Below are 72,089 nucleotides of genomic sequence, written 5' to 3'. Positions count from 1 at the left end.
TCAAGAAGAAGTAAATAAAAATCATGTTATTCTGATCTATTAAGAGCTCTTTATTGAAAGTTTGATATCACTCATCCAAGGGGGCCCACTTGGTGAGTGATCCTGTGTTTATGATTATTGAAGTTAGATTTTACTTAGTTGCAGTAGAAGTTCATGACTGGGATGTTTCTGCAGCCACTGGAAACAGATCCTTTGACTATTCCTGCAGCCAAGGCAGAACAGAGTTAGTCCTATTATTTCCATTAATTCATTTCAACAGCATTTTGAAAAGATTTCATTTATTCTTTCTGATTTTTATTTCTATTCCTTCCAGTAATTGAGAATAATCATTCAAGGAGCTTAGTGCATATATTTTGCAGACCCATTTCAAGTTTTACGTTCCTGGATTGACAACTAAATGAACACCAACCATGAGAATAGTAAACTCTATCATATGAATATCCAAACTTCGGATTGAGAATTCAGTTAGAGATATTATTGTTATTAATGTTGGGGTAGACAATAAATTCCCTATAGAATTGCGAAATAATGAGTTTTTAAGAATAATAGGTAACAAAATAGGCAAATTTGTAGAAGTTAAAAAATCAGCCCTAAGTTTCTTTAACCAGCTTTTGATTATTAATATGAATATTAACATTAAATCTTTAGAGCCCATAACAATGAAATGCGACAATTTTTTCTTAACCCTAGAATTTCCCTTTTATAATGGTCCTTTCGAAGATGCTATGACGAGGAAGATCCCCTCTGAGAAACCTCTCCTCGAATCGATACTTAAAACTAATGGCGCCCCATTCAGATTTGTGGAAGGAGGGGGTTTTATCTTCGAAGGCTATAAGTTTAATATTAACCCTAATCATCTCACCATGGACCTATGTCCTCACAACTCCCCTGTTAAGATATCTCGCCCCCCTCTTCCTCCATTGCCAACTACTAATCCACCTATAGCTGACTCTTGTCTTTGGGATCGAGACCTGGAAGAAGGTGAAATCAATGAGGTGCTCCCTCAGAAAGAGCAGATCAGACTAACTAATCTGCCATCATCTAGCTCTCTCATCCCTCCAGAGTGTTGGCATTTCAATAAGTTTGTTGGTATGAGGATATTGAGAAGGTTGTTGGAGATTGATGATATAATTGATAGAGGATGATTACTGTCTTAATAATATTATTTTGTCATTGATGTCAAGCAATTGATTTTCTGATTCAATATGATGTTGCCATATCTTAAAGAGTATGTTGTGATGAGTATAAAGATGTCGGTAAGTGACACAGAAAGAATGTGAAAATGAAGGGGAGTAATAAGTTATTCAATTGGCAACTATTACCGAGTTAGATAGTGATGAGATTATGTTATTTTGATTGTTTTGATACTCTATATATGTAAAGGTTTGATACTATTCTATTTTACCGAGCAAGGAGCCAGTTAGTAAATTCCAAGGTTATCATTGTCGGTTAAAGAAGAAAGAAGTCACCGAGTCAGCAAGCAAAGCTACCGAGACTGTAACTGAGTAAAGTTCAGAATTAACCGAGTAGTAACAGAATGCATTGGATGAATAAATACATTATTAAATGAAGGATACCAATAAGCTAGAGATTTATAGACGATTGGAATGTCGTGCAAGAAGTTTGTTAAGGATCAACAGAAATGAAAATTCAAGAGTTAGATCTACAACATAGATTGAACGGTTACAACTGAGCACAAGTACCAAGGAAGGAATACAAGCTTCAAGGCAAGATAAAACATTTTTTAGTTCGAAGGATTCAATGAACCTAGTCAAGTTTGATGATCTGATGGCTAAGATTAGTCATGGGAAATGTGACTAAGGAGATTAAGCGGTTAGGAATTGCTTATAAATAAGGAATAGTTGATGAACAATGTATGCGGGCAAATAGAAGAACAGTGATGCTATTGTAGTGATTACAGAGTACAGAAGAATGAAGATCTGATTGAAGAATAGAGTCAGAAGCCCAGCAAGGAGTAAGATAAGTCTTATGACAAGATGATTATGAGCACATAGAATCTGCTTTAACATTTCAGATGTGAAGTTGCAGATATATTTTATTACTGTTATTTATTTTTGTAAGTGACAGGAAATCTCTTAACCGAGTGGACCTAACAGTCTTATTTATAAATCCTCTAGCAAGGTAACATTCTAATTGAGTGTTTGAAATCCTTTGACAAGGTCACTTCTAGCAAAGTACAAGATTCTAATAGATCTGAGGGAAATCCCTTGACCGGGTCACATCTAGCAATGTGTTTATGTAATTTGTAACAGGATTGGCTTTTAACCGAGCATACTCTAGAAGAGTATATTTTCTTTGTGGGTCTGAAATCCTACAGTGGTTTTTCCCTATTTGGGTTTCCACGTTAAATCTAGTGTTAAATGTGTTTTGATGTTTCAAGTTTATCAGTTTATGAGTTTGAATTATTATCAGTCATAGTTGCATATCAAGTAAGTTCTACCGAGGTTGAATCTGTTGAGGAGGTTGGATTGTGAGTTTATCTGATTCACCCCCCCCCCCCCCCACCTCTCATTATACTAACAATTGATCAGAGATAGAACTTTGAAAGAAAAGTTTAAAGGAACTTGAGGCAAGATCTGAAGATGTATAAAAGGGATGCACCAAAGTTGAGCAAGTCAAGTTTCTCCACATGGCAGAAAAGGATGAAGTTGCACTTATCAGGAATTGGAGAATATGCAACATATTATCTGGAGAATTTTTACACTGCACCTAGCACCTACCCTATGACGATGGAAGAAATAAAGGCAAAGCAAGAACATATTCAAGCAATGGTTGAAATAACATCAGAATTGACCGACTCAGAGTTTAATGATCTAGAAGGTTGTAATGATGCCAAAGATATGTGGGATAAGCTTACATCTGTGTATGGTGGTGATGAACATGTTCAAAGAGAAAAAGTAGACAGTCTAAGAGGACAACTTGAATCCATGAGAATGAATGAAGGTGAGAACATAACCCAATACAGTACAAGGTTAAAGGAAATTGTCAATCAAATCAAAGGAGCAGGAGGAACTATTGAAGAAAAGGATGTAACCGATAAGTTGCTGAGAACACTTCTACCTACTTATTCCATTCAAGTCTCTGCAATTAATGAATTAAGTTTTGTACCAAACATGCCAGTCTCTTTGGATGCTACTATCAGTAAGCTACATGCTTTTGAGTTAAGTAATTTTGATAACAGTGGGTCTTCGGTAAACAAAGTTGAATCTGCATTCAGTTCTTTTCATCTTGGTGAATCTAATGATTACAATGATAGAATGTATAAGTATGCTGAAGGAAATCACAGTGGAGCAAGTGAGAGATTTCGCAAAAACATGGAAGAAGTACACAAACTATATGAGGAAATCAAAAAGCAAGAAGAGTTTGAAGCATTATTGGCCAAAAGGTTACCGAGAGGCAAAGGTAAGTATAGAGGAAAGATACCTTTAAAATGTTTTAACTATGATAAAATTGGACATATGGCTTCTAACTATCCTGACAAAGAATCTAGTGAAAAGAGAGAATACCAAGATGACAGACAGAAAGACAACCAATACAGAGGGCACTGAGACTTCAGAAGGAGAGATAGAAAGACATGCCTAGTAGCTGATGAGGAATCCAATGATGATAAATCTGATGGGACTGAGACAGAGGAAGTTGTATATGTGGCTATCAAAGATGGATCAAATGAAGAAAGGTATGAAGAAAAAGCCTTAATATCACACATAAATAATAATGATTATTGGATCATAGATAGTGGATGCTCACATCACATGACAGGTGATAAACACAAGTTTGTTAAATTAGAAGATTATGATGGAGGTTATGTAAGATTTGGTAATGATGCACCATGTCCTATGAAAGGTAAAGGTTCTATCACACTTCTTGACAATGCTAAATGTGATGATGTATATTGGGTTGAAGGTCTGAAATACAATTTGTTGAGTGTAGCATAGCTAAACAATACAAGATACCGAATAGAATTTCATAAAGGAATTATCAAAGTTCATGACAAACATGGAAAGTTGGCTGCTACCGAGACTCAAGCAAGAGGTAATACATTTCATCTTGACTCAACTCAGAATGATTGTCTGTATGCAAAAATAGAAGATACCTGGTTATGGCATAAAAGGTTTTGTCATGTAAATTTTGATAACCTGATCAAAATAAGTAAGAAGCACCGAGTAAGAGGTCTACCGACCTTGGAAAAACCTGAGAATGCAATATGCCGAGGATGCCAGATGGGTAAGATGACAAAATCAAGCTTCACAAGTAAGTCTTACATTTCTAAAGGAATTTTAGATCTTGTGCACACTAATCTTTGTGGTCCTATGAAAGTTCAAAGTTATTATGGTGATAAATACTTCATATTATTTGTGGATGATTACTCAAGGATGATGTCAGTTATGTTTTTAAAAGAGAAATCAGAAGCCTTTCAAATGTTCAAATGGTATAAGGCAAGAGTTGAAAATGAAACAGGAAGATAATTGAAATGTCTAAGATCTGATAGAGGAGGAGAGTTCATTTCAGATGAATTTAACTTATTTTGCAATAATTATGGTATAAAGAGACAAGTGTCTGCACCGAGAACACCACAGCAAAATGGGATAGCTAAAAGAAGAAACAGATCAATTGTAGATTGTGTCAGAACCTTGATGATAGAAAAGAGAGTACCTCAAATGTTTTGGAGAGAAGCAATTAGCACTGCAGTTTACACCCTGAACCGAGTACAAATGAAGAAGGAAACTATGAAGACACCGTATGAAATCTGGTATGACAAGAAACCAAATGTAAGTTATTTTAAAATATTTGGAAGTAGATGTTATGTTCACAAAGATGACAGAAATGGAAAATTTGATCAGAAAAGTGAGGAAGGAACATTTCTTGGTTATTCTTCTAGAAGTAAAGCATTTAAATGTCTGATCAAATCATCTAACAAAATAGTGAAATGTGAAAATGTGAAAATGGATGAATTTGCAAAAAGGAATGATGAAGGAAATTCCAAAGAACCAGAAGATTATAAAGAGTTTGTATATGTACAACCGAGAAGTCCTACCGAGAAAGTCGATGAAGAAAATACTCAGTTACCGAGTGATGAAGAAGATCATACAGCGCCTACCGAGCATATATTAGCAAAATATTTCAAAAGAAATCATGCATCAAATCAGATTATTGGAGATAAGTATGCTCCAGTGATGACAAGAAACAAACTGAGACATAACACATGTCTGACATTCGAGTTTGAACCGAGGATAGTAAAAGAGGCGATTAGCAATTAAGATTGGGTGAATTCTATGATAGAAGAGATTGAACAAATCAAGAAAAATGAAACATGGACACTAGTCCCAAGACCAAAAGAGAAAAATTTAATCGGTACAAAGTGGATTTTCATAAATAAGCTAAATGAAAAAGGTGAGGTCATTCGGAATAAAGCAAGGCTAGTTTGCAAAGGTTATGCTCAAGAAGAAGGAGTAGACTATGGTGAGAATTTTGCACCTGTAGCAAGACTTGAGGGAGTGAGAACATTGTTGGCATATGTTGCTTACAAAAACTTCAAGATATATCAAATGGATGTTAAATCTGCATTTTTGAATGGTATACTAGAAGAAGAAGTCTATATTGAACAGCCTGAAGGATTTATTGAAGAGAAGAATAAAGATCAGGTATGTAAGTTGAATAAAGCTTTATATGGCCTAAAGAAAGCACCTAGAGCATGGTATGAAAGGTTGCACACATACTTAATAAAGATTGGATTTATAAGGACTAGTGAAAACAGCAACATGTATATGAAGAATGATAAGGAGAATGGAATACTGATTTCAGCCATATTTGTTGATGAAATTATTTTTTGTGGAAATGATTCTTTATGCGAGAATTTTGGAAATGAAATGTGCAAGGAATTTGAGATGTCATTAATCGGTGAAATAAAGTATTTTATAGGTTTACAAATACTGCAAATGAAAAATGGGATTTTCATTACTCAATCCATGTATATAAAGGAAATCTTGAAGAAATTTGGAATGGAGGATTCTAAACCTGTAAGTACTCCTATGACTACTAATCGTAAACTATCAAAGAATGATGAATCTACATCTGTTGATGAGACACTTTACCGATCTATGATTGGAAAGTTACAATATGTAGTTCACAACAGGCCTGATATAGCACATGCAGTAGGTATAGCTGCAAGATTTTCTGTAGATCCCAAAGAAACCCATATGACAGCAATCAAGAGAATTTTCAGATACTTGAGAGGCACTGAAGATTATGGTTTACTATATAAAAAGGGGAATGATTTTGACTTAAGAGTCTATACTGATGTTGATTGGGCAGGAAATATTGATGACAGGAAAAGCACAAGCGGTGGAGCTTTCTTTTTGGGAGAAAGTCTAGTGAGTTGGCTAAGCAAGAAATAAGGATGCATTTCACAGTCAATAGCTGAAGCTGAATATATCGTTGCAGCATTGAATTGTACCAATATAGCATGGATCAAACAACTATTGGAAGGTATGAATGAGACAGTTACCGAACCAGTAACTATATTTTGTGATAATACAAGTGCTATTAACATTTCAAATAATCTGGTAATGCACTCTAAGACAAAACATATTTCTATAAAGTATCATTATCTAAGAGAAGAAATTCAAGAAAAGAAAGTTGTGCTAGAATATGTTAGCACAAAGGAACAAATAGCAGACATATTCACAAAGCCACTGCCAAGGGACACTTTTGAGTATCTCAGAAGCAAGTTAGGAGTCCTACCCCTATCTAGTACTCACTGACAAAGTTCGGTGAAAGCATCAATTCTATGACTCTACAGAATAACTATTTATGAGTTGATGTTGATTTACACACTTTAGGAGGTTGCCTAGAGTTGTGTAGGGAACAGTGACTGAAGACAAGATGCTCTAACCGAGATTGAGATGATACATTTGTATACATTTGTAATCATGAATTAGTTTTACTTTTGGCATTGTTGTCAAAGAGGGAGAAGACTAATGACAGGGGGAGAAGATTATAGGAAGTTTACAGCTCAAGGATTACAGCAGTTCGAATCAATTGGAATAAATCAATTAATCAGAAGTTGGTATTGCCATCAATGCCAAAGGGGGAGATTGTTGGCATTTCAATAAGTTTGTTGGTATGAGGATATCGAGAAGGTTGTTGGAGATTGATGATAAAATTGATAGAGGATGATTACTGTCTTAACAATATTATTTTGTCATTGATGTCAAGCAATTGATTTTCTGATTCAGTATGATGTTGCCATATCTTAAAGAGTATGGTTTGATGAGTATAAAGATGTCGGTAAGTGACACAGAAAGAATGTGAAAATAAAGGGGAGTAATAAGTTATTCAATGGGCAACTATTACCGAGTTAGACAGTGATGAGATTATGTTATTTTGATTGTTTTGATACTCTATATATGTAAAGATTTGATACTATTCTATTTTACCGAGCAAGGAGCCAATCGGTAAATTCCAAGGTTATCATTGTCGGTTAAAGAAGAAAGAAGTCACTGAGTCAGCAAGCAAAGCTATCGAGACTGTAACCGAGTAAAGTTCAAAATTAACCGAGTATCAACCGAGTAGTAACAGAATGCATTGGATGAATAAATACATTATTAAATGAAGGATACCAATGAGCTAGAGATTTATAGAAGATTGGAATGTTGTGAAAGAAGTTTGTTAAGGATCAACGGCAATGAAAATTCAAGATTCAGATCTACAGCATAGATTGAATGGTTACAACTGAGCACAAGTACCAAGGAAGGAATACAAGTTTCAAGGCAAGATAAAACGTTTTTTAGTTTGAAGGATTCAATGAACCTAGACAAGTTTGATGATCTAATGGCTAAGATTAATCATGGGAAATGTGACTAAGGAGATTAAGCGGTTAGGAATTGCTTATAAATAAGGAATAGTTGATGAACAATGTATGTAGGTAAATAGAAGAACAATGATGTTGTTGTAGTGATTACAGAGTACAGAAGAATGAAGATCTGATTGAAGAACAGAGTCAGAAGCCTAGCAAGGGGGAAGATAAGTCTTATGACAAGATGATTATGAGCACATAGAATCTGCTTTAACATTTCAGATGTGAAGTTGCAGATATATTTTATTACTGTTATTTATTTTTGTAAGTGACAGGAAATCTCTTAACCGAGTGGACCTAACAGTCTTATTTGTAAATCCTCTAGCAAGGTAACATTCTAATTGAGTGTTTGAAATCCTTTGACAAGGTCACTTCTAGCAAAGTGCAAGATTCTAATAGATCTGAGGGAAATCCCTTGACCGGGTCACATCTAGCAATGTGTTTATGTAATCTATAACAGGATTGGCTTTTAACCGAGCATACTCTAGAAGAGTATATTTTCTTTGTGGGTCTAAAATCCTACAGTGGTTTTTCCCTATTTGGGTTTCCATGTTAAATATGGTGTTAAATGTGTTTTGATGTTTCAAGTTTATCAGTTTAGGAGTTTGAATGATTATCAATCATAGTTGCATATCAAGTAAGTTCTACCGAGGTTGAATCTGTTGAGGAGGTTGGATTGTGATTTTATCTTATTCACCCCCCCCCCTCTCATTATACTAACACAGAGAGGCTGAGTCCCTCGAGGTTTTCCCCTTTAATGGAACTCACCTCCTCCTCTGCGCAATCAGAGATGGGTAGGCCTCCCCCGAATCTAGGAATGTCATCCGAGCAGAGTCAACCAATCTCTCAAGTCCCAAGAATGGAGGCCTTTGAGGTGACAGAGGTCCACCCTCCATCTTTGATTGTTGTTTCAGATTCAATTGCAGAATCTAAGAGTGATTGAGTTTCTAGGGAAGTTAACATCATTCCCAAATTTGTAGGGGAAGAAGTAGTAAACGATCTTATGGATCAACTGGTTGATGAAATTTGTGATGATGAAGAATTGGAAAGACAAAGGGATCTCTATGTCAAAAATCTAGTGGATATCACCAAAGTCAACTTAGAAACAGATGAACTTTTTATAGCAGTAGACAACTTAGAAAATGATAACCCAAACACTCTAGGCATTCTCAGCTCTGTAAGAAGTAAAGATTCTCCTGACTGTGCTAAAATCAGTAAGAAAAGAGGTAGGAGATCCCTTGCTGAACTAAGATCAAAGGATGGAGAAACAAGGGGATAGTCTAAAATATCTAATATTTTAAATGTAGAGGAGGGGAAGTTCCTCCCCACAGAGCCATGAAAATCATAACATGGAATGTTAGGGGTCTGAATGCCCCTAACAAACAACGCATCTTAAAGTGTTGCATCTCTGATTCTAAACCAAAGATCATTTTAATCCAAGAAACTAAAATGAACTCCTCTGAGATTCTCATTGTTTAGAAAAAGCTAGGCGTTAGACAACTAAAGCATTCCCCTGCCATAGGAGCCTCAGGGGGTTTAGCTATCATTTGGGACTCTAGATTTATCTCGTTTACACCTTTAGAGATTAAGCAAAACTGAATAGGAGGAGAAGTTGTAAGCTATAAAAATAACCTTAGATTCAAACTGATTAACGTTTATGGCCCTATCCAGAATAGGGATAAGGCTAGGGTGTGGATGGAACTTGAGTTTTTCCTTAGAAGCTTCCCAAACGATGTATGCATCATTGGTGGAGACTTCAATGATATCACCAAGGTAGCAGACAAAAGAGGAGGGAGCAGAAAACTCCCTCCAACGGCTATAGATTTCAGTCATTGGATCAATAGGAATTCCCTGTTGGAAATCCATACGGTAGATAATGCCTTCGCCTGGAACAATAGAAGGATTGGTTTTTGTAACATTGTTGAGAAATTAGACAGGTTCTTTATCCATGGGGGGCTCTCGGAGCTTAATTACTCCTTGAAAGCAGAGCCTCTCCCTATATCAGGTTCTGATCATTTCCCACTCCAACTAAACTTATTATCTGACCACTTCCCTAATAAATGCCCCTTCAAATTTGAGAGCATGTGGTTCAGAGATGATAACCTTTTAAACTTAATTGAGAATTGGTGGAGAAGCTTTGTTTTCTCAGGCTCGAAGATGTTTATTCTTGCAAGTAAGTTAAAGCTTATCAAGAGGAAGCTCTTAGAGTGGAATAGGATTAAATTTGGTAATATTTTTGATAAAAAAACTCTTAATTGAAAATGATCTTAAGAATGTTAACATGGAGGTTCTAGAGAAGGGGATGGATGAACATCTCTTCCTTAAGAAAAAGGCTCTACTCTCTGAGTATGAAAAGATACTGTCTAATGAAGAGGTTTTCTGGAAACAAAAATCTAGGAAGACTTGGTTGAGTGATGGGGACCGGAATACTAAGTTCTTCCACAATAGTACCAAGAAGAGGCGATGGGTCAATCGAATTTCTAAAATCAAGAACTGCCAAGGCTCCATCCTGTCTGAACCGGATGATGTTGCCTCTGAGGCAGTAAGGTTTTTTGATAAAATCTTAAACAATCCTGAAGGCTCCAACCTTAGGGGCCAACTCAACATCATCAAGAATCTTCCTAAAATCATTAATGACGATCGCAATAAACTCTTGTTAAAGAAATTCTTTGTGGAGGAGGTTAAATATGTCCTTATGAAGATGAATCCGAACAAGGCTTTGGGTCCGGATGGCTTCCCCACTAGCTTTTTCCAAAAATGTTGGGGTTTTATGGGGACAGAGATCACAGATGCCTTAGAAGGCATTAGGAACTCTGGTAAGATTCTCAAAGAGATCAACAATACCTTCCTAGCTCTCATTCCCAAAAGAGAGAATCCTGAAAGCTTTAATGACTTCAGACCAATAGCCCTTTGCAACACTCAGTATGAACTCTTAACCAAAACCATAATAGCTAGACTTCAGAATATTCTCCCCATTATAATTAGTGAAGAACAAACTGGCTTTGTAGCGGATAGATCAATCTATGATGGGGTTATTATAGCCCAAGAGGTCATTCATTCAGTCCTGCTCAACAGGGCTCCAAGCATGCTAGTCAAATTACATATAAGTAAAGCTTATGACAAAGTTGATTGGCACTTCCTATGTAAATGCTTGGAGGCCTTTGGCTTTTCCAAATCCTGGATCAACCTAATTTTTGAATGTATTTCCACCCCTAAATTCTCTGTTATGGTTAATGGTTCACCGGAAGGTTTCTTCAGCAGCTCGAGAGGGCTCAGGTAAGGAGATCCTATGTCCCCCTTCCTCTTCATCATCATGGTTGAAGCTCTTGGCAGATCCATATCTAAAGCCAAAGAGGAGGGTGGGATCCAATGAATCCCCATCACCAGCGGCCTTCCTCCTTTCACCCACCAACAATTTGTTGACGACACTATGCTTTTTAGGCAAGGAAGTGAGAGAGAAGCGAGCGCCTTCAAAGGCATCCTCAATTCCTATATGTTGGCCTCGGGTCAAGAGGTGAATCTGGCTAAATCTATAGTTTTTATGTTCAACATAGACCCCTCTTTAGGAAAGGAGATCTGCAATGTCCTGGAGATTAGCCAAGGAACCCTTGTAAATATCTAGGCATTCCCCTTGACAAGGGGAGGAGACCCTCAAAATTATGGGACAACTTGGTGGATAAAATCAAGTGTAGAATTAACACATGGAAAGGAAAATGGCTCTCTTTTGTGGGTAGGGAAACCTTGGTAAGATCGGTCTTGTCAACCATGCCCATTTACCAACTCTCCTATCAACATTTTTCTTCTTCCAAACTTGTCAAGATCAACAAACATCTTAGGACCTTCTTTTGGCAAGGTGCTAATGACAACCGTAAAATATCTCTTATATCTTGGGATAAGATATGCAAACCCAAGGAAGAAGGAGGAGTTGGCATTAAAAACCTCTGTGATCAGGGTAGAGCCTTGGGTGCCAAGTTGGTCTGGAGATTGTTCAGAACCCCCCACCTCAAATGGCTAGACTGTTGCACCACAAATACCTTAATGGTGGGGATCCTATCCAAATCTTCAGAGAAATTAATCCTCCTAGAGGGTCCTGCCTATGGAATTTCATGCTAGACTGTAGGAGGATTATCTCTGACAGACTTACTTGGAACCTGGGATCCGAGGATAAAGCCCTTTTATGGTCTGATTCATGGGGTGGGTATAAGGCAATTAATAATATCCATGACTTCGGTGCTTCTTGTATCCTTCTAGAATCTCATAGAGGTCCCGTGTTAAACAACTATATCTCCCCTTCAGAGGAAGGGGTTGGATGGCAGTGAATCGAGAAGGAAGATAAGGTTATCCCGGATAGAGATAAACAAATTCTTATGGCCATTCTCAAATTAAGGAGCATAGTCTTAAGTGATGATGAGGACAAGCTCATATGGGATGGCTCCCTAAATGGGGATTACAATTCCAAGGATGGGTACTCTCATATCTCCAAAGTGTCTCTAAGACCTAAGACTGAGCTTCCCTTGAAACTTTGTTGGGATAGATATTGTCTGCCTAAGGCAGGCATCTTCTCTTAGCTTGCGATTCAGAATAAGCTCTTAACTACGGACAAATTCAGGAGAATGGGGTATGAGGGCCCTAGTAGATGTCATGTTTGCAAGGCAGATGAGGAAGACACCAATCATATCCTCCTTAACTACCCCTTTGCTCACCAATGCTGGATTTGGTTCACCAACAAACTTGATTGGTCGGCAGCCTTCCCCCATACCATCTTAGGAATGCTCAAGGTGTGGCCTCGCCTCAAGCGTGGCTGTCTCTTTGAAGGTTTATGGATAGCTCTCCCTTCTTCCATAATGTGGGAACTATGGAAGGAGAGAAATAGACGTCTCTTTAAGAATGAAAAACTAGAAGCTCTCATAATCATTAATAGGATAGAGTCAGCTATCATTGAGCTCATGAACCATCGACTTTCATCAGGCTCATTGAAGAATGCCTCTATATCGTATTGGGATGAAGAAATAAAAAAACATTGGTAGGGCTTATTCTTCCCTCCCTTTGTAGGAGAAGGCCCTAATGCAAGTCTTAGATCAAGGGCTACATGCAGATGGCAGCCCCCAGGCAAAGGTTGGGCGAATATAAACTTTGATGGGGCTTCCCGTGGCAATCTAGGGCAGGCTGGGTTAGGATGCGTTGTTCATAACTTGGAAGGCAAAGAAGTAGCATCCCTTGCTTCTCCGGTTGGTATCAACACCAACAATTGGGCAGAATTGATGGCCCTAGTGGAAGGTCTGCACTTGTGTAAGAAACTAGGAGTTAAAAACCTGGATATTGAAGGAGACTTGGCTATAATTCTCAATGCTCTAAGGAAAGGCAGCATGCCTAATTGGAGACTTAACACTCTACTATCAAGAGCTATTGACCTATACAAAGGTTTTGAAAGGTTTACAGTCAATCATATTTATAGGGAAGGCAATAAAAGAGCGGATGAGTTAGCCAACTTGGGAGTCAATGGCATCAAACTCCTCTGGGGGCCATCCTAAGGCCATTCCCTCCTTTGTATCCTTATCCTAGTGATCGTCAGTATATCTTTCCCTCCATCCCCTTATGGTTCCCCTGCTCAGACTCGGGTTGTCTCGTATTTATCCCCTTCCTGTAGACCTTCCCTTGGTCCCTTGCATATATGTATATACTTTCAGACATATACTCATTTAAAACATGCCCATATATCTGCTCTCCCAGACTTTTACTCAGATAGTCATCCTTAATCCCTTGATCTATATAATCATTATTACACAAATACTCAATCTTATATATCTCTTCTTCACACCCATTTAGTCCTTCCTTCCTCGGGATCTATGAGAGGCTCCTCTTTTAATATTTTTGTATATACTTATCTGGAATTTTCATACATAGATTCCCACCCTGATTTAGACATCCATCTGCATATTCAGCCTCACATCTGTACACACACACACACACACACACACACACACACACACACACACACACACACACACACACACACATATATATATTCTTAGATATAACCTCACATTCTTGCAATCCAGGGTCCTCTAGGTATTAACTGGGAAGAGACAAGCACTCTCACCCATGTCATTTGTATTAATACTCTCTTGACAGTTATATATATATATATATATATATATATAAGGATACATCTTCTTTTGATACTATTATATAAACATCTATACTAAGCATAGATTTCCTCTTCTCATATATATATATATGCATATTTATATACATATTTATATATATACTTTTATACACACACACACACACACACACACATATATATATATAGAAGTCTCTTGGTAGTTTTATGGGTCTTTATATTCGCATTTTCAGATGTTGAGATTCATATTTTATACAAATATAGTTATTTTCATCCTCGAATATTTGCTTAACCCCTTATTCATTCATTTCTTTCATATATATGTAGGTATATATGTCTTTATACCTATTTTTATACACTTAGAGTCACACTTTTAAATATATATACATGTATATAATTTCCTAGGTGAATTTACTCTTACCCCTCCTTATTTATATACATTTGGTTAAGATATATATATATATATATATATATATATATATATATATATATATATATATATATATATATTAAATTTCTCACTTATTCGGATTATCCCTCCTAGATATAGATGTTTAAGTTTATGTAGGCATTTCACCATAGGTCTCATTTTATCCTAATACTTGATTACTCCTAAAGTTAGCTTTATGTAGTCTTGATGATCCGTAGGGATAAGCTTTAAGACTAGAAGGAGGCAATACCATACATTAATAAGCATAGGTATATAAACGTGCTAGCATATTTTGCATTAAGATATATGCGGTCATGGATATATAGGTATTATTATTCATGTAGATATTGCCTTCTTCTAGGACTAAAACTTGTGTAGCTATCCTCATCTGTAATTCACCTTTATTAGCCCCTATATTTGGTAAGCCGCAGTAGACGTTTGAGATGTGATGGGTGGACATCATACGCTAGCCCTCTTCCTCGATCAAATCTTATTGACGGCTCATTGCAATATCGAGGCTATGTTCCCTCAGAGATGTGACTATCTAGGTACTATTTGCCTGATGGCTATAGGCGGTGGTATTAATTACCTTGATCCTTGAAGTTTGCACTCCATGCATCGTATCAACTCATTATGTAGTTTCTCATTATGAAGCATTAAGAGTGTGAGTTCTATTTAGTATGCCAAGCTGGTTCGTCATTTCCTAGTTAAGCTACGATGGATACCACTCTCAGGCTTCTAGGGTTGAAATGCTAGATGGATTTTGTAGGCGAGATCAAGGATGAAAGAATGAAAGGCATCCTCGTCCAACAGAACCCTCTGATCTCTAGAGCAGTTATGAAATTTTTAGGGAAGGAATTCATTATGAATGAGGACCGAACTAGAGAAAATTCAGATATTGTCGCAATGTTTTTAGCCCTCACAATGCATTTTGAGAAAGATAGGAATATTGTGATGAAATTATGTAAGAAGATCTTCATTAAAGATATCATCGGTGAATTGGAGAGGGTGGTGATCAATATTGACAAGGAACACACAACTCCCAAACCTAGGGATTATGATATCCTTATCAGAATGAATAACCCAGTTCCTCGCTTTCCCATTCTGATAATCGGCGACCCTGTTGCATTTGAAGCTCTTCGCCCTGTTAGGAGCATAAATCTCCTATTCCTCTCTTGGATTCTTCTAGTAAAGAAACCTCCTCGTGAGAAATGGTTGAGTAACTATCTGGAGGCGGAGAATATCACGGTCATCCCTGATAATATGCCAATATCGCGCTCCCCTGCCGACCCATCAACATCAAAGCCAGAAAGCTCTAGCTCCAAGCCTCTCCACAGGCCAGGCAAGAAGAGTTGAAGGTCCTCGGGGATGGCTTGCTTTTAGGCATCTGTTATGTTATCAAAGGACCCCTTTTTTGTTTCAGAAGTAACAGAACATTTTCTTTTGGGTATTTTACTTAGCTTATAAACTCTTTAGAAAAGTTTCATAAATATGTTTTAGCCGTTTCTAAGTTTCTATTATATTTTGGACATATATAAACATGCAGCCATATATCCACATTTATATACAGATATATGTATATATGCTTATATATTTGCAAAATGTGGTTCTTTCAAATTCTGATTCTTATTTCCATTATTCTCGAGCTACACCCGCTTAGATGGTTCTTTCATTTCTCTTTAAGCCTCCCATAATACACTTAGGGCATGAAGGAATATTTGTTTAATCAATACCTATGATGAATGATAGCCCACTGCACTATCCATGTTGGAAGGGCTTAAGCTTCCTTGGAAGGCAAGTGGCTAGGACTCAGCCTTCGGGGATCCTTTTGTGTAAATTTGATCTTTCATGGTGATATGACTTTTGTTTGGATCTTCTAAAGTTACGGGATATAATGACACCAAGATGCTTTATCTTAGCTTCGAAATTTTGTTAAGTTGTGTTTACTCTAGGTTACATCTTCTTCTCTTTGTATGATCGGTCTCAGTTACCTTCGAGCTCTCAAGGCCTTTGATTATCACAATTTAGACCTATATATATATATATATATATATATATATATATATATATATATATAGTGTGTGTGTGTGTGTGTGTGTGTGTGTGTGTGTGTGTGTGTTCATCTCTATATGAGGTATGTATTCATACATACACCTATTTAACCATATTTAAATATAGTTATATATATATGTTCATATATATTCTTAATTATCTACTTTTTACTCAAACTTTGAAAATTAATAGACTCTGATGTATATTTCAATATTCATCTTTCTTTCATATTTAGTTTCTTCCTAGTAATCTCCATAATAATATTATTAGATTTAGGATATCTGATAAGTTGTGTTTATGCTTTGATCTTCAGAAGTTACGAGCTATAATGATACTATGAAGCTTTATCTTAGCTTCAAGATTTTGTTAAGCTTTGTTTATGCTTTGCTTCATCTTCTTTGTATGACCGGTCCCCGTTACCCTCCTGCTCTCTAGGCCTTTCATTACCGCAATTTAGACATATATATATATATATGAGGAATATATTCAGGAATACATCTTTATAATCATTCTTATATATAGTCATATGTAGCTATGTTCACATATAATCTTAATTACATGCCTTTTTTCTCAGACTTTAAGATTATTAGACTCTGATGTATATTTCAATATTTATCTTCTTTCAATTTTAACCTCTCCCTAGTAATCTCAAGAATAATATTATTAACATTAGGGACGATCTGATATCTCACTTATGCTTGCCCATGACACTCAACTATTGTTGGAAGGCTCTTGTTTGAAATATTTTCTAGGATGAAAGGTAGCTCTCCGCGATCTCTTTGTAGAAATATTATGGAATTGGTTGATTGTTCATTGAGTTTATCTTTCATTCTCCAAAGGGTAATATTGACCACCCATTATGTTTCTGAAGATTTTCGATACTAATATCTTGAGTTTCGCATCTTCTCAGGCTAACCATCCAGGCAGGTATGACTAATTTTGTAAGTCAGAAGTTGATCTTTGTATGGTTTTCCTTCTACTAACATTCTAGTTAGAAATATTTAAGATCTGTGCAGCTTAGGGAGCAGAGCATGTTAACCATGTTTTTTCAAGAATAGAAAGGGTTGTCGCTTTCAAGTAGTAGGATCATTCCAAAAGAAGGACAGTATGTTGGTCAACTTTACAGAAAGGACTCTCACATGCAATCCTCATGTCTATTTGGACAAGATCCCTCATGATCTTTTATCTCCATTTATAACTTAAGTCTTAATATTTCTTCTGATCCTTGAGGGATCTGGGCTAGATCGGAGGTTTTCTTCCCTCCATTATTTCCTACCGATGCCCACACTGAATGGGGGTGTAAATGCAAATGTAACTATTTTTTAATTAATAAAATTCTTTGGCCTCAGCCTTTTATCGATCAAAAAAAAAATATATCATCTTGACATGGATTCTTTTCTCTATTGCATCATAATTTTTTCAAATTTTTTAAATAAATTTTAGTATTTTTCCTTGACAAGATAATCAACCTTATATTTTAGTGTTGATGACCTACTTTCAATAAAAATAAAATATTAAATATTAAAACTAATTAAAATATTAAAAGATGTATATTTTGGAAAATACACTTATGGATCTATAAAAGGGTATGTTTACATTTTTTTTTTAAATTATATATAAGAGTAGGAGTTGTGTTGAAACATCAAGTTTTTCAAAAAAAAAAAAAATTGCTAATTAGACCCAAAGTGGTATAAAATATACATTTAGTAGACACTTCCAATTGAAAAATCGTGGCCCATATATAACTTAGTGTAGTCACATAAATCTGTCCATTTTAATTAAATGAATATTTCGTATTTATTTGATTAAAAATCCACTAGCCATCAGTTAATTAAATTAATATTTAATTAATTCATCCTCAAACATTCTTCTATTAATTAAATAAATTATTCAATTTATTTTAATTAATTCATTAAACCAAATACAAATCAATTAAATAAATAAAATCTATTTATTTAATTAAATCCCCCTATTCCTCTTTTAAATAAATTAAATAAAACATTTATTTAAATCATTATCCCCACCCCACTTGCATTTTCCTACAAATGCAACTTGCACACATATTTGAAATAAATGAATTTTTATTTTAATAAAATCCTATTTTCCCTCACCCACCAAATCCACTTGCAAAATCTAATCCCCTTCTAGATTCTTCTAAACCTTTCCTAATTAGCCTAAACCATTTCCTAAATATTGTCACATTCCTAAGCAAAATGGAGTCACTTCTCAAATGGCCCAAAGTCTTGGATAACCATTGAAGGTTTTCAACCTTCAACCACCAAAAAACCCCAAAGTCTTTGAAAACCATTAAAGGCTTCCAACTTTCAACCACTTAATCCCCAAAGTCTCCAATAACCATTAATGGTTAATTCAACTCTCCCACATGGTTAAAACATTTGTTTTGACTCAACCTCTACCCAACCCAAGGGTCTCATCAGGTCATTAATGCTTTGACCATGATTATCTCTTAATCATTTGCACAAAGGTTTATCCTTGGATTAACTCCTAATCCAGTGGGTAATCCTAATTTAGGCTTGACCCTTAGCCTTTGGATAACCATGAAGTCTTCTCAGGCATTCAATGCCTCCAACCCCTTTCTTTCAACCCAATCCTGTGTTGACACTTGTCACTATTTTATTGGTGCCAATTGTGCACATGGATCCCCAACTTTTAAGCTTGACCCTTGATTAAACCTTTCAATCCTGGCCATCCATTGCTCCATTTTTCCTATAAATAGAGCCCATTCCTTCATAATCCAGATCCTGAAAACTTGTAAGCATTTAGACTATAGCCATTTTAGAGAGCATTTAGCATAGCATAACTAAATCTTGTCTTTTTGGTTAAAATACTTCATTTTAGCATTAAAATAGCTTTTCATTTCATATTTAGAGCTATTCTATAAATCTCAATCCTCCATAAGCATCCATAGTGCAAAAAGCTGCTGAGAGCTACACTATTTTGGAACTTGGAGAGGAGAGGAACAAGGGAGAAGGAACTAAGAGTATGTTAGGAGGTATTTGGAGATGCCTCATCATGTTTGCTTTGATAGTTAAATATGCTTGCATGCTTATAGTCTCTCTTTTGGTATGCCTTTTTAGATTAGTTTTCGATTGACTAACACTAATGTTTTGTGTGTTTTGTGTTGATTGATCTTAGACTAATCTTGTGCCATTTAGGAGGGCATCACTTAGCTATAATGAATCTATATAGACCATATGTTTGACTAAATTTAATTTTTAGTTAGAAATACTTAAATTCACTTGTGCTAATAAGTTGGCCTGAAATGTGATACAATTTTGTACTTTTACCTAGAATACATGCACTCATAAAATTACAATGAATATATTTGAAACATCAAGCCTCTCCCATGTGTCCAAGCATGAATCCAGACATCGCATGCCATGTTTCATGTTAGAGTTATCATGTATTAGCTAATAATTATTTATTTAATTATTAGTCTATTATCCTCTACGCTTAAGCTAAACTTAGGCAGTACAGTCAGCAGTACGAACTGCACAATGGCCCCTTTAGACCCTCTTTGTGCCCTAAAAGAGGGGTTTTTTTGTTTTGGTCATAACTTGGGCATACGATATCGTTTTTGGGAAAATGAGATATCATTGGAAAGCTGGCTTCGTCTACTTTCCAGATTTGTGGGTTTCATCACCTGATTTTTTTGTTGGTACATTCTATATCCATTTGAAGTTAGAGGTGTTGTTTTCAGTCCCAAGCTCATAACTTTTTACTAATTTCTCCATTTTTTCGCGATTCTAGCGACCTTGGGACGATGTTTCAGAGCTCTTCACAGCCATCCATGCACTTTTTCCAGATTTTACTCCAGGTACATTTTATTCAATTTTTTGTGTTTTCACACTCTGGTGAATTACTTGGACATTTGAGCTCCTAGAAACTTCTTGTTTGGGTGGAATGACTTGTTGTTGGTTGTTCTTCATGTATTTTTAGCCTTTTGCCTTCTTTGAGCATTGTATACATCATTTTGTAAGCATTTTTTTTTCAAACGCACTGAGATAAAGTACCACTATGCCTTGCATGCTTGGGATCTTGCACATCTTGTGCCTTATTGTACTCGCACTCCATAATAAAGTGTCATGGGGGGGTTTGATGTTTGTCTTGTTTGCCATCTACCTTTGTCATGTGAGTCTTCCTTCCACAACATTAGCCTCATGATGTGTGTCAAGTGAGTGTTCCTTCCACGACACTAGCCTTTATATGTGTTTGTACTTTCTATTGCACTCTTGTTGTTTCTGGTTCTTCGTCATGCACTTTTTCTTAGCATTCAGTTTCAGTGTACCTGTCACCTCTCCCTTGTCAGCATTATGGGGGGGTTTCTCCTGTTGGTTGTTGGTTCTAATGTTTCCTTGGTTCATTGGAGTACACTCTTTCATTCCTTTTTTTGGAGGCAACCTTCCATCTTCGATTGATCAGCTCTTCAGACTTTGATGTTTTTTGCCATCTGTATCTTCGAGTTCAGTTGTTTGCCTTTGTTTTCCATCTGATTCGAGTAGTGTTATTTGAGGGCACTCATGCAGATTACAGTCTTCTCTATCTGATCATCTTCTTTTCAGTGGAGGTTCTTTAGATTGACAGTTATTCTTCGACAATGTTTGCAAGTTCTTCATGCTTCAGTGATTCTTCTGCTCTTCTTTTGTTCCTATCTTTTGGAACGTTCTAGTTTGGAAGCTTCTTCAGTCCTTCACTAGCCTTCATCTCTTTTTGGAGTAGAGGTTTTTCCCATGAGGTTTTCTTTATTTCTCTGCTTTACAGAGATCTTTTGTACTTGGGTACCTCATCAGGCTTTGTTGTCAGGACCCAAATTCGCCTTCATCATGTAGTTGCATTTTTTGCTTCATGCATTTAGTTTTTTAGCTACTCCCTAAGTTCATCTTAAGGGGGGGTGTTAGAGTTATCATGTATTAGCTAATAATTATTTATTTAATTATTAGTTTATTATCCTCTACGCTTAAGCTAAAATTGGGTATTTAATAATATGGTAGGTATTAAATACACTTTATCCCTTTAGGGTTTCTTTAGGGTTGCTAATATCCTTTTATAAGGATTGTATTGTACTTTTTATTTAATCCCCTTTCTGAATGATAATCTTCTTCTTCAGAGTCATTATTGTTTTTTGCCTCCATTCTTCTCTTGTGATAGGTATTTTGCTTACAGGGGTTCTTGGGATCTCTGAAATTGTATTTCTCAACTTCTTCACTTCACATATGCACTCCTTAGAAAGATTCAATAATATGACAACCCACTCACTCGACCAACTTTAACCACTAAACATGTGTTTGTTTATATAGACTCAAGCTCACACAAATACAATCGAGTGGTAAAGTAAAAATCATGTGAACATAATGTCATTGACCCCACATTTAATATTAGATAATTTTTAAACAACTTTCCCCAAATATTAAATTAGTCTATTTCTCCCACACATAAAATAATAACCCAATGTTACAATACAACTTACAAATGACCCCAAACAATTACCTATAATAATCTAACAACATCACTTAGATATACCAAAACTAAATAAATATTTAATTATAGTATAATAGTAAATTAATTTATGCAATGGTATACAACACCAAATCCTAACAACAACACGTAACGGATAGGAGATGTGAGCAACTAACGTTTGCATTCTCTTTAGTTTTGTAACATCATTGGGAACGTGGTGGCAACCGAATCAACTTTTGTCCATTTTGAAAAACCATGTATCGATTAGTGTGACTTTGTATTTTTTAAATAATAAAATTAGAGAAATCTACTTCTTAGAATTTGTGGCTACATTTGGGGAATCTTGTAATGAATGTAAAGATTTTTTTAATGTACATCATATCCGGATGACCGGGATAATTTAGGGAGTCATTGCCACCACTTATTAAAGTATATTAAAAAAAAAATGTGTATATTGATTTCATGTCGGTTATATGCATTGGACACGCAAGCTCCACCCCTTCACATACGCTCGTTTAAGAAGCGTGACCAATGCAATATGTGGAAATATGTCTGTTATGCTGCCCATTCAACGTCTCAATAAAGCTTGTTATCTGATTTCCACCCGTCCACATAATACAATTCTCTGGAGCTACTTATTAGAAAAAAACTGTGTTTGTGATAAGACTTTAAATTTTCTAGCCACTAGAATTGTACAAAATTATTAAACTTGTATAAAAGATATATAAATTTTACCTATAAAAATTATAATACATTATTAGTTGATAGGTAAAGATTAATGATCAAATGAGTATTTGTAGATGTAATAATATGACGAACATTAATCTTTATAGTTATCAAAAGGATTTACAATTTTTTTTTTTGCATATTTTGAAAACTCTAAGAGCCAAGGGCACTAGATTTTTCGTATTCACCTTGTTCACGTGAGTTCTAATAGTCCATGGACATCCTTCCTTAGCTATACCAAATATTTTTATGTCGAGCTCCATAAGATTTTTGTCCACAACCCTTATATGTTGTTACCATTCACCTTAATTTACAAAACTCTTTTCTCTCAAAGAAGCTCACTTGCCTTATGCAACACATTCACCTTAATGCCACTCACATGTCATTGTCATTTTTTGTCTTTTTTCTTAATAATATTGCATATGAGAAGGAGAGTGACAACAAAAAACACACAAAATTAAATAAAAATTAACATAGATATGCAAATTTCACCATCCAATTATGTATAATTTGATCTATTATGTAATTTAGAAATTGAATCCAATTTCTTCTAAATCAGAATCGTAAAACTAATGTATATAAGATAAGATAATGATATTAATGTCTTTTAAAAGACAAAAATTAATCTAAAAAAAAAAAACATAAAAAAAATATTAATACAACTCATTAAACTTGAAAAAAAAAAAAAGAACTAAAACAACAAGGGTTGCAAGGTAACAAAGTTCTTGCCAAGACTAGAAGAATAATTTTTATTTTTATTTGTTTGTAGACACATGGCATTCTTTGCATATATAGATAACATAATTAAATAGAGTTCATTGTTGTGAGATTTTGCCAAGATCGAGAGTTCAATGAAAAGTACAATAGAGAGATAAAATAGATGATAGGAATAAACTGTATTCTATTAAGATGAAAATACTGATCAACTGGATCATCAATCGTTACATACAATGAATATGATCCTGCTTATATAGGCAAGGCTATATGGATATGTGAGCACACAAACATGACATGTGGCTCAATAAGAAACAAGGGTAAGTAGGAAATAGGTGTGGTAGGTAGGAGAAACAATAAAATATTCCACATGAGGTGGATCACCCACCAAAGGTGGAATTATCACTCCACAATAAGTGGATATGATAGAGTAGTAACAAGGTCAACACCATAAAAGGTGGAAATTCTCCTACACACACTATCCCAATGTGGCACAAACACCCAAATGTCTCATACCCAAACTACTATGAAATACATTTCCTAAGTAAACTTAAGTAAAGTGTAATAATATCCAACATGAATAATTAATTACACCAACACCCCCCCCTTAAGTGCAACTTAGGGGAATGCACTTAAGTCTACAATGCAACTAAGCAATGCAAGATGGGTCTCAACTACTAAGCCATGTTAGGTACCCATGTACAAATGCAAATGCATGCAAACCAATGAAATGAAATCTCTCATAAAGCGGGGAAAGAGAGAAAAACCCAACGGGAAAAAACCCTCCCCCAAAAGAGAGATGAAATTTATATACAAAGAACTCTCATAGAAGTATGTGAAGGACAAAACCCCATGTGAGGAAAAAGTCCCCCCCATATGAGAGAAGAAGAAGAGAGACTAGATATCCCCCCCTCAATGTAGAATCTGCACCAATGATAGAAGCTCGATGATATATGAAGAAACTGCTCCACGAACGTCGAACCACGTTCCTCCCCTTAGGAAGCAACAAAAACAAAGGTGTATCCATGAGGTCTCCCCAATCATGAAGGGAAGATGTAGGAAAAATACTCATGATGAATGAAGTCTCTAAAAACTGCTCAAGTGTCCCCATGTCGATGCTGAAGGTACCCCCTCCAAAGGTGGTAAACTGCTCCACATTGCTGAAAAGGCACTCCAAGATCTAATGGAGATGAATGTAGAACAATATCCAAAGACTCACATGTCTCCTCAAAAGATAAAGAGACCTCCTCCAACTGATGTACAAAAGTATCCACAATCATGTCAACCTCTAAAGAATGATCATGTAGAGAATGCACAAGAGGATCAGAGTGTTCCCTCGCAACAATCGAAGAAGGATCATCTTCATCAAAGAGAAGATGAATGTCATCAATGATGTCTCCCAAATCTGCAATGTAGGACTCTACAAACAAACCTGCAATGTCTGTCAAGTAGGCATCCCAATGAACTGAAGTTGGAAGACAAGTAATATCCTATTGCACTGAATCACAAGAAGGCAAAACTGTCGCACTAGTTGTATCATCAAGTGCAATAGGTGGTGTGATATCAATAGGAGGAGATGAAATGGAAGGCTCAAGAACAGGGTCACATGTGAGAATCCCCAAGTTCAAGTACCCAAATTTCTCCTCAATATCTGAATCATCAACATAGGAAGAATCAACCTCATCAATAGGACCAAAATGTGTAAAAGAGTACAACCGAGATGCATGATCAACCACCTCAGTCACAATGATAGCTCGAGTCTCCAAGTCTCTAGTGATAACTGAATCAGGTGTGGACTCCACAATTTTCCTAGTTGCCCCATGTGTGATTTGATAGATGGAAATAAGATTGTTTGTCAAGTGGGGTACACACAACACATCATTGAAGGACTTATCCCCAATGGCAATATATCATTTCCCAATCACATCCATGTATGTATGATTGCCCATCAAAATCTGCAGCATGTGGCAAGGCTCAAATGAAGAGAACATAAACTGTGAAGATCCCATATGATGAGAAGCCCCTGAATCTAGAAGCCATCTCCCTGAATCATGACATGTAGTAGCACAAAGAGCTTGTCCCTTTCCTTTATCTATCCCAAAAGAGTGCTCATTTCCTTTATCCTTATCCTTGGAAGAAGAAGTCAATGTAGACATTCTAGAAGGTAGGTTGATTTTGTTCTTCTCAAGAAGATTCTTCAGCTCATCAATATCCTTCTTGTAACAATGTTGTTCATCGTGTCCTGACTTCTTGCAATATGCACAAAAAAGATTGTCCTTATATGATTTCCTCTTAGGTGAGAATGGTGAATCACCTTGTTGTGGAGAGGATGATTGTGCTCCATCTTGTTGTGGTTTTGACTTAGGTTGCTTTTCATTCTTGCCTTTTCCTTGATTGCTTTGATTCCCTTTGTTAGCCACCAAAGCTTGTGACTTTGAAGATTTGAGATCCCCATCTTGGTCAACTTAGTTTGCTCAAGTATCAACATCTCCGTGAATGCATCAAATGAGGGAGATGTATGAGGAACCTTGAGCTAACCTGTGGGTGTGAAAGCTAGATACAAAGGCTACATATTTTGAAGGAAGATTGTCCAACAAGTTATAAACCAATTGAGCATCTTTTTTGTCAATTCCACAACCCTTTAGCTTTGCTCTTAGATAAATTGCTTTTGTGACATAATCCTGGATTGTATCAAAATCCTTGGGATCCAAAGTTGTGAGTTCACTATCAAGCTTGCAGCCCTTAATCTCATCAACTTGACCTTACAATTTCTCAAAAATATCCCAAGCCTCTTTGATTGTTGTACACTTTTCAATGTGAAAAATGAGGTCATCTGATACATACTTTCTCAAAGTTCCAAATGTCATAGCATTCTTAGTGAGCCATTCAATTTGAGCATTAGGATCAGCCTTAGGATCAGGTGGTGTTGTAATAGTTCCATTTACATAATGAATGAGTCATTTTTCCATTAGTTTACTCCAAGACTTAATCTTCCATGAAGCATAATTATGAGGAGTTAAAAGTGGAAATTTAGGAGAACCCATAGCACCAAAATGAAAAAACACAAGATAGAGAGAGACACAATCACACAAGACACCCCCTCAAATTACTCAATCAAGAAAATGGTGATTTGGCACTTTATACTTAGTGCGTATAAAATGAGCCACTTGCAAAACAAGGCAAAGTGGACTTCTGATTTCAATTTTCAACTTCTCAAAATGAGATATAAGAGACTTCAACAAATACTGCTAGAGATCTAAACTAAGATCCAAGCGAAATACAAGTACCAAATAGGCCAAAAATGACCAAATATTGAAAGTACAATTTCTACTCAAAATCACTGCAAACAAATGGCAGATTATGAAAGTAGACGAAAATTTATGCACTTTAAAAAAAATAGCACCTGAAAAGGAGGTTGTATGACCCCCAAACGAAGGATCTAAAATTTCTGAAAAATTCATTCATCCAAATCAGAAAATTCCTCCACCATTGTGAAGCGCACAAAATTCTAACCCGTTTCAAAAAAAATTGCACCAAAAAAGGAGCCCAAATGAGCAAGATACGACCTCCTAAAGTCGAACTGCGAAATCAAAAAGCCAAATGAAGAGGGGGTCAAAAAATTTCAAAATACTATTAACGTCTTCCGATAGGCATGGACCCTTCTATTCAATCAATTGCCCTATTATTCCCCCCCACCCCGGGGTTTAATGCTCAGAGTCCCGGAGAAACATGGGGGGGTGCTCGTTGGTAAATCACGCTATCGTCAGCAAATGATGGGCTTAAATTTGACGCTCGTCTAGCTGTCAAAAAAACTTCACCTACCCTGCATGGTTGTCCGTACGGTACAAACAATACAGTGGCGCTGACCAAGCTGACACGTGGCAGAGGTACGAAAGCTGGCGTGGTGGTACAGGTGGCACTGTACGGATCATTGACTGGCAGGTGAGCTAGCAGGCCTACGTGGCGGTCTATGTGCCAAAACTAGCGTGCATTGGAGGGCGATGACTAGTTTCCCGGAAGCCATTGTTGGGAGTCGTCGGGAGCCAAGGCCGTTGGGAGCCGAGTGTTGCCACTGTCAGGAGCCGGAAGCTTGACAAACGCGAGAAGATGGAAGTTGTCGGCACACGGTAGTCGAAAGGGCAGGTCGGGAGCCATCGGATGCTGCTGGCGGCTGGTCTGTGGCAGTAGGATGCAAGTCGTCAAGAGTACGGTGGCAGGGGGCCACCGAAAAAAACTTGTAGACTTTAAATACAATACGATGGCGGGTGGTCACGGGACCCCCCAAAACAATTTTTTTTCAAAACTTTACATATAAAAACTGAGAAAAAAATGAAATTAAAATTTATTTTTTTCGTAGAAAAATATTATTTTTACAAAATCTGTACAATATACCAAAATTGGCGAAACAATTTTTCTCACCAAAATAAGCCGACTTTATACTCAAAATTTATGGAAATGGCCTCCCGGACTCAACCGTGATGTCCAAATCGCTGTACGATGCCCCCAAAAATAGCACCTGACTAATCAAAGATGCTCTAATGGCTCTAATACCATGTGAGATTTTGCCAAGATCAAGAGCTTAATGAAAAGTACAATAGAGAGACAAAATAGACGATAGGAATACACTGTATTCTATCAAGATGAAAATAATGATCAACTGAATCATCAATCGTTACATACAATGAATATGAGTCTACTTACTCTTACCCCAATCTTATCATTAAATTGTTGCCTACCAATTTCTTAAAAATTGGAAGGTGACAAATATAATTCCAATAAATAAAAAATCTGCCAAATAGAAGAATCAAAAACACCGAACAGAACGAATGTTGAACCGCCATACAAAAGCGCGGTGCCTCAAGATTAGCTTCAACAGTGAGCAAGGAAAATGGAAGGGGCAATGGCTACGCAGTGGACAAAATGGCCCGCTGCCATGCCTTCTCCATCGGATGCCGCATGCCATGCCATCCCATCACGCCCGTCCATGGCCGTCCAATCAAACGCAAACAGTCCCATCAACCCGTTACATCCGCCAATTATAAATAATAAATTATATATTTAATTTTTTTATAATAATTTATATGTTTAAATTTTTAATTTATTTTAATAGAAAGTATATTACAATATATAATTAATTGTAAGATATATATTATATGTAAATTTTAATAATGTTATTTTACAAATATAAGTAAATAATAGTTTATTTTTTCTAAATATATTTACTTTTTAAATAAAATAATTAATAGATTTTAATATAAAAAATAAATAAGTAAATTTAAAATATAAAATAATTAAATGATTTTAACATAAGAAATAATTATATGGTGTTTAATATATATTGCCATCGAATATTAGTTATTTGTTACGTTATTTGTTAGGTTAAAATCACTCACTTAGTTATTTGTTAGGTTAAAATCATAAATAAGTAAATTTAAAATAAAAAATAATTAAATGATTTTAACATAAGAAATAATTATATGGTGTTTGATAAGTATCAAATTAGTTATTTGTTAGGTTGAAATCACTTAGTTAAAATCACTCACTTAGTTATTTGTTATGTTAAAATCATAAATAAGTAGATTTAAAATAAAAAATAATTCAATGATTTTAACATAAGAAATAATTATATGGTGTTTGATATATATTGCCATCGAAATCAATAGTAAGTATCAAATTAGTTATTTGTTACATTATTTGTTAGGTTAAAATCACTTAGTGAAAATCACTCACTTAGTTATCTGTAGGTTAAAATCACTTACTTATTTGTTAGGTTAAAATCACTTAGTTATTTGTTATGTTAAAATCATTTAATTAAAATAAAAAATAATTAAATGATTTTAACATAAGAAATAACTATATCATTTTAACCTAACCTAATCAATAAGTAATTTTAAAATAAAAAATAATTAAATGATTTTAACATAAGAAATAACTATACGATTTTAACCTAACCTAATCAATAAGTAATTTTAAAATAAAAAATAATTAAATGATTTTAACATAAGAAATAACTATACTTATATTAGTAAAATCACTTATTATTTGTTAGGTTAAAATCATATAATTATTTTTTATGTTAAAATCATTTAATTATTTTTTATTTTAAAATTAGGTATTTATTTCTTATATTAAAATTATATTTTCTAAATATATATACTTTTTAAATTAAAATCACTATTTAAAATTTACATATAATATATATCTTACAATTAATTATATATTGTAATATACTTTCTATTAAAATAAATTAAAAATTCAAACATATAAATTATTATAAAAAAAATTAAATATATAATTTATTATTTATAACTGGCGGATGTAACTGGCGGATGTAACGGGTTGATGGGACCGTTTGTGTTTGATTGGACGGCGATGGACGGGCGTGATGGGATGGCATGGCATGCGGCATCCGATGGAGAAGGCATGGCAGCGGGCCATTTTGTCCGCTGCGTAGCCATTGCCCAAGTTGTTTTAGTGCCGTTGTTTTATTGGGGCATGAAAATAGAAGTTGGTGGGTAGCCAGTACACGGCTCGGTACACGTCTTCAACATAAGGTCGGCCGGCATGTTACGGCATTAGACTCTAAGATGTTAAAAGTGTTTTGTTGTGCGTCAGCGACGGACTGAAAGATGAAATGAAACGAGGATAAATACCAACCGCGTCAAGATATGAATGTTAAAGAATGTGCTTCGCAGTTGCGGAACTGCGAAAATAAAACAACTTGGGGTTGCAAAAATATTTCCGCCGAATTGGGTGGGCCGGTTCTTCACTGGGAAACAGAAGCTCTGTATTTTTTCCAATGGAGAAAATTCCTTTACTCTGTTTGTTTTTCGCTCTCTCCTTTTCGTTTGATTGCGCTCAAGTAGAGAATGATAATGCAGATCCTCCTCTAGCGAATGGATTGCCATGGATATTTTACAAGAGCACCTGCCCCAAAATGGAATCCATTGTCAAGAAATGGATCAAGTTTTATTTAAACAAGGATATTACTCAGGCCACCGGTTTGCTATGTCTTCATTTTCATGACTGTTTTGTTCAGGTTGGGTTTTAATTTGTAACTAATTTATATCTTTCGCTATGTTTTTCTTTTGGGTGGTGCTAAATGTTGAAAGCTGTTGCACAGGGTTGTGACGCTTGGGTTCTGTTGAATGGATCCGCAAGCGAGCCGAGCGAACGAGAAGGTTTTGAAATAATAAACGAAATTCAAGAGCGTGTGGACAAGGCCTGTCGTGTCGTGTCTTGCTCAGATATTGCTGATATGGAGGTAATTTTATTGTTGATAGTTTTTAGGATGTTAGAGAGCCGAAAGGAAATTCAAAAATAGCAAAAATATCAGCCATAAAAATCTGATAACATTAAATTTATTATTACCAATTTAAATCTATTTCTATATTTTTTTTAATAATTTTATTAAGAGAGCTGCACATTTTGTCTTATTATTTCTGCAGATCTTGGGCGTTCCTCCTTTGGCCACTTTGGTTTTTGTTTGCATTATTTGCTCTGGAGGATTTTTTGATAATTTTCTATTATTAATTTATTTTTCAATTTTGTTGTTATAAGTTAATGATATTTTGCATGGTTCGTATAGTTAAAGAGTTTTTACTAAGTTCAATTTTTTATTGGAAAAAATTAGACCATTCACCACTAGCAGCTACTTCTTCACCGCTTCATTACCTTCAGTGTTAATCATCCCTGCAGACTGCAAGCCGTTCCCATGGAGCTTCCCATTACCTACTTAGTATCTACTTCTTCACCGCTTCATTACCTTCAGTGTTAATCATCGGTGCATGAGTTTTTAACAATACCCAATATTCGCTAGCCGCCAAAAGAATGGCCTGCTGTCCGCTACGGTTTGCACGAATTTAGTGGGTAATGGTTAATCTTACCTAGGTGCGGGTGGTACGTTTTAAATCCTTTCTTTTTCAATTTGTTTGTTGGTGAAGAATTTGATGTAATGGACAGTAGATCATTTACTTGACCGCTAGCAGCTTTTGGTCAGAAGTTCAAATTTTCCTTAACAAGTAAACCCTCCTCAGCAATTCTGCTTCTGGATCTGCCACATCCGATCCGGATCAAGAAGCTTGCATCGTATTAGGAAAGTTCACGGAGATAGAGTAATCAATTTCTATAGATGAACACTTTGGTCGATTGCTTAAGAAGTGTTTGCTTCGCCTTGGACCGAACAGAGAACCCATAGAGGAGATGGAACCCTCCGATTCAGCAGGAATCAAGATCACTAGGGGGACCGAGGCCACTGGCCGAGTGTGACAGAGCTGTTCAGATCTGTTAAGCCCTGCCACATAGAGAGGAGACGGAACTGCAGTTCCGCTCTTCCTCATCTTCCTTCGTCAGATTAGATCATACCAATCACTATGAGGTGAACATAATTGAGGCGCAGGGGGTCCAACAGATACAGCATGACGGATTTTGGACAAGGTCTCTGAGTCTGATGCTTCTAAGGAGGCTTTTTGGTATAGTCCTTCAAAGTTCTGATTGGGGTTTTGAGGTTAGATTTGCTGTGCTGTTAAATTTTATAAACTGCTCGATCTCATAGACATCATTCAAAAGTTTATTTTTTAGTTTTGTAGGAACTTTCTATCCCATGTAATTATTTCTATGATCCAGGGGTTGATTTTCTCTGTTGTGAGAATCTCGTGGTTGCTGAGGATGAGTTTGGGAAGCTTTGACTGGTTGCTGGTCAATTTTAAATTTTACACATTAAGCAATATATTGAGTCTAGAGAATGTCTGAATGTTTAACACTTTTAATCTTAAAAATCAAAGCTTTAATGTATGCGATTTAAGACATCCCTCTTTGCTGACATTTCCCTCTCCTAACAATGGCGAGCTTGAGACTTTTAAGGCTCCTTTTAGGTTCATCTTTGCAGGCTTCTGGGTCTGGTGAGACTGTGCAGTTTGAGGATTCTTCATAGAGTCATTGGAGGAAGATTGCTTGCTTAAATTTTCCACTCTTTTCAGAAGCCTCCACTGATTCATAATTCCAAAAAAAAAAATTGTTTACTGAAAAATATTATAATCAAAAGCCATCCCCTCTTTGCTGACATTTCCCTCTCCTAACAATGGCGAGCTTGAGACTTTAGGGCTCCTTTTAGGTTCATCTTTGCAGGCTTCTGGGTCTGGTGAGGCTGTGCAGTTTGAGGATTCTTCATAGAGTCATTGGAGGAAGATTGCTTGCTTAAATTTTCCACTCTTTTCAGAAGCCTCCCCTGATTCATAATTCCAAAAAAAAAAATTGTTTACTGAAAAATATTATAATCAAACACCGTACATTGACCACTGATCTGATTCATCAATATTATTTACTTTGTCCTACCGAGAGACCACTTATGGGGTACAACTTTTATGCGTTTTGCGTACTCCGAGTAAGATGTTTATTTTAAGCACATCTTAAGCTAACATAGATTTAAATATGGCTTTATTCTATAAATAAATATTTTCCATCACGTTTTTAATACTTTATTTTTTAATGCAGAGAAGTGCAGCTGTGATGGACAGAGTGTTTAAGGAGGGGCGTAAACTTCTCCAACCTCATAAACCTAAGCTAAACCGAGGACGGGGTCCACAACATGATTGCATAGATTGTTAAAGCATCTGTTCCGCAGACCCCCATTTTAATGATTTTGACTTTTAATACAGAGAAGTGTAGCTGTAAATTGTAATGGAGAGAGTGGTTAAGGTGTTGTACACTTCATCAACCTCATATGTCTAAGCCTCATCCAGGGACGATCCACTAAGTAATTCCTATGTATTTTTTTATTTAAATTATTTATAAATATTATTGACGCATAATTTTTAAAAAATTGGCAGTTGGGGTCTACCCATTTATGCTTGACACAATTTTTAAAAGAGTTATGATTGTAGTAAGGACTAATATAAAATTTTGTAGATTCAAGAAGAGAATATTCAATGTGTAATTAAAAAATCAAAGTTTTTTTAAATTTAAAAGTATAATTTGTGTTTCAGCAATAATTGATAATAGATCAACATGTTGATTATTTATGGAAAGTTTGCTACCTTCTTACATTTGTTTATCTAGTTGTTTATCTAGATATTTTAATCATGTAAATTATTGTTAATATTATATTCAATGGATAACTTTTTATTTGTCTACGTAAATTTTTTTTCAACTACAAATAATTATGCATGATTTATTCTCATTATTATTTTGGACCCTTTGCCTTTAGTCCTCGAAGGCCAAGTTTAGATTTTCAATTTCTTTCTATAGATTTGCCGATCTCTTTCTACTCCTGCTAGGTCTACTGCCACTTGAGACTGGAGTTCCTTATTTAATTTTATAGTTATTTTTCTTGTGCTCTTTCTTGGGGCTTGTATTTGTTCCAAAGTATTATGTGCCCTGGCCAAAGTATCTCTTTTCCTATTTGGAATTTACCTTGATAAACTTGGAGGTGACAGATTTTTTTGTCTCTTCCATCACCTCCACTCTATCATCCAGTCTCATCCAGCCAAGCCTGTGCAATGCTCATTCTAACTGCATGGACAGAGTAATCCTCTGATGTCATCAAGCTTTACATCTCCTCCACGGTTGGAATGAATGTGTTTATTCATCAAAGATATTGAGTGAGACCAAACAAGGAGTGCATAAAAGCAGTTGGAGCTCTATTATCTCTTTATCCCCAAATCTCCATTTTAGCCTTGTACACCTATTTAGCCATTGTCATCTGATGATGTAGCTCTAATGGAGATCTGATAAATCCTTCTACGAATTGGGAATTGAGAGGTACCACATATGGAAATGTCACCATTTGTTGAGCAGGAGACAAAACTGCTTCACGGGGCAGAGGGGAGTGGATCATCATTGTTGATAGGGACAAGGTGGCAAACCAAATGTAGGATGTGGATCCTGTAGAAAAATTGGTACAAGGATCTGTTAGGAAGCAGGAATGAAAAGATAAGTTGAGGGATATGAAAGAACCACCTTGGAACTTTATACTCCCAATATAATTGGTTGTTGGAAGGGTGTCCGGGTGAACAATGGAGATATTGGACTCCTAAGCTTAGCTTTGCTTGGGAAGAAAGTGATGATAAGGAAGCATATAGAATTGGAGAAATGAGCAGAGAAGTCTGCACAAGGTTGGCGACCTAAGTGGACAGGATTGCGGTATCAGGGATTGATCCTCCTTTTGCTTGATGTTGAACCAATGGGGAAACAATAAGTGAAAGGGGTGGCACAGTAACGAAAAGGGTTTGAGGAGGGGGATGGATAGAAACACTTACCTACAGCATGGTAACTATTGGAAGTGACTTCTCCATTCATCGTAACCCTAAAGCCTTGGCATTTGACTCTTCTAAAATTGAGTCACGTTGTCCTATGAGCTTTCTCCTTCAACTTTCCTCAGGGGATGAATTAGAGGGGTTGTCGGGTTTTGGGTGGGGAAGTTTTTTTGTATGGTTTATTTTTGTGGTGGAAGGTCTTGTAGGTTCGGTGTTTATCTCGGGTTCTGTTGGTTTTGTAGGGGTGAGACCCCATGTTGTATGATGATGATCAACTTTAAGAATGTAATCTTTCTTTTATAAGCAATATAAATCTATCCTGGTTACCGATCAAAAAAAAAGAATATTAATGAATATGTAAATAATAATATTAATGAATATTTAATATTAATAAAAGTATTAATATGTGATGTGTAACATTTAATGAATATGTAATATGAATGTGTATAATAATTTATTTATTATTAACATGTTTATGAATTTAACTATTGGGTTAAGGGTGGGGACATGACAATACAGTACAAAGCATGTAGTTCTTATGACCATGTAATTTGGTTAATCACTTGAGATGCTAATACCTCCTCAACTAAGCCACTGCTCACTTCAACAATTAGAGTACTCTCCTCCTCTTCTTCATATTCATGTTGTGCTTTAGAAGTGTCTCGAAATTGGATGTTGCTAATACTATAGTTTGATGTAAGGGGAATCATGTTCTCCATCCCAAAGTTTTTCCAATTTTTCATCTATTGTAAAACCTAACTATTTGTGCACTTAAGCTCTGTAATATCTTGCATGTATGTCTAGTAGGTCTCAAATCTTCTTACTCCATACTTGGTCCTTGAGAATTTTGTGCAGGTTGAGTGTCATGATTTTAATAAGATCGTGGTTGTCAAAGCTACATAGTATCTCTCCTATTGTGGGAGAGGCTTCACAAGGAGCTCATATATATGCATGTAGAAACTCATGCTATGTCCCGTAGTAGCAAAAATCTTTTGGGGACAAAATCGGCAAACTAAAAGTATAAGATTTTTTGAAAAAATCATAATTTAAATGGGAAAAGGTCGGATTTTAAAAAACTTTTAAAAATGTTGAAAAAAAGACAAAAGCTACTTGTATTTTGAATTTACAAGGATTTCCATAGCATAAAGATATAGAGAGCAAATAAAATAGAGAGTTTAACCCATGAATTGTCCAAATGAAAAGTTTGGAAAATTCTGGATGAATTTTCATAGCATAGAGATATAGATAACAAATAAAATAGAGAGTTGAACCCATGATTTTTCCAAATGAAAAGTTTTTCCAAAATATAAGAATGCAACGTAGTATGTAAGCTTTGCTACTAAATGATTCTTTAGTAAGTTTTGTATAAAGTTGATAAATTTAGTGCTAAGTTAACAATAAAACAATTCACTAAATGATATGAGAGTAAACCTCTAGTCTTCTTGTATGATATGAGTGGATAGTAAAATCTTACTAACAAAACTACATTTCAAATTATTATTAATGTGAAAAGAATGTTTAATCATAGAATAGACTATCACAACAAACTCTAAAAACTTAGTCGGACCTCAAAACAACTACAATAAGCATGTTTGCATCCCATATGATAAAAGAAAAAAAAAACATTTTATCACTGCAAAATTTATGTATCCAAGGGTTTTTGTACTACAACGTGAGAGAAGGATAAAATGTTATGAAGAAAAGATGCCCTACACATAACATTGCCTCTTCACTTCTAGTAATGAGACTAAGTTAAAAAATGAAACTATAACATTGTCATATTCATCAAGCAAAGCAATGATATGACAAAGAGCCTAAATTAGCATTAAATTTAAGTCAATCAGCCAAGAGTACAATTTATTTCTTTTCAAAGAATTGATTTACAAGGTTGTCATGTAGAAAAAGATAGACCATCAAATGTTGGTTGGACCAAATAACCAACCAATCACAATAACAAGTTAGTTGTGCAAAAAATCAAGATAAATAAATACAAAATTAAACCATTATAAAATAGACATAAAAATGAAGAAGACAACGAACTAAAATATAACTACAAAATATAGACCATTCACCCAGTAAAATACTATCCCTTTAGACAAAAACCCCACCAAAATAAAATCTTAGATTTAAAGTTTTTAATCTTGTTGATTTGAATTGAAAGATCCTTGTGTTATTTAGCATTCGAAGTAGATAAGAAGAAGACATAAAACAAAACCATGTGTGACAATATATTGAAGACATTGACAGAAATGTCTAATAAAATAATATTGTAATATTGATATAATGATCATCTTAGTCATTCAGTTAGTATTTAGAAATTTTTGTTTGTCTTTCATCTTTAGTTAGTTTTAGGAAGTTTCTTTTCTATCTTTTGTGTTTTTATTCTTGATCGTTTCCCTTATGGAAATATAGTCTTGCAATTTTCTATATAAGGAGTATTCCTCTCCTTAATTAATTAAAACAACGAATTATTTCATGGTATCAAAGCAGGGAAAGTTTTTTTGACGAATTTTTAATAAAATTCATTGTTTCATTACCTAGAATTCATTTCTAGAAGTTTTTTAACTAGACTTTTTATGAAAAATTATCATTTTTTCAAACCTAGCTTTTTCTATAAAATCATGGATTCTTTTATTTTATCCTGGATTTTTTTATTATTTTCAAAAAAATCATGGTGGGTTTTTTTTTTTTTTTCCACAAAAAATCATGAAAGGATTTTGCATGATTTTGTATGACATGGGATTTTACCGTTTTTTACAAAAGAAAGGTTTTTGCCTATTTTTTCACAAATCGTGTGTGTTTTCAACATCACATCATTGGTTTAACAATTTTTTCCACAAAATCATGGTTTCTTGCAACTTGTTTTTGGGCGCACCTAGGGTTTCTAAAGCAAATGGTGTTCTACAAATGCTTTTGACTATTTTTTTACAAAATTGTGGGTGTTGCTTCTTTTGATGATTTTTGACAAAATCATGTTATTTTAGACCTATGAAGTTTTTGAGCAACCGATCTCAATTTGTGTATCTCTAATAAGCGGGAGAGATGGCTTTGTTACCCAACATCATGTTGGAAGGATTGTGGTAAACTTGGTCATATCCAGAAGTTCTGTAGAACTAGGGAGGGTCTCAGCAACAAGCTCATGGTGTTGAGTGTTCTAAGAAGGGGACAACCTTCTATGTATTCGTGGCCAAATGACTTACATATTATGTCACATCTTCTGTAGGGTAGTTAATAGGATGACCATTTAGGGAGGGTATTAAAATAATATTATAATATTTATATAATGGTCATCTTAGTCATTTAGTTAGTATTTAAAAACTTATGTTTATATCTTTCGTCTTTAGTTAGTTTTAAGAAGTTTCCTTTTTGTCTTTCGTGTTTCTATTCTCAATTGTTTTCGTTATGGAAAGATCGTCTTATAATTTTTTATATAAGGAGTATTACACTCTTTAATTAATTACCACGACGAATTATCATTTCTATCTCGTATATAGATAAAATGAAAGCATTACAAAGTAGACACAAAATATGAAGTATGAACAGTTAGCTAAAATATTACCTCAAAATATAGACCATTCACTTATCATAATAGTAAAATACACTCTCTTTGGATGGAAAACCCACCAAAATAAAAAAGATTTATTGTTTTTAATTTTATGCATTGAAATTGAAAGGTCCTTGTGATGTGCACATTGAAAATTTTATTTTACATATTATTCATCTATTTGTATGCACTAGTAAATTTTTGCATAAATACTATTTATATGATGTGAAATTAAAAATTGTAAAATATGCTCCTTTTGACTCAAATGCACCACCTCTCAACTCCCTACAAGTTTGCAACTAGTTGTGTGTTCTTTGCACATCCTAGCCAACTCCCTGCCCTATAAATATCATGTAATTATGTCATAAAATATTTCATTAATTTTGAGGGTTTCACAAGTTGGTAGGAGATTGATTAAGATTTCAAATGTAATTTAAATGCAAAACAATTGTCCAAAATTGCTATCAACAATTTCTCAAAAAGATGGGGTTTTTTTTGGGGTAAGAATCATCCACAGATTGATTTGCAAAAATCAGATTTTTTCCAGGAAAAAAATTGTCCACCAAACTTATTTGCAAAAAAATAAGGTATAATTAGAATTTTTTTTTAAGATTTTTGCTTCTCTAATATGTCCAATGGGACCTCTTTGCTTCAATCTCTAGTCAGCTTTAATGGATGTTCTTTTCTCTGAACTTGAGGCTCTTGAGCTAATTGGTTGTAAAGTCATCCAGATTGCACATCTATCAATATCTTTATGAGTTCTAATTCTAGATCTACCAATTACAACATTAGGTGGTGTTTTGCGCCCTTTTGTTAACTATAATCTTGTGGAAAAAAAAGGATAACGTTCATTACTTTTTTTTCTCCCTACACCATACACGGAGTAAATTGCGTAGATCTAAACTTGGAAACACTAGAATCCCTTGCTAAAGATTAAAAAGTACAACCAAGGATCCTAATTGAAGAATTAGGATATTTGATTAAATAGGGTAATTTCTGATGTCACTCAAGCTATAACAATAAAAACTTAAGTCTCTGCAAAATCGATCAAGATAAGCATGTAGGATGGATTCATATAAGACCTACAAAAGTTCTTCGTAGTCGATCAGTATGTTCAAGAAGCAAGAGATGATGTAGATCGTAATTTAATTTCTTGTAGTTGTTGATAGAGAAGATGGTCGAAGAAAGAATATAGGTGAGTTGGTTTGGTACATGAAATCAAAAATACTCCTTATAGAGACAATTTTGAATGGTTGTAAAATTTTGAATGTATTTTAAGTTTTTGAAGTGTAGTTTAAATATGATTTCAAAGTAAACATGGGATTCAATTATAGATCTTTCATAATGCACATCCCAACAACAATAATTTTTGAATGGTAGAATCGATCCCATTAGAAGATTGGATGCTATGGAGATTCAAATAGGAGATTTTGTCCTTAAAGAAGGTTTCATTTATTGTAAATAATACAATTTAAAATCAACTAAACTCTTCAAGGTAGTTATTTTAAGAAGGCAATTCATATTTGATTCTTTTGAAATGTTATTACCTAATAAAACAATGTTGGATAATCTAAATAATGTAGTGGTTGTACTACAAAATAGAATAAGTGGAAAAGAAGTTTGAATGACATAACAAATTGGGAAGTGCAGCAACACTTTGTTTCAGATGTGGACAGATATTCTGAGGGGATTGTTCCGCTTGACCTTACTTGCAATGTTGTTCCTAATAATAGTATTGCCTAGACTATTGTTTGTTGCAAGTGGAAAGGTGAGTCTTCCCCCTCCAAACTCTTCCGTGTTGAGTTACGCCTTTAATAGTAGTCTTCTAACTTGCTATTAATGACCTGTTCAACTTGTGTTTCCTTTCTTTTTGCCACCTACAAGTTGTTTGTATTCAGAGCTAGAACCCCTATTTTACTGCTTATTTTAATCAAAAACAAATTGAGAAGTGCTGAAATTATTTATACAAATTTGTGGTAGACAACTAAGATTCTTCACCAAAACAATCACCCTTTTTTGTTATTAAAAAATGATATGAATAAATTATAGAATGCTACATAAATCCTAAATACACAATTGAGACTAATAAAAATAGTTCATCCAACCACAATTGTATTTGAATCAATTTTAAAAATCTACTAGATTTACATCTCTTATTTATAATTCTCAATATTTGTAGCTTCCGTTATAAATTATACACAAGAAAAATTTCTTAAATTTCACAACCTAACAAAATTGACCCTACAAATAATCTTTCAAATCACCACCATCAAAATTTTCAGCTCCATAAGAGCTTCATAAAAAGACACATCATCAATGGTTCCACATCATCTAACGATACTTCAATTTAGCAATTTGATGAAGGAAAACAAAATGGTTCAATCCAAAACAATATTTATTACCATAAGAGCTACATAAAAAGACATCATCATCAATGGTTCCACATCATCTAATGATACTTCAATTTAGCAATTTGATTAAGGAAAACAAAATGGTTCGATCCATATCATCAAATCTATGGATCAAGACATAGCAAAAGGTTAGATTCCAGTTTTGTATCACAGTATTGCAACAACCAATCTCAAGATTCACTCCCCAACCAGTTTTGTATCACAGTATTTCAACAACCAATCTCAAGATTCACTCCCCAAGCATGATAGGTTTGGCCTCCAATCATAGCATTTTATTCAAACATATCATATCCTATCCGTAAATCATTGGCATTAGATTCATTGTTTAACTTCTAATCTTCTTAAACTAATTCGAGTTCTAATTAACATCATGCCACAAGAGATTGGTTTATCATAGAAGATGAATAAAATTAGTATTCACTATAATTAAAGTCAAAGAGATGAATAAAATGAATTTGAGAGTCATGGGCTTGACATGAATAAAGAATATTTTAGGTGCTCAGAAAGTGGGAATGAAAAGTGAATATAGAATAGAATTTTCGAAGAGAAAAGATACTCGTTCAAACCTAACATAAAAATATCTGTTAGCCCTGGCTGATATGTAAATTAAAATGAATTTTGTTATGCGGGTGTACAAATTATACAAGATCCATTGTAAACTAGATATATTATTTTAAATGTAGAATAAACATGAATGACAAACACTGATTATAATCCAATAAAAATAATTTCTTAATACACCAACCTTGGGCTTGCACTGTATATCAGACATTTGCACGGAGACCTAGGAATTCCCCCTACTTGTTTATTGATTAGCATCAAAGTATTAATAATTGCTATAAAGTAGTATTAACATTGGCTATAAAGTAGTATTAACATTAGCTCCAAACATGGAAGCAGCTTCGCATCCAAGCAATTTCAAATATATTTATACATCCAAGTCCTACATATTTTTCAAAAAGGAACCGTATGGAGCCATAGGAGACAGCCCACAGCCTGCCCTGAGCTGTATTTTTCATTTTATTGGTTTTTTGCAAAACTTTCAAATTCTGTGATGACGAGTCATAACACATTTCAGTAGTTTTAGTTTTGCATGTCTGTTCAGAAGTAGGTACTGACCACCATTTAGATATTCAATTCAGAAAAGTGGCCCATGAAGCTATTATACAGTGTTCAAGAAGAAATGCATAGGCATGCACAACTTCATGTCTACTTCTAAATGAGTGCAAAATTGTCCGAAATAATTTTTACCAAGTTATGCTGATCCCAATTGAACAACAAATATAAATGAAGGATGGAACAGCTCTTGCAGAAATATATGGTGCTTCCCAAGCAAATCCAGTGGAGAGAAACTAAAGCATAAATGCCGAGGTAACAAAACTAGACACTCAATCTCCCTTCCTTAAACATTCTTTGAAATGTACAGATTGCCTTTTCGCAACATTACAGTGCTAGAATTATTAAAAATATACTTTTCAAATATTGATAAGCCTAACTAATATCCATAGCATCGCTAGTCACGACTGTATCACTTTCATGTCGAACAGCACTGTATTTATCAGCTAGATGACTGGACTTCTTAATAGAGTCCATGAGCATTTTGAATCTAGCACTGCATTCCCCACCACTGCATAAACAAAAGAACGGGAAAATGAACATGCAGATCAAATAAAAAAAAAATACAGTAAGTAAAAATTAATTCTCCTATTTTGCATAGTAACTACTTTTTAGAAAGTGAGTAGTGAAACCAATTTAAATAAAATATTTTAAGTGCAAGAAAAGAAACTCATATTTGCATAAGATAAGTGAAAAAAAATTCCTTTACTTACAAAAAAAACAAGAAAAAAGAGAAAAAATTTCAGTAACAACTACAAGGCATGCATAGTTGTCACATTACTGCAGGTCAGGTAATATCCCTAGATTTCAAAGTGATTAGCATCCCTGTGTAAATCATATCTATTCAACTATATTCCTGATGGTCAGGCAATATCCCCTAGGTTCCAAAGAATGAATGATCCCCATGTAAAGCGTATCCATTGTGTAACTTTACATACATGTTTATTCAATACACTATGTTATAAATCCAGTTATGCATAGAAGAATACTCCATGCTATTATACATAAGTATTTGTTCATCTCTACTTATCTATGTGTACCTTTCCAAAAATTTCTATTCAATACACCATTATCATATTACAAATGAGAAATTGCCTAGTTATATAAAGATGAAGATTTGAAATTATATGTTATGCTAGATTAAAGAACCGAAGTATCTTTGCATGAATAAAAATGAAAAAAGTTCTCATCAATTCAAAAAAAATTGCAGCACCTTATACGATTGAGAGAAACAATTGCACGTAGTGTACTACGAATCATATCCTCGTTGCGATCTACTTCCTGCTTCACAGCATCTTGCTTTGGCCTGTGATTAATGGTCTTTTCCAGTGGTTCCACCAATGAATCAAGAACTGCATTGGGGCGTGCTTAGTTAGACTCAAAATCATCCTTCCATAGATTAAAAGCACTAAGAATTCTTATATGTAAGCTGAATCAGCTAACCTGCCAGAACAGCAGAGGGACACTTGTCTGCGAGCTTTGAAAGAATGAGGTGGCAAGGCATTTTGACATCATAATGATCTAAAACAAACAGAAACCCGGTGAATATCACAGGCTGCAAATTACTACTTCACATCATACAGATGAGCTATATACACTACCATTCTAAAGAAAGTAAATGCAATAAATAGATTATTTTTTCTTAAAATTTTGAATTTAAAAACATAATTGATACACACCATTTAAGCCTGATTGAAGATAGGGAATAATAAAGGATGATGGGTCAATCTGATCAAGGCAACTGTCAAGCAATGTATCCATACATTCAAAAGCTGCTTTCCTCAGCTCTAGCCCATCATCGACAGTATGCTTGAAAGGACCAAGATCAACAGTCCTTATCAATTCTTGCTGCAGGAAGCCATCAATTCAAAAGCATCCTGTAAGCAATGTCTATCGATACAGCACACAAACATGTAATGTACTATGTATATCATACATATATATATACCTTCACAACTGTCTGATCATACAGAAGAGGTAGCAATTCTGGAAGAAGACCCTTTATTAGATTTGGCTTATTATGAGCTGCTGTACTCAATGCAGAAACTGCTGCACGTCTCACATGCTAGAAACCAGACGTTAAGAGGGCATTTAGAATACAGAATTATAAGATGAGAGGCCCAAGCATGCACTACTGCCTGCCCAGGTAACACTAGAAACAAACATAATACAGAGAAGGCAATACTTGCATAAACATGAGAAAGAGAAAATTTATAAGAACAAACAAAATAAGAAAACATTAAAATAGCCCAAAAAGCACAGGAAATGAGACCGCATTGCAATTGTGATTTGTCTTATTGACAATGCTACATCTGAGTTACAAAAATTAGTCATACACATGTAAAAATTTAACATCAAGGCAGCAAATTGTACAAATCAGTGAAAATCCATGCAACTCCAAAAGCTAGCTGACCAGTCCGGAAAAAACAAAGCCAATAAGTAGCCTAAGGAACCATACATGACATAACAACTATGAAAGAGTGGAAATTTAACAGCATCCTTATAGCTTATAATTGCACCAGCCTGCTATACATCAGATTATCATTAAATGGCTTTCGTCATATCCAAAAACTTTAAAGCAAAACTCCTAATAAAGATAAGGCACTGTATAGTGAACGACTGGGATTTCCATAATGAAATTACCATATCACATTAACAGAAGAACAGCAATACTTCACAAATAATAGTAGCATAGAACAGATCAATGTAATACAAATAGAGTGAATAACAATATGCTAAATATCAGACTGAACCAGTTCACAAGGGGTTGAGCTTAGTTGGATAAAATGTTGGGTTTTCAATATGGAGACCCAAGTTCAATTCCCCATAGGGGCATCTAAAGTGGAGTTCTAAGTTGTGACTCTTTGTCTTCCAGGATTGGCTTCTAATATGGAGGTGATTCCTAAATAAAAAGTGGATTTCTAAGTGGTGACTCTTGTTCTTCCATAGATGATTTCTAGTGTGTTTGCTCGTAAGGAGCTTGTATTGGTCTAATGTTGATGCTTGTATGAGCAAGATATTTGTAATCAATATTCAATTCAAAAAACACACTTCAAGAGTGCAAACTCCACACTCCTTACAATGAGAACATGCTTGTAGCTATGATCATAAATGCTAAGCCACTACCTCCTATATATAGCATAGTTAGGCTTTAGTGACCACGTAATCCCATTTACATTAATTACTATAAATATTAAATCTAGATATCAAACGACCAAGTCAAAAGGTTATATGCACAACACAAGTGGACAAATCCATAACTAGTACACCAAAGATGCTATGGACATAGCATGCACCCAGTTCAAAGATTGTTGTCCTTGCTTAACCATGGATACTTCTGCATGAATGCATCATCTTCTCATGCTGTATCTTCCGTCAACAGGATTTTCAACTTCATGAACTATCATGTTATTTAGCCTCTTAATCTGTCTAAAAACTTGCTTCAAGTTCCAATATGATCTTTCCTTCTTCAGCTAACTCTGGTAACTCTATATGACCTAGAATTGTTTTGCCTATACATGAAAAACTGGATGTAGTGAAATTGACTGAGGTGATTCTATTTGTATGTACTATGTAGCATTATCTAACCTCAGCAAAACCTTAGAAACATCATAATACTACCAATTTGTTCCCTTTCTTAGAGAATTCTTGTATCATTGCAAGACCCAAACTCCATCTTTCACTCGCTGATCAGCTTCTTGTTTCATTCTGTCTTGTGTGCCCTGACCAAGCTCCCTTTGATGTTGTATGTTACTTGTTGAGGTATGTGATCTTTAACCACAAGAACCTTTAGAAGCTTTTGCGTGAAGCCATCATCTTCCCATTTAGCATCTACCGTCAGCTGGGTCTTCCACTCAATGAGGTATTCCATAATCGTGCTACTCAGTCTCTTTACAATTATCTAAAAACTGATTCAGGTTCCAATATAATAGACCTGGTAACTCTGGTTAGACTAGAATCTTGATGTTAAACACCTTCTTCGAGCACAAGACATGAAAGACTAGATGTCCTAAAGTGGACTGAGGTGGTACCAATTTGTATGCCAATTTGCCTATCTTCAATAAAACCTTCTAGAGGCCATGATACTTGGGTGAACCACTTTGTTGCATTTCTTTTGCTGCTGCAAAGTCATTTTCTTGTATGGCTGGTCAGTTAGTATCTTTTACTCCAGAGTTGATAAGCCTATTGTTTATTCCGTTTAGTATCATAACCAAGCTCCCCTTGACCCTATATAATCCTCGTTAGGGTTGAATGTCATGATTAATAAAGATGAATTGCACTTTTCACTCTACAATCACCTTCATATTTACGATCCACTTTCCCCACATGCAACAAAGGCACTACACATCCTAGAATCCAAAGCATAAATACAATACTTAGCAAAAGGTTGATTGTTGCTAAAGACAATGGATTCAATCTACCGATTGGCAATGGTGTGTGCATCATAATATCCTTGATGCTAAGTCTATTGATAACACGCACCCAACCTCACTTTCCTACACATACTGGTATCAACAAATCCTGATTTAGAGTTTAGGCAAATCTTCAAAGACAGCATGTAACGGAGAGCACTGACGTCCAACTTCCCTAAATACTGAATTTTAGTGAACTAAGAATAATCTCCACCATGAGTGGGTAGGTCCTATTGTAAGAGGCAGTTGAGTCTGGCAATTTTAGAGATAGGTAGGGTCTGAGTTGCCCATCAAATAATGAATATGATTTAAAAACTTGTCTCTCAATGTACCTACGCAGTAGGCACAAGATTCTCACAACTCACTTATGAGTCCTCAATATGTAACTTTGTTTGATGAAATATAAACCATAATTCATATTACAATTATCAGATGCAATGGATTGTTATTGCACATTTAAGAATAAACACAAGTATCTAGTAGTTTTTAAATTTCAGCTTCTTTAATTTGTGTAGGTTAATTTTTTTGTTATTTTTAAGTTATTTATATTTTGAAAAATCAATTATTGAATTTAGATATAGTTTAAATTGTACCCCAAATCACAAATAAAAATTATCATTAACAAACAGACATCACTCTACGCCCCCCAATACTTAGACAAGAACTTGCTTTGAAAGGCTGGAAACCAAAAAAATACAAATCAAAGCACGTCATAAAAAACAGGGAATAGCCCCTCAGGTGGAAACAATTCAGCAAGAAATTTTATATATATTGAGATGCTTGAGACATTGCACTATGTGCTAACTTAGCAGGGCCAACATTTACAGGACCATATCATCCTCGATATTGCTCCAAATCTTTACACTGATTACTGTTCCAAAAGCTCTTAAAAAATACTTCCTAATGACGCTAGAATCACATCAGTTTGACACCTAAGATAAGAACATTGACCATGTAGATTCCACACAGTAAGTTGGTTTTTTTTATCAGTGAAAATCTCCCAATCTATCTCAAAAACTTTAACCAATTATCTTTCTACCGAAATTACCATATCCCATGAACAATATAACAGCAATACTTTGCAAAAACAAATCAAATGGAACAAATCCATGCAATATAAGTGAAACAAAAGACAATAAAGCTCCACAATCCTTAAAAAGAACAAATTCTTATATATAGCTTAATTAGGCCACGGAGACCCCATCATTCAATAACCCAATACACAACTGACTAAGAGCATGATATTTTCTCTCTTAACTTTGAAAGTTGTTGAAGGTTAAGCTACCACTCTTATCACATTCATCCAGGTTACTTGGTTTTCCTTCATATGTTAAGGGCCACTTCCTCCACCTTGTGATTTCTTAGATTTATCTCTAGTGTGTTAAAACCAAGTTTCCTCCAAATAGAAGATATTAGCTTTTAGCAGCATTAAACCATGAATCGAGCTATTTCCTACTTTCATTCCTGTCACTTTAGCAGCATTAGACCAGTAATCAAGCTATTTCCTAATTTTATTTTGCTATTGTTGTTTCCTGACACCAAGGCAAAGGTATGAACTATAGGAGTTGAGAAAATACAACACCACAGGAGCCCAAATAATCTCTGCAAGCTGAAAAACCTGTTACAAGGAGAAGCGATAAAGCAAATCACAGAAGGAAAGAATACACAGGAAAAATATGCCCCAAAATGTATTGTCAATAATAATCCTTCTTCATACAATGAAAAGAAAGAACTCAACCTTTAATAAGTCAAGAAACCCTAAAAGGGAAAACCTAGGTTTGCACATAATAATTAATTAAAATAATTAATAATATGCACCTAAAGTTAGCTTAAGTGTAAAAGAGATAAAGGGAACTTAAATAATTAAACAAATATTGTTTAATTAATCAAGTAAATACCCGAATACTCTAACACCCCCCTTAAGCTAGACTTAGGGAGAAGCTAAAACCTAGAATAGCTAATGAAAGCAATAAAGATGAGTCTCGGCAACAAGGCCTGATCAGGTACCCAAATACAATGAAATCTCTATGAACTGGAGAAATAGAGAAAACCACGTGGGAACAAAACTCTACTCCAAAAAAAGGTGGAAAAGAATACCACTGAAGCATGAAGAACCTACAAACTCTGTCGAAGAATAACTGTTGATTTGAAGAACCTCCACTGAAATAGAACCTGACCAGGTAGAGAAGACTGTAATCTGCATGAGTGCCCTCAAATGACACTACTCGAATCAAAAGGCAAACAAGGCAAACAACTGAAATCGAAAATACAGATGGCATGAGAAACCAAAGCCTGAAGAGCTGATCAATCGAACCATGGAAGCATTAGAACCAACAAGACAAACCTCCCCATAATGCTGACAAGGGAGAGGGACAGGAACACTAAAAAAACCAGCCAAGAAAAACTGCATGACGAAGAACCAGAAACATCAAAGGTGCTGAGAAAAGTACATGGTGTCGTGGAAGGAACACTCACTTGACACACATCATGAGGCGAATGTCATGGAAGAAACACTCACTGGACAAAGGAAGATGGCAAACAACAAGCAAACATCAACCCCCTTATGGCACTTGATCAATAGTGCATGTACAACAAGACACAAGATATGCAAGATTCCAAGTAAACAATGCATGATGGCACTTTATCTCAGTCAGTTTGCATAAATACAAAATACAATGATAAGAAGACTGGAAATAGAAACGTGAACCAAAATAGAGACATCCTACTCAGAGAAGAGATCCCAGGACCTGAAACAACCACGATATCCACCAGAGTACTGAAAAGCAAAAAACTGAATAAAATATGCATGGAGCAGAATCTAGAAATAAAACTCAGATGGCTGGAAAGTACACAGCACACGCTTTCCAAAAATATAAAATTTTCGAAAAACGGAGTTTGGATGCTCATTCTATGGCTCCCGGAGTGCAAAAACTAGACCTCACTTTGACTGGAAAAAAAAACACAGTCAAACAGCAAAATTGGAAAAAAATACCAACACCATGAGGTCGGGCTCGGAACCAACTTTCCGATGCCTATTCATTTTGGAAAAAACGACTCCGTATGCCCAAGATAGAGCCAAAAAACCAAACCCACTCGAAAAAGGCCAAAAAAGGAGGCCTGGTGGCTCTTTGGTGGTCCGGTGGCGGCCGGGTGGCTGGGCGGAGCCTCCCAGGTGGCTGGGCGGAGCGGGCCCGGTGGTTGGGCGAAGCAGGCTGGCGGCGGAGCCAGGTGGCCAAGAGGCGAAGTGGGCTGGACGGCGGAGGAGGCCGGGCGTGGAGCTACAAGCGCGGGGAGCAGGCAACTGCCGGGGAGTTGAGCGGTGCGGGGAGCGGAGGGCACTGCAGCGGCGACGGGCTCGAGTTCTAACAGCGACCGAAGCTGGGGAAGCGAGGCACAGGAGGAGACCGAGAGAAAGCAAGGGTGGTCACAGAGGGTTCCAATGGGCGGAGCAGCTGGGCCGCCGGCTTTCGCAAGGAGGCCGGCAGGGAGCTGGGCCGGCGGGAGCTGGGAGACGGCAGGGGGCCGAAGACCGAGTCGCCGAGGGCCGGAGAAAGCTGCCAAGTGCCAGAAGAGGTGCGGGGCCCGAGGTCTGGACGTGCGGCAGCGACCTGTAGGGCCTGCGTGAAGGCAGGGGGGGCCCCACGATATAAAAACCCTTTTTTTTTTCCTTGCTTTTTTGAAAGAATTTTTTTTAATAAAAAGGCAAAAATTCGGCCTGCATGCCGTAAAAAAGCAAAATAATTTTTTTGAAAAATTTTTTCACGAACTACGTGTCAGGGCCGTACGTTCTGGATCTAGAGAAAAAAATGCTCCCAAAGGCTCAGGAACCAAAATAGGTCGAATTTTATATGACCATAGGAGTTTTCGAACCTTCTGAGCACGATGGTGAGGTTTGTTTAGGCCCAAAGTGCTCAGAAAAAAAAAGTCAATCCCTAGGTACATAAAATTCTCAAAACAAGAACAGGTGAAGCTCTGATACCATATAGGAGTTGAGAGGAAAAATATGCTCCAAAATGTATTGTCAATAATAATCCTTCTTCATACAATGAAAAGAAAGAACTCAACCTTTAATAGGTCAAGAAACCCTAAAAGGGAAAACCTAGGTTTACACATAATAATTAATATCCAATATAGTTTTTCAGTTGCCAGTACTAACACATGCACTTATGTTACCACCACAAATCCCCACCTCCAACTATTTATATCTTAGAATAAAAGCAAAGGTTAAAGGTTTAGAGGTTCAGATTTCCAAAAAAGGCCATAGAATTCAAAGCTTAGTACACCAAATTTGGTCACATGTGATGAGACATTTTTATATTCTTCTATTTCCTCTTTCTAATGCAGAAGGCTACTGCCAGTTATCAACTATCTACTGAAATCTGAGACCAGTAACATCACTATAGTAACACACAAATCATATAAATAAATTTCTAGTTATCAATATTCCTCTTTATACATTTAACGGAATCACAATTGAATTAGTAGTATTATTTAAATGTTTGAGGCTTCAACAGTAGTTTAATTTTTTATTTTGTGCTTCTGAGTTTTGAAGATCTCACACAGTAATCCCACAAGCACATGCTTAAAAACTAGGTCAGTTACTAAGAGAGTCTGATGTGCAAAGCTGCTTGTAAGTTTTCAATCAGTGAATCCAAACAGAATCACAACAACTCTCCCTTTATGAACAAGCTAAATGCACAAATGCAGAATCTGTTCCAGTAATTTATGTAGAAAAAAGGCACAAGGTACATGAGTTCAAGAGAATGAAACCACAACATCCATCAAGCAACATATCATAAACTATCACAAACAGCTCAGCAATGCATCAAAAAAGTTTTTAAAATGTCCATAAAAACAAACAAAAAAACATGTTCATAATACAAGCCGAAACTATGCCATCAAACGGATATTTCAATATCAAATGACTTCTTAGAATTGAACAAAGGTGATTACCAAAACAAATTAAAATTGATAATTACAGAAGTGACTATCTAGTTAGCTTTGCCTTACCCTATCATCATCTCTAATAAGCATCAAGAATGATGCTATGACAGGTTGGATAACTTGATCAATTTTTTCTGGACGCTCCACAAAAGTATATTTTACAGCAATGACCATGGTTGCCCTTGTAAAGGCAGATGGGCTCAAGGTTCTTTCCTGAACAAAGATTTTTTCTTAACAGATGTTAATGTATTTCGCAAAAGAAAAAGAATAAAATTCCCATAGACTGTCTAACATATCTATGTGAGATGCCTTGATGAGGTACACATACCCGTAGTTCTGGAACAAGTTTCTCTGGCTCAATAAGAGCAATTTTCCCAAGACATTCTGCAACAACATTGCGTACCCCCTCTTCATCACTCTCACAATGATTAAATAACAAGTTGAGTATCTTTTCAACATATGCATCCTGCAAGTCAACCTGACCAGATTTATCTACAGCTTGCCTAGCAATAACCTGCAAAGCGCTGCAAGTAAGTACTTCATTCCCCTAGCAACAAAACATTCAAACATGTAAAGAAAAAATGCTACCTCCTTCAATGAATGTAGCAAGAGGTACTGCTTCTTTTGTTGGTTATCGATTTGGTTCAGAATAAACGGAAGATACTTAGAGAGATTTCCAACCGCTATGTTTCCAAGAGCATAAGATGCTGCAGATTTTATTTCTTCAAAGGGAGATTGGAAAGACTCGATCACAATGCCTTCTATGTTTGCATGTTGACTAAGATCTCTTCGTCTACCAATTTCTCCCAAACAGAGCAAGGCAAGGTGATGCCGAGCCTGCAAAGGAATAATTGGGCCTTAGTCATACACTATCTACGTAAAAAACCAAAGATATTTTGTAAATGGGAACATGTGATTATATAAAAAGCTTAAAATTATGAATATCCCTAAATGAAATTTAGAAGGTCAAACTAACACAGTCCTCAGAAAACCTGCAATTTTCCTCCTACTATATGTTAAGAGGCACTGACCGAATTGGCACTGCTGTTGTCCTTGAGAATGTTCGTCAGCATTTGTACAGTTGATGCACATTTGGCATCTCCTGCAGCAAGGCAAAGAACTGCCACACACTGAGCTATTGAATAGAGAGCTTGTTTCGCTAGACCACCTGATTGTGGAGATGGTTTAGCACTTGAAAGAAGAGAATCTAATAGAGCATCAAAACTAGTGTTTGCCGATTTTACTAAAGCTGCAAAAAAGCTTTGCAGAGCCTGCATGTTTAAAAAAATACATAAATGAATGCAATTAGCAATAGTAAGACAAATACTGCAAAAACACTCAAGAAAGAAACATAAAGTCAAGTATCGTAAATTACTTGCAGTGCTTGACCCTGCAACAATGAGCTCCTGACAAGCACAAGAGCCTGAGGAAGCACCCTATTCCGCACTACAGTCCCAACATTTCGGTGACGCTTCTGATCATACATCATAGTGCAGCACAGTTCCAATGCTAGAGCAGTCATATGTAGGTCTGCATCACTGAAAATAAAATGCCATCATCAATAGAATCAGAAATCACTTCAGAAAAACAACTCTACATGCGACTCCAGATAGATGTAAAAGGCAAATTGAGCAGCAAGAGAAAAAAAACCTTATGAGAGTTGGAAGCTCTGTGATTATGGCTTCAAATGTAGATGATCTGATCTTATCACCATAAGCAACAACTAAACAATTCAGAGTACCCAATGAAGCTTGCCTTAGTGCTCGATTGGCCTGTTTGGAAATCAGAAAATTACGTATTGAGGCAAGTAATACAAGAAAATAGTCCAAGTGGGTGAGATCAAGTGGTTAAAGGTTTTTTTCCAAGAAGATATGAATATAAAACCCAACAATACAAATGACTGTAATGCTAGAAACATATCACCAGCTAAGCATAAATTTACCTTTCGCAAAAATGTTGTTAGTTCTGCAAAGACATGCTCCAGAACACATGTCAAATCAATCCGAAGAGGTGATCCAGCAATAACAGCGAATGCCTAAATAGTACATGCAGGGCCAAAAGAACCGTTAACAATGCACAATGCAATCTGATAATACATGAAAGAGAAACAGAGCAAAATTAATAGTGGTGTCTACTATTCTAAGAACTCAACTCTGATCTTGTAGGTTAAGAAAATAGAAGAGTACTCTGACTTTTCAAAATTTAAATAATAAATTGAAGGGTTTTATTTGAAGTGTAAAGGTGTTTTTGGACTATGGAACTATGATATTCCAACAATGGGTTGACTGATGAGTTGGTTGCAAAAGATGCTTTACTACTAACAAATATATGGCATGGCCTGTGAGTATGTCATTACACCTATGCCTTCTGTACAAACTTGAAGAGAAGAGATATGACTTAATTGAAATCCTCAATAAGAGATTAATGTTATTTTGGCATTGCTGTTAAGGGAACGGTTGTTTGGTAAACATGTGCTGCCATTCAGCAGCCATCCAGACTCAAACCCCTACTGGGCCCATAGTGTTTCAACTGGTTATTCATTTATGAATAGGATGGGCCCCCTGTTCGTGGCCCCACCAGCCAGTGCCAGTTATTGCAAGTTCAGGCTGTGGATACTGAGCATTTGGAAGTAAGTAGTGCTCAAATTGTTTAGAATGAGATTCTATTCTTCCTCAACTCACCCCACTTAGCCTTGATGGGGCAACATTTTCTCAAAAACCAGTACCTGCCCTTAGCCAAGAAACAAAGTGGTAAAAAATAAATAGAACCATTAACCTAGATTTCGGGACCATTACTCCCAAGGCTTCTCACAAATTGTCTACAAAAGTGACAATTAAAGGAACTGCTCTATAGAAGGGCAATAGCAACTTGACTCGAGGGAAAGTTACCATTAAATCTTCAATTGCATGTGGAGTAATGGATAATATAGATTGCATTGAAACGGAGCCTTATGAGACTGATATGAACTGTTAGGCAGTCATCTCCTGAAGGCAAATTTCTGAAAGATGAATTCATCTATATTTATGGTTTCTATGCCTAGACTTCTATGTATCATAACCATGCTTGAACCATAAGAACAACTTGAGACAAGCTCAGGATGTAAAAATAGAAATTGTAGACCAAGACATCAAGGACAGAAACAGAACAACAAGAAATGCTATTACAATTTAAATAAAATTAAAACCTACTCAAAATACCATTTCCAAACTACTCGTACAATATAATAAATTGACTCCAAACTAAAAGCTATTTGGCACATAAGATCGTGAATGTCACACCTTAACAGCTGTAAGCCTTGTTATCTCATTTCCCATGCGATCAACAAGAAGAGGCAAACACGCAGGTAGTTCAACTTGAAGATTGTCACCAAATGTTGAAATAACCAATCCCATGCAAGAAATTGCACACTCCTTGACCTCCTGTATATATAAATCCCAAATCAGATAAGAAAAGAGCACAATCTATGGACCAATAAAGCATCTAGCAATTAAATTCATATACAGGAAATAATACAGCATTCATTTTGGGTTCTAAGATACATAAATATTACTGATATTAGATAAGCGAGAATCATCTTCCGCAAAAGGAAAAGAAGGATGAGGATCAGACCTGATCCTGATCTTGATTAGCCAAGCGCATCAAAATGGTACTGTAAATGGGGTGAACATACGGCTGAAAATCAAAAACTGGTGGCTGCAACAAAAACTTGCTTTGTCATTTAAGAATAAAACATAAAACATTCTCAGTTGGAAATAATGGCATTCAATGCATACTAATAATATCAAGACAAAAATCTTACAGTCGAAAACTGTGGACGAATCGACTTAACCAGTTCTCCACAGACCCTCAGTGCCTCTGCTGTGACTTTGTAGTAACGATCACTTGCAGCAGAAAGAACAGGTCCAGAAAGGGCCTGAGACAAGTTTGCATTGGATGAATTTAGCCAAAGAATTTATTGTTGAGTTCACCACAAAAGTATCTGAAAGTCTAGAATACAGAAGAAAAAATCTGGTGTGGAAAAATATTAGAGCAGGCAGGATTTCTTGAGATACAGCTATACAAAGTGTGTATTAACCATTTTTTAACTTCAAAAAAGGGCAGATAGAGAAGAAATATTGTTCCCTGTATTCAAAAATTAAATTTCCCCAAACACTCGATCACCTAGACAGATTAAATGGACATATGAATATAAAAGAAAATATTCCAATAGAATCTCAACAAGAGAGCATGGTAGTAGAAAACAACCAGCTACACTTATGTTTCAGTCATAAGCACTTCAAAATAGCACTTTGTGTGCATGGTTAGGCAACCATTACCTTGATGTAGGGATGGAAGACAAAGGATGAGTGTGACGCCATTACAAGCCTAGTGAATACAAGTGCCTCAATCTTAAGATTTGAGTTTGACGAGTTGTCCTGATACAAAACATTATATTCAGAAAAGGGAAACACAATAGATTATGTGAATACAAAATCTCAAATAAGACACATGGTTCTTTATCTTATTACATTAAGTGCTTTCTCAATTCCAGGTACCAGGGAGCCTATATGATCAGCTAAGCAATCAGGTAGCACAACCACAAGCTCCTTCAATACGGAAAATGCCCCAACCTGCATAAACATTCTCAGATCAGGATAGTAGTTGCAAATTTACATAAACATCAAAATACAAGGAAAACAGGAAGAATAATCACGAGGTCTTTTTTATATGAAAAAGACACTATAATCTAAAGTGTAATATATATTGCAGAGCATCATCAGTTCCCACATATAAAAAGACACTCACCTTAGTCTTTACTGATTTTTCCTTGAGCTGCCTGTTCAGAGACTTGACAATTTTTGGGACTTCTTGCTTCAACATCAATAATGGACTGCCAAAGCATTAAATGGCATTAGCCATTTTGAAGATTTATAATGTTAGAAGACGTGCTATATTTGTATTTGGTTTGTTGATTAGTTACTATAAAATATTTATAAAAAAATACATTACTGATGTTCCATTACCACGACCACTAACCAAGTAATTTGAAACAAGGATTAAAAAAATACTAAGATATCCAAGAACACTGATTTCAATCTTGACCAAAAAGAAGTAGCCTTCACAGAGCCACATCTTGAAAGATCATTATAGTGAATGCAATTACCAGAGTAAATGCAAAAATATCAAGCCACTCTTAAATGTAATTATTTTAATTCTTCCTTATTAGTGAAATGTCGAAGATCCAACACAACTTCCCACATATTTGCTCTGAACAGTCAACTGATGATGTCATTGCCCATCTCGAGTCTTGTTCTTTGGTCCACTCAGCCAGGTCAAGACAGGAGCACATGCTAGTGCCATTATCTTGTTGGGATAAAGTAAATTCATATAACATAATTGCACAAGCTTTATCCAGACTACATGAATGACCTTTGCCAAATCCATTAGAGTTCAAGAAACAAGCCTCTTCACTTTTCAAGCAAGATCAAGATGGGTTTTGTCTCAATATCTATACTTTCACACTGCATCATATTCTGCCTTAAGATAGTTTTTGTCAATGGGCCCTTTGTCTGCTGGTGAAGTTGAACGGTTCTAAATGAGAACAAGAATCAAATCTTGCCCAATACAAGATCCCAACATCATAAGGTATGAGACCGGTATAGTACAGAATGGATATCCCTCAGTCCTTGGCTTGTGCTCCCATATCAAGTAGCTAAAGTTCTTTGTGGGTGATATAAAATTATTAAATCAGTTAATTCTGCCTCAATCAGGTTAGGGTTTTCTCCCATTAGTTGCATATTATTGAAGCTAATGATTACTTTGACATCATTAAAGACAGGTTTCCTTCTATATATTTCTAGCGGTCTGAATTTCTTATTTATAATTAGAGCTTTTTAAATGGTTTCAAGGATTGTCTTGCTTTTGCATTCTTCTTCTTGTCTTATAACAGTTTAGTAACTTTTGTTAATAAAAATGGTTATTTTGATGTCAATACAGACAGAGGGGTTTCCTTCTTTCAATCCCTTTTGTATATACTTCTGTTAGTCTGGCTTCATTATGAATAATATCATGACTACATATTTCATTAATCACTTGCCTTGAATGTCGAGCATCCCCTGATCCTTTAGTCACGTTCCCAGTCTGGCGTAACAACTCAATAAAGGCATTAAACACATCCATCTACAGCAGAATTAACAAGTTAAAATCAAAAAAATACAAATAAATGGTATCATTCGTCTGAACAAAAATATAAGTAAGATATTAATACTTTAACATTTTCCTCTCGCTCTTTGAACCTTTCTATAAGCCTTGGACAAGCCTGCAAAACAGATTTCATGCAAACTTAGAGCTCAAATGACAAAATTAATTGTGATTCCAATGAAAAACTCCACACATATCAAATGAGATTATTAATCACTCTGAGAAACTAATGAATCTTAAAACTGTTATCATACTCGAAAGGATATCACAAAATTGTTGTAAGGAATTAAATAATTATTAGAAAACTTCACCAAAGAAATGTGGTGTACTGTGCTATTCTAAATAATGCTATCATTCTATAATAACACTCACTGGGCAAAACAAAGCAGCAGTCTTCTCCCCTAGAGATTACTTCCCATTTAACAAACCAAAGAAAATGCAAAAGAAATATATCAACAAAAAAAGAACATTAAGGAAAGTATTATGAATTTATACCATCTCTTAGTATTCTCAATATGGCCATTGGCATATAAAGAATTGAGCTACACTTGGATATAACACAGTACTGATATAACATCTTATTAAAAAAAAACCTAAAAGCAAACCACATATTAATATGTGATTACAACCCATATATATTATCTCAAACTCTATTTATATCTATTTGTGTCACTCTTTGGTGGCAAGCCACAAAATCTGAAGAGGGGCAAAGCAAAAATTATTGGTCATCACAAAGGTCAAAAAGCATAACAAATGTAGAATAGATAGAGTCAACTTATAAAAGGAAACAGATTTATGAAACAATATCAATATCTCCCAGCAACAATTAAGAAAGGTTTAAAGTGCATGCCTCTTCATACAGCTTTAATAGCATTTCTGGACGAGATGTTATCACTGCAGACAAACACCTGGCTGCTGCCCTTCGAACCTTCCAGCTGATATCCTCATCGTCACTATATTCATTAGCACTCTCTCTACATCAATCAGAATAACATTCACAATATCAATATTGGCAATGGCAATCTGAAAAAGTAATTATATGGGAATAGGAGAAGTAATCATTGTGCAAAAATAAAAAAATTCTCAAACAAAAAATTTTCTTAAGCACTTTAAACATACTTACTCATCCTCCTCCTCTCCATTACTGTCTTCTGTGTCTTCTTCCATATTATCAGTGTAGTTCGGATCATAACTTATGTAATCCAATGCAAGTTCCAAAATCACATCACAATAAACAGCCACATCTCTGGCACAACGGAGGACAAAACTCTCCAATGCCTGCAAATTGCATCTTTAAGGTGATTGTTTACAGATCTCTTAATTTTCAGGGTTCTTTAATTTGAAGAATAGAAATCTGAAGATACATTATACAAATACCTTTCAATATAGATGATATGAAACCCAAGCTGAAAATTCAAAGGAACATTTTATGCCCTATATACTGTAGCAACTTTTAAAATGGGACCACTGATGTAAACAAATTTGTAAGATGAATACATATAAAACACATTATTTCTCTACAAGCAAACTTTTTAAACACCTGCAAACTATATTCTCTTAGCTCCTCATCAGCTTCAGATGCATTTCTACAATAGCTAATCAGCAGAGGAACTGTTTCATTTAGATGTGGTCCAAACCTGTACCCAACAGCTCGACTGCAAGGAAAAAGGACATTTATGAATAAGTTCACCATCAGAGTTGTAAAACATCTACCAATGATATCCTACAAAGATTAATAGCAATTAAAAAAAAGCAATATAACAAATACATATACAAATTATGCTTCTAACAAGACATCTACCAAAAAAGATCCATTTTGATGTAGATAACTAAGTTTACATTTGACATCGATACATATCCCCAAAGACTCTTCATAAATCTGAGAATAGAGTGTTTGTTTACCATGGCCCACAGGCAGAGAAGATAAATTTAATGACCTAGTTGTATTACATACTGAAATATGGACAAAAATGATATTCAATTGTCTAGAAATTTGTGATTTATCGTTATTCACAGTGACAATTAGTTGTGATGCATGCTATTGCAGAGTTGTTGGGCATGTAGAAATTGAAGGTCTCAATGAAATGGGAAGTGTATCAATGAATTGTAGGAATTAGGATGAAGATTTAATATATGCCCAGTGTACTTTCAAATATGGTTCCTTTTTTAACTTTGTAGAGCTACAAGCTATCACTTTTGATTTGATAGGATTGTGCTGTCCTTCTTGTCTTCAACAATTATAAGCTCAGCAGCATAAATGATTATGATGTGATTGAAAAAATTTAGTGATGGTTAGAAAACTTAAAAATAATAAAATTATTATAAATTGCATTCTTCATTACGGTCCTTGAAGCCTTGAAGGCCTTAATTCAGCCCTGGTGGAAGGGACTTTGCCCCTCAACCCAACCATATTTTATGTCATAGAACACACCCTGGAGACTACCTCTGAAAAATATGAGAAATGCTGCCCCTTAATCCCACTGAAAGCTGCCACCACCTTACCTTGGCTCCTATTTTTAAAAAACAAAACCGTATTTTTCTTTTGGGCTGGACCAGATGGAAAAGCAGATTTTTCACCTTATTTTGTGTCATGGAACACACCCTTGACACTACCTCTGAACACTATGAGAAATGCTACCCTCAATCCCACTGAAAGCTGCCACCACCTTACCTTTGCTCCTGTTTTTGAAAAACAAAACCGTATTTTTTTTGGACTGCACCAGATAAAAATGCAGAATTTTCACCTCTTTGGCTTGAAATAACAAAAACAGCATTTTTTTTCCTACTTATAATATTTCAGCAGTTTTTTTAGTCTATAACAACATGGGCTTTAACTTTCTTCTTGTCCTAGAGTTTGTTTAAGACTTTAAGTTTCTCGTTTTTTATTTTGAATTTCTATTCAAATTTTAATATTCCATTTATATAATATTTTTATTTTTAATAATTTCATTGTTGTTAGTGTTTATTAATATTTTCAGTTTTAGTAACTTTCTTAATGTTTTAATGCTTTTACAGTTAGTATATTTTCAATAATTTAATCTTCTACTATTTTTATTTTTAAATTTTAATTACTATTCTTAAGTCGACAATCTTTGCTTTCTGTTTTTCCTTTTGAGTTTTGACTAGTTAATTTTTTTGTTTAGGGGTTAACTAGAAACATCACCAAGGCCCAACTGATTTATAGCGAAAAACAAATCCCATGCCTGGACATGTTACACATGAATGTCCACCAATGCAGAGGCCCCAAGCATGAAAATGTTGCTACAAGTAAATGTCCAGCCCAAGTTGTCACTCATCATCTTGACATTTATTTTGTAACATTTCTCTTTATTTTTGTAGTTATCATTAATTTGTTTTTGATTATGGGAAAAACAGGTTTTGAGGGGACCCGAAACCCCATTAGTTATTTGTTTTATCAATACACATTTATCATTCTTTTACATAGTTTAACGTCACATTCATATCTAATATCGTTTGTGTACCAATTTCCATGCAACTTTGATTATGATCTTCATTTTTGATGAAGAACAAAAAGTCAGAATTTAATGTCTCAAAGGCATGGGAGCATATTTGTGCATCCAATTAAATTCTTTTTACATTATCATGTCCTCAAAAACAATTCCAACAAATTTGAGTTGCAGTTTTGTGACTTCAATTTATTCTTGTTACTACTGTCTTGAATGTTTTTCTTTAATGAGGGTCATACCCTATCATGCACCTAACTAGAGTTTCTATATAGGAGATCTAGTCTGCTACCCATCTAATCAATTTATCCCGATGATGAGTCACTTAAGTGCTGAAAACATTGACGTACAAAAATCTGACATCCAGATATTCTGGTCTACCAATTATGGCCCATGGAAGTGTCAGATCTCTTATTAGGACTTATCATTCAAATCATCGTCACAATGAAGGCACCATGCAGCAAGATTTGGTAATCATCTTTTCAAAATTTCTTGTATATATTGACCTGATGTTTGTTCTAATTTTGAAATTTTCTTGATGACATTTATTCTGTTTGTTTTATATTTATAATATATTCATACACAATTTTACATATTTTATTCTAAAGCCAGGACCCCTCTGGAATCTACTTCCAAAAGTATGAACCTTTTATTTGCCGCAAAGATATCCACTTGTGAACATTTGCAAATAAAAAGAATCTGTATTTCCTTCAAAATTCCAGATAAAACCACCGCATTTACAGAGGTATCCTTTATAAGCAAAAGCTTCTACAAAGTTGAAGCCATATTTTAAATTTGGCTCACCTATCTGTTTGTTTAACCTTCATCTCCAGCAATCGAGCTTTGTAACCCATATCTATGTCTAGAAGAGTCAAGTAGAATAACTCTACTAGAATTTTTTGCAAGAAACGCAAATCTAAGCGTTCATTACTTGCTTGGCTAAGGGTATGATGTGTCACAAAGATTCGTAGAACACTCAATCCCTCACAAAAACACTCGCAATCATCATGTCTTGATTTACTACATTAAATTCCAACCTTGGTTTCATAATTGCTAAATATTGTGGCATGCAAGAACTCCTGAATTCATAAACAACCCCTATTCAAGCTACTTTTATGTTTCAACTACAATAATGCATGTCAAATTATTACCTGAATGCTCCAATCATCTGTATGTTTGTGCGGATCATATCTGGTTTCGTACTTTTCCTCTGCAGTAACTGAACTACCTGGACTGTTGCCTTACCCAATAAATCATCCGATAAGCTAGAAGCTAGTGATGCTGCAAACAAGCAAATAGACTTAGTTGAAAATTTCCTCCACTAAAGTAGTAGCAGAGAACAATGCATAAACAAGCAAATAGACTTGGTTGAAAATTAGAGAACAATGCATACAGCATTGTCAAAAGAATTCAAATAATATTGACCACCCCAACAAATCAATTAACCATCAACTTACTTTATAAAGGCAACTCACTTTAATTTAACATGCATGTTGGTAAATGCATAAGATAGCGAATAAAGATCATTACCAAGGCAAGCTACGGACTTCTTTCTAATGCTTGCTTGGGTGGAATTTAGCTGTGAAAGCAAAGAATTCAACAATATCTGATGATTTGCAGTCATGAGATTTCCAAACCGATGCAGGACATCGCATAAGATATCAAGGCAATCGCACTTGATTTCTGTAGTTGTATCCTGTGAAGAAGCATACAAAATCCCATTATTCCATACACAGTATATTTTAATATATTTGAAACAAGCTGTATCACTAGACATTTAAAGTTAATTTTAAACACATAAAATTACACTAACAGACACTAGTCTCCATATAACACATATGACAAAGCATGATTAGCTGTCAAATAATAAATAAACCTATTATCTTTTTGCCAAATTTTATTAGTAAAATATTTGAAATAAATGCTAAAATAATTACAGTGATATTTTACAAAATAAAATATTTCAAGGATACTTCACATCTGCAGTCTAACTATATGATCAAAGCAAACACCTATCAATTTTTTTACTCTGATCAAAGTAAAACAAATAATTTTGTTTTAAGTTTTGGCATTTCATAAATTCATTGTATTAAGCCACTTTTTAGTTCACAACCTCGATTTTTTGTTTTTAAAAGAGACGCCTGTGCCTACAAAAGTTAACATAGAGAGATCGGGAGACTCAGTCAGATGGCTCCAGTAACAAGAAATCTTTTGGTGCTCATCTCACTGAAGAAATCCCCAGGTTCAGGAAACATGTCTCCCTTCTTATCTGGTAAAAATGACAATTATTCTCTAGCAAATATACCCAAAAAAGGTTTAGTAATTACATGTTTCTACAAGAAACATAAATACGGATCACTGAATTAATGAAGAAAGTGAAACCTGATTCAGGATCCAGTATTTCATCTCTGTGCAAACTCAAATAGGCCAAGCTAGAAGAGCTGCAATAAAAATGTAATTTTGAAGTAGAAGAGATATTGAGAACATTGCACTGTTTCCTCCAAATAAAATGAAAGCCTTCCAACTGTTTCCCAGAAATTTTTCTGCCAGCAGAAACAGCCAGAAAGCCACTAAAAGGCATGCCACATACAGATTGTGCTTTCAGCTTCTACAAATATTTGCTACAAGCTAGAATCAGCAGAAACAAAAAATTCCCATTTCCAATGATGTTTCGGGTTTCCTAGCCATTCCAATGCTTCACAATTTGGACACCGAATTGTTTAGCAATTTCCATTTTTTATGCTATTATCAAATTATTATATAATGTCTAAATTTTTAATGTTTCAATCCAGTGGACCAGCACTATCAAGAGAATTCAAGAAATCCCTAACAACCAATCAAACAATTAAACTTGGAGCTTAAATACCAACTGCAAATCAGCAATATTCTGCAGCAATTTTTATTAAACAAATAATAAATTAAGGAGAAAGCAAAAGCATTCATTACACAGTAACAACTGTCAATGTTACGTTTACAGTTTTTTATATTATAAACCATTGTTGAAATGGTCTTGTTTGAGTAATTAGTTACAATAGTACACTGTATTTAACCCATTAAAGTCTTTGTAAATGTCCATGCAATTAGCTGTTTTTAACCGCACTGAATAAGAAAAAGACTCCCAATAGCACTCAGTAATGATCACTTACCACACTTGTGATGCCTTGTATAAATAAAGGACAAAGTGTTGCAACCACACGCTGGGCAACAATTGGACTTGTAATCTCAGAAATAATTGTCTTCAAAGCTATGTTTACTATGTCACGTCGTTGTTCCTTCCCATTCAATAATCTATTACACAATGTGCTTGTCATTTCAACAACTCTATCCTCACTGACCTTTTTAACCAACGGAACAAGGCTGCAAAACAAGCAGGGTCTCACATTAGGTTTTGGAAAAGAAAACTAGAGAAAGAGAATACAAGTGAATAACATTTTCAGAATGAAAAAGTGCAACATAAAACCATTTTGAGACTACAATCAAATGACTGATCTCTTCAAACTGTCCCCTTCAAGTTTGGATGCAATTATGCATAGCGTTTTCACCAAAGAAGACAGCTCCATAGATTACTATCAATAGAGCAACTTTGGACTAGTTGTATGGCAGAATTATTCTGATTTATTCTGATTCAATACCCGATATTAACCAGTTGAAAAAGATACTAAATAAGATTATGCCTTTAATTTGAATCTATTATTCTGAAAGGTGCTCTTTAATACATCCTGTTGAGGGAAAACCCTAGAAAAAATATAAGCAAAAACATAAAACTAGTAATACTTAAATATGAGATGACATGTCTACTGGCACCAAAGAGGAAAGGATATGACAAACCACTTTACAGCAAGCCCAGAGACATCTCCAGCTACATCATCAAGTTGTTGAAGCACTACATATGTTACTTTGCCCTCTAATTCATTATCTGCTTTAAATGTGTCTTTGCTCAGCTCATTTAACAGATCAGATGTTGCCATATATCTGTAATCTTTATCCTTTCCAGTAATCTGCAGTGACAAATTTTGATAAAAATCAGCTGTTCTCTTATATAAAACTCGAACAAGGCACTAGTTCATGAATTAGAACAACTCCTTTTGAAAAAGCAAAAAGTGATAGACCATGCATAAGAACGGTCAAGTTTAAACAATAAATGTATCAAAAAATCTCCACAAAATGATCTTTCATTGCATGGTCCATCCTTTCATCAACTGCTTTTCAAAAGACAATAGCTTGGCCATTTCCAGTATAAAGAGTGGTCAGTCAACAAATAATAAGAAGCAAACAAACTCTTCATGCATTCATTAAAAATGGATTACTAAAGATACCTTCTCCAGTATTCCATTGATTGCAAGTGTCGACATGTTCAAAAAAATTCATGCGCTGATCTCCAGTATAGTGTAGTATTTGGGTTGTATAATAATTTCTGCTGATCAACCACTTTAGACTTGATATTGCAGTCTCAAATTCCTGCAACATATTAGTTACAAACTTAAGTTAAAACTGACAATACTGATTGAAGATTGCTGACAGCAAACGAAAACTACAAAAAAATAGAAATAACGATGAGCATGATAGATTTCAGAACTCAAACATTAGACTGTTGTACCAGTAAATGCCATGAAAACCAGTGTGATTTATAGTCTAAAGACACTGAATGAGAGACTGTCTATGGACCCTCCTAATCTCAATCATATTGCACAAAAATCACTAGCACGTGAAAAATTCATGAGGTTTTTATTCAAAAGAAGTTTATTCAACCTCAGAAGGGTCCAATTCAAGTTTATCTGTCTTCCTCCTCTTCCCCCGCATGTATTACCAACCTAAAATTATAGGAATCATTGAAAGTATACCAAAGCACACTAAATTGTGCCCAAATCTATAATGGAAAGTTCCCACTCATGTCCACCAGACCACAACATATCTCATTCCTTAGGAACTGAAATTCAGTTTTTCATTTATTATTTTTAGCATCGTTGCTATCATTTAAGTTGTCTCATTTGTGACTCCTTCTTCTATGTATCAATATTACCAGAGAGTTAAGATTTGAATAGGATTGCAGTGCGTACTGTTAAGATACCATCAAGCTAAAATTGCATAGCATAGTTCCCGTATGATTTTAGTTCAATTGTGCAATGCTTCACAAGTACAGTTAGCCCATTGTAGCACGAATCATATGCATACATATCAACCTGTACTAAAACTAACATATAAAATGCAATCTCCCTCCACAATACATTCTTTGTTTCTCCCTATTGGATGAGATCCTCAATGTCCTCCCCCTTGACCACCTCAACCTGAAGGTGAAGTACTCTTCCATTGATTGAGCCCTAAATATACCAAATAGTAACAGATGCATGTCTTAGAAAAGCATATGAACCTTCCTTTCACTAGACAAAAGGTAAGGTAGTATCTTAAACACATTAACCAAGAAAAAACATTGAGATCAGAGATACTGAAATAATGCTGTTTCAGAATCTATAACACAGATGACAGAAGTATTGTCCATGACTTTCTGCCAAGCTGTCACCCATTTGTAAGTTGGAAAGCTTATCACAGCACACCAATCCATTCCATGACATAATATTTGCATTCAAAATCCTAAAACCTTCATTTGTTTTCTAAATGGAAAAGAAACTTCATTCTCTGTAGTCTCAATAAATAGCCAAACCTTATAAGTGATCTGCAGGCAGAAATGAAGTGAACAGAAACACCAGAGTAATTTCATTTCCATTAAATCTACCATTTTAGTTGCCCCATCTGCAGATAAGATGGAATGTTTTATCTCGACACATCATCCCCATCATCAATATGTTACCATATGACTTGCTGTAGCAAGTCCACTCATCTTGTAAATACATAATGGTACAAAGATGGAGAGAAGAGAGGAATAAAACAGATTCCATTTCCGAAATTATAAATCTAGTAAATACATAATGGTACAAAGATGAAGAGAAGAGAGGAATAAATCAGATTCCATTTCCGAAATTATAACACAATGTACATCGCAGTTAGCTGTCAGAAACTTGGAAGCTAATCCTCGTGATGACCAGGTTGGAAAACATTAATCATTTTTCAAACCCCCATCACTGTGATCCTTAAATCCAGTGGACATGTGGGATGGTTGTGGTGTAATGGTAATGGGGGCACTTATAAGGAGTGATCAAAGTTCAGAGCCCCTATGACTCCAGTGTTCATCTGGGATGATTGTGATGCGATGCTAATGAGAGCACTTATAAGGTCAGATGGAAGTTCAAATCCCCGTCTCTACAATTCGTAATTCCAGTAGATATGTAGAATGCTTGTAGCGTGAGGGAACTCATTAGAGCATGATCAAAGTTCAAACCCCCGCCACTACAATCCAAAACTCCAGTGGACGTGTGGGACTTGTAATATAATGGTAATGAGGGCACTTATAAGAGTGTGATCGAGGTTCAAACCACTGTCGCTACAATTCATATCTCCAGTGGATATGTGGGATGGTTGTGCTATAATGATAATACTTTATAGTCGAGAGAGACACAGATTTATTTAAGTACAGAATACAGCACAAGATATTGGCATTGAAGAAAAAAGTTTCTGATCAATTCATCTCAAGTTAATTTAAGATCACTATTCTACTGCGTTACATATGTGCGCCCGTCCGACGGATAAACAAAACAGTGAAAATCGACAGACTTTTCTTCGACCACAAGAACATCCGCACCCAACTAGATCTGAGAATTATTTTTCTTTTCAACTATAGATTGCAAACGAACAAAATCTTTAAAGAAAAAGCAAGAAAATCCAGTGCTGTGAAAAAATGGCCCTCCTCACTAAAGCAGAGTAGCCCTAAAACAACAAAAATATATCTGTCGAACAATCCAAAAAAAGCAGCATATGTCCATGATATCACAACTGTTATTTACGTTTTAAATGAAGATATTTATTAGAGAGCAGCTTGAAAGACTTACAATTGGAGAAATGGGGTTTGTGCGTAGAGAAATACCCTGGCTCTTTCCTTCTCTTTTCGCCGCACAATGCTATGCTTATGTTCGTTTCTTCTCTCGCCTCTTTCACTTCCCTATTTCTTCTCCTTTTTATAATATACTAATATTTAGTTATAAATTAGTTGCTTTACTTGCCCAGAATCGTGTGATCATAATTAATTATAAAGATATATACAATAACCTGCTCTATTTAAAAAAGGATGTTTAGTAAGTCTAGTAATGTATTTTATCTTTAATAAGTTGAATAAAACGTCATAATAACTATAATTTTATTCCCAAAAAAATAATACTTTTTGATATTTTTAAACAATTAGAAAATTAGTTAATTTTTACATGAAGGCATTAAAAAAGAATAAGGAGAACAAGGATGTATTTGATTTGTAGGTTGAATAAATAGGTAGTAGAAATAAAATGAGAAGGAAGTTTTGAGTCATTTAATTTTAGTTGTTTAATACTTTATGTTCTATTATGTCTAATTTAAGGTGGTCCTACTATGTTCTATAGAGTGGTTTGTCTCTCGTTTTATGTAATTATATATTGCTTTGAGCAGTTGTGTCCTTTACAATTGTTGGAGCCAAACCTCTAACTTGCAACCTATAGAAAAATGGGTACCTAATGTTATTTAGGAGATAATTTGAGTCAATTAGATTATCGAGTTGAGTTAATAATATGGGATATATGAGTTGAGTTAATAACATGAAATATATGTATTTAGATGTATAAGATCTTATGTACTTGAGAACAATGGCGAGTACCCACCTCGATAGCTATTGAGTAATAATAGCAATAATAAAGTGTATCTATATTATATATTATATTATTGAAATGAGTTTGTTTTGGTGTGCGAGATTTTTATTTTTATGTCAATGATTGCCACCAAAATTTAAAACAATAACTAGAAAAAGTTGATCATAAGTTTGAATGCTTTTGAGAACCTTGTTGGGTTTTGAAAGAGATTTCAAAACCTTATGGATTTTGCAAATGGCTATATCTTCTCCTTTGAAACTTTGGCATACTCTACTAATGGTTTTGAAACTCCTTTCTAAATAGAAAAATTGATTTTCCAAATTCTTTGAATATTTTCATCTTGTCAATAGAGATATCTCAAGAAAAGCATTTAGCATATTGAAAGTTGTGTGATTCTTGTTGATTCTTGAATGTGTTCTGAAAACCCTATTGAGACCCAAGGTGGTTTTGGAAACCAAGATTGGCACTGACACAATCTAAAAAGAGAAATTTGGAGTAAACTATTTAAAGAAATGAGACAAGTAAAAAGAGTTATTAGATTCAAACAAGTAAGACCACAAAAGGTGAATGAGAATAGTGTTAATTATGGCATTGTTGTCACAAATCGAAGGAGTTGTAGTAATATGTTTGAACTCTAAGTTTCAGGGGTTACTAATCAGTTTGTGTAGCATCTTGGCCTATGTGGGATGAAGATTAAAACATAGATTCAACTACTATTTTGCTCGGTGCAAGACGATTGTCAAAGATCAAAAGCTCAAAGAAATTCATGTGATTGATTTTTCATTAGAATAACTCACAATTGAATTGTCTTAATGGAATTAAAATGGATTGCCTAATGTTTAGCTTAGCTCACAACTGCTTTGTTTAGAAGGAATGCACCTCTATTTTTTGTGTTTTGAGCGCTTGATTGTTTTGTAAGGTGGGCCCACTGTTGCATTAAGTACCTTTCCACCCGCCTTCAAGGTCTTGGGAGAAAGAGAAAGGTGATAATGGCACCCACGTTTTCTTTTTTAGTAGAGGGATATCTTTGTTGGGGAATTTGTCACCCCACAAGGGTATTTTGAAACAAGAATAGCTTTGGGGATTTCATCATCTCTTAGCGATTTTCAAGTGGTATTTCTCTTTGGGCCGCTATATAAAAGCCTTTGCCAAAAGGTTGCTTGCGGCCGAAGTGCAATTTGAATTCAAGTCTTCTGATAAGGGTTTTCAAAGCTTTTAGTAGCTCGCTTTGCAAAATCCGCATACTAGCTTTATTCCTCAAATAATTACTATGAACCATTGTTTTGGTAGCCCAAATCCATTTGCTTGTTGGCGTAGGAGGTCAGACCTCCAAAGTTGCCCCACATTACTACTATTCATTATAGAGATAGATAACCCTCGGTTTATAAGATCTTCGGATCTTCGAGGTATGAGATTTTGGTAAGCCCGAGAAGTGTGTGTCATGTAAGGGGCAATCAGTGCTACCAAAATCTCTATTTGTCTACATTGTTTCGGTATTTGGAGAAATCTAAGTGGGAACTTAGCAAGTAGAATTATCTTTCCAGCCTAGGTAGTGTATGCTTCAAAGTGTTTTTATCTGTTAATACCAGTAAAATCTAGGCTAATTTAGGCCCCTTTCAATGTCAGCTTTTAGTGTGTTTCATAGTTAAGTCAAATGGCCATTTTTGTCTTCTTTGTCTTTTGTGACTATTCATAAACATTGCCAAATTAGAAAATCAGAAAATTACCCAAAGACTTCAAACATTCCTAGCAATCAAATTAAACACTTGTCCAAAAAACTCCAAAGCAGTCCAAAAATCACAACTTGTCCAACAACCTTCAAACATTGAGAACCCCAAATGATCTCAAATGTTGCAACATCATGTGGGAAACTTAAAATTGTCTCAATTTTGCATTAGGTTCCACCTTAGTTTCATTTTCATTATTATTTTCATTATCCCTAGTCATAGGTTCATTTATCATTGCCATCATCCTTACCTTAGGTTCATATCATTGTCATTATCCCTAGTCCTGGGTTTATTTATTGCTTTCATCATCCTTACCTTAGGTTCATATCAATATCATTATCACTGGTCCCAAGTTCACTTATTATTGTCATTATCCTTATCTTAGATTCATTGTCATTATCCCCAGTCCTAGGTTCAATTATCATTGTCATTATCCCTAGTCCTAGGTTCAATTGTTGTTGTCATTATCCCTAGTCCTTAGGTTCATATCATTGTTGTTATCCTTATCTTAGCTTCATTATCATTTTCATATCATTAGTCCATTAGCACATATATTCACCTTTCTCCATATTATTTTCTTAGTGTCAATCTTCTCATTGTACTTAGATCCTAAAATTATTTTTTTTGAAAATCCCAAAGAATGTCAACTTTTAGATTCATACCTTGTGTTATTGTCAAATAAGTCAATACCTTGTCAAAATTTTGTCCATCATCAATCACTATTAATCAATCGCTATCAGGAAAAATGCTAGCTCATCAGTCTAGCAACGGGTGTGACGTTAGCCTTTTCATTATCTTGTCCTATTGTCCTTCAAAGGTCTTGGCTTCATTAAAATTTCTTAGGGTTACACCTTTAGACTTGTAGTCTCGAAGATTTCTAAAAATCTCAAAAATCCAAAAAACCTAGCTTGTATTTGTCATCCTTCGTTGCATTTGTCCATATTTCCCAAAATCTCAAAAATCAAAACAAAAACATAGGTTGCATTTGTATTCCATAGATTGCATTTGTCCATTTTCCCGAAATCTCAAAAATCCAAAAAAACAATAAGATTGCATATTTTGTCCCAAGATACATCCCATTTCATTCAAAAAAATCCAAGAAAATTTAACAAATAATTAAAAATATTAGCCAAATTTCATCACCAAACATCCTTGATCTTTGTCCAAAATAAACATAATGACTTAGCATTACCAGTATTCTAGAGAAGGCAACCTTCCAATGGAAAGAGCATCATCCCCATATCAACCTTCCTACTCTCATGAGACCATGTCATTGCAATCAACCAATCAATCATGCCAATCCAACATATACATGTCTCACATGCATCAGACCTATCATGACCAAACAAATGTCATGCTTATTTCTCCATCACTTGAAGGAAAGCTAGAACGAGAAATAGAGATTTTGGAAACAAAGTTAAAAAAAAGTGAAGAGACTAGCTCCTAGATGATCAAACTATTTCAAAAATTTAGAGGTCCTAATACAAACTTAGAGCCAATGGAAATACAGGTTCTTATCACAAAATCAAACATACCAGCTTTCATCTCACAAATAAACATGAGAAACTAATTTCAAACAATCAACACAAATCAAATCTCATTTGACCAAATAAATCAAACTTAAAAGCAATCCTCATACAATCAAATCCCAAGTCAAACCTAATTCAATCAAGTCCCAAATCAAGTCTTATTGAACCAACTCTCATATCAAACTTTGTTCAATCATATCTCAAATCAAAAGTTGTTCAACCCAACACAACCAGAGTTTGGTATAATTCAACAAGGGCCACAACCAAAGATTGAACCATTTTTTCTTCCAATGCAACCACATTTCCCTCAAGCAACAACACAACTCTCAGTCCCACAAGTAATTGTACAAATAAGTCAACCCCTACCAAGGTCACATACGATTACA

The 72,089-nt window shown here is 35.1% G+C and overlaps 2 protein-coding genes across 4 annotated transcripts; one reads left to right on the top strand and one right to left on the bottom strand.

The window, feature by feature from the left end:
* Positions 1 to 30,071: 30,071 nt before the first annotated feature.
* LOC131051719 (cationic peroxidase SPC4-like) lies at positions 30,072 to 33,241 on the top strand. Its single transcript, XM_057986340.2, has 3 exons — positions 30,072 to 30,439; positions 30,524 to 30,664; positions 32,893 to 33,241. Exons 1-3 carry the CDS (start codon positions 30,200 to 30,202, stop codon positions 33,004 to 33,006), a joined length of 495 nt encoding a protein of 164 aa, XP_057842323.2. The 5' UTR covers positions 30,072 to 30,199; the 3' UTR covers positions 33,007 to 33,241.
* Positions 33,242 to 41,514: 8,273 nt separating this feature from the next.
* On the bottom strand, positions 41,515 to 67,799 carry LOC131051717 (cullin-associated NEDD8-dissociated protein 1). Of its 3 annotated transcripts, none has more exons than XM_057986334.2 (29): positions 67,665 to 67,799; positions 65,040 to 65,181; positions 64,552 to 64,721; positions 63,870 to 64,080; positions 62,254 to 62,419; positions 61,875 to 62,004; positions 58,800 to 58,914; positions 58,383 to 58,537; positions 58,110 to 58,233; positions 57,327 to 57,377; positions 57,156 to 57,238; positions 55,865 to 55,949; positions 55,588 to 55,689; positions 55,396 to 55,494; positions 54,879 to 54,992; positions 54,689 to 54,772; positions 54,358 to 54,498; positions 53,022 to 53,114; positions 52,730 to 52,851; positions 52,455 to 52,617; positions 52,111 to 52,350; positions 51,668 to 51,916; positions 51,408 to 51,593; positions 51,146 to 51,292; positions 43,672 to 43,788; positions 43,403 to 43,571; positions 43,167 to 43,244; positions 42,937 to 43,075; positions 41,515 to 42,234 (listed from the first exon to the last, which is right to left on the bottom strand). In XM_057986334.2, exons 2-29 carry the CDS (start codon positions 65,073 to 65,075, stop codon positions 42,099 to 42,101), a joined length of 3,705 nt encoding a protein of 1,234 aa, XP_057842317.2. In that variant the 5' UTR covers positions 65,076 to 65,181; positions 67,665 to 67,799; the 3' UTR covers positions 41,515 to 42,098. The 3 variants fall into 3 exon arrangements, with proteins under 3 accessions (XP_057842317.2, XP_057842318.2, XP_059077339.1); XM_057986335.2 differs by having other exon boundaries at positions 67,700 to 67,766; XM_059221356.1 differs by lacking the exon at positions 67,665 to 67,799 and adding an exon at positions 67,341 to 67,525.
* Positions 67,800 to 72,089: the final 4,290 nt, after the last annotated feature.

The sequence above is a fragment of the Cryptomeria japonica genome, chromosome 5 (assembly GCF_030272615.1).
Source record: "Cryptomeria japonica chromosome 5, Sugi_1.0, whole genome shotgun sequence".
In the NCBI taxonomy this organism is placed as follows: Eukaryota; Viridiplantae; Streptophyta; class Pinopsida; order Cupressales; family Cupressaceae; genus Cryptomeria; species Cryptomeria japonica.
The sequence above is the reverse complement of the archived record's forward strand: the minus strand, read 5'-3'. Positions and strand labels throughout refer to the sequence as shown.

Bases quoted from the DNA above. Each gene is read 5' to 3' on its own strand.
- LOC131051719 (XM_057986340.2), top strand. From the start codon at position 30,200: ATGGAGAAAATTCCTTTACTCTGTTTGTTTTTCGCTCTCTCCTTTTCG. The intron at 30,440-30,523 runs GTTGGGTTTTAA...GCTGTTGCACAG, and splicing joins TTCATGACTGTTTTGTTCAG to GGTTGTGACGCTTGGGTTCT. The intron at 30,665-32,892 runs GTAATTTTATTG...TTTTTAATGCAG, and splicing joins CAGATATTGCTGATATGGAG to AGAAGTGCAGCTGTGATGGA.
- LOC131051717 (XM_057986334.2), bottom strand. From the start codon at position 65,075: ATGTCGACACTTGCAATCAATGGAATACTGGAGAAG. The intron at 64,081-64,551 runs GTTTGTCATATC...CTTGTTTTGCAG, and splicing joins TCTGGGCTTGCTGTAAAGTG to CCTTGTTCCGTTGGTTAAAA. The intron at 57,239-57,326 runs GTATTAATATCT...ATTCTGCTGTAG, and splicing joins AGCGAGAGGAAAATGTTAAA to ATGGATGTGTTTAATGCCTT.